Raw genomic sequence first — 72089 nt, forward strand, 5'->3', positions numbered from 1 at the left:
TCCTTACTCTAGTCCTTGTCATAGGTCCTCCAAGTCCTTTAAGTGGATAATTTCCCTTGCTCTTGGTTACGTCCTCATCAGTCTCTTCATCTGTTGACGTCGAAATTTGAAGTATCAGACATCTTAAGATAGTAAAATTCACCTATTTTCACTAAACGTTTTAATGAATTCATGAACATATAAGTCTAAAAGGTGAAACTCCAACGTCAATCAATTCACGTCACAATTTCACTTTTCAAATATGTAATTGCTTTATTTGAAAGCCAAAAATCACTTATGTGCATATTGAAATAATTCATGAAATTATATAACATCTAGAAAATGAGATTCAACGTGTAAAGTTGTCAGATTCCAACATCAAATAATAATATAACAACGAAATTCGAGCATTTCTTATGTCTAATTTAAATATTTATTAATCATTTTTAATTTAGTTTTTTTCAATACTGACCTTGAACAATGTAAAAAACTTATTTCATAATGTATTCAATTGTATATTTGCAACGTTAATTTCCATACTGAAACTTCACAAGTTAGTCAAATATACATGGAGAAATAAATTAGTATAAAAACTCTTTCAGTAAATACTTTTTATTTTTAATCTGTTTTATTTTGCATGTTATCAAACCTAAACTAAGTAAAAGGAAGAGTTTCTCAAGCTAAGTTTTTTAAAACATATTTTGACAGGTCGTCTATTAGACAAAGTATTGCAACAATTTGCTGAGATTTTTCACTACACAATTCAACCACATCTTCTTATATATATATATATATATATATATATATATATATATATATATATATATATATATATATATATATATATATATATATATATCACTTGTTTTCTTACTTATAAAGACCAAAGTTACTTTCTCTTGATAGTGTAATTGCCTTGATAAACACAATTATATCAAAATATTATTTCATCAAAACTTAATGATGTTGTTATGATATAAATGATAAGGTTTTTTGTCAAGACTATTCTATTCTATGAATATTAAAATATCATCTGTGAAACTATTAAAATAACTTAATTAGATTGTTTATGAATAAATTATTTTTGTCTAACAAATTAATATTGTCCTTTGAAACAACGTGAGAAGTATATATCTATAACCGAATTGCATTAATTGGCTTAACATTTTGGCTAAATGTGGCTTGAAATCACATTATCCTCCACAATAACCCAACTTATTAAATTAACCTTTTACGTTAACATGTTTAGTCACTGGTTAGAATTAACATAACCATTGTACCTTATTGTTAACACATAATAACTAGGAGGATTAGTGATAAACATGACAAATCCTTCTAAATATAGTTTATTGATTTTTTTTTTCAAATACTTCTTTATATAGAACACATCCAATTAACTTTTCCGTAGTTGTATAATATTGTTGGAACAGAAGAAGAACGAGGGTTTGGATTGAGCGCTAACCGAATGGTTGGTAATGCTTCAGCACCGAACGCTATGGACACACTAACAGAACACTGTAGCATAAACGACCGAGAACGACCCAGCAAGAACACGAACAACACCGAACGACCAAGGAGGTGAGCAGAGAAAGAAAGAGTAAAACTCAAACGCGAAATTTTCCTATATTCACACTGATTTCAAAATCAACTATTTACAAGTACAGAGGTCCAACATTTATAAAGTGAAAAGCAACTGCCAAGGACAGTTAATCAACAGTTGTCCTGACCAACTAACTAACTAACACTCGGCTTAATTCTAACACTCCCCTCTAAGCCGAGCACTTAGAGGCAGCACCCATCCTTGCCAGCCTATCTCGCGCACCACGTTGAGACCGAATTGTGTGTGATCAAACAGTGTGTTTAGGACTCATAGAACTCACACTTGCCAGTCCATTGAGCAATTGTTCCTGCCAATCACGTGACGAAGGCGAATGCCAACTTGCGCGAGCTGTGCGACCAAGACCGAACGGTTCAGCGACTGAGTGACATGACCGAACGGTTTGAGTGTGGTTGCCAGTTTGACGCTCTTGAGTGACGCCTCGCTAGGTTGAATGAATGTTGTGGTCGGGTGTGGCTGAATGACGTGACCGAACGGTGTTCGCCATGTCTCGGTTCACCAGTACTCCCCATGCTTCTTTGGCAGCATTCCCTTCAACGCTTTTCTTCTTCTTCCCAGCTGGAATGTTAACTAGCTTCCAGATTCCATTCTTCCTAACTGAATCAACTTCTTCTCTCATTGGATCCTTCCACACGAATTTCTTCAAGGTCTCGGTTTGACCGATCGGTTATGCGCCTGCTATATTCAAGGCTTCTGCTTGACTGAACGATTTTGCAGCTGCAAACATAGCTACGTGTACCAGACATTCCTCATTACCAGTCCGTGTATCAGTATTCATCTTGCCAGATTCTTCACACATTGCAGACTTCACTAGGTTGATCTGAAATGTTTTATCCTTCGAGATCTTGCTCCTCAAGATCAGGTTTTTCTTTTTATCAAACACTTCAACCTTATTGAAGCCTCCCATTACTACCGTAAAACCCTTTTGAATTAACTGTCCAATACTCAGGAGATTGTACCTTATTGCAGGCACAAACAACACACTAGTTAGAATGGCACGCAAGCCATTCTTCCTTCTGATAACAACATCACCAACTCCCTCTACCTTTGAAGTGTTGTCATAAGCAAATTTCACCTTACTCTTCTTGGTTTTATCAAAATTTACCAACCATTCTCTGTGGCAAGTCATATGATTCGAACATACCGAATCCAAATACCACAGTTTATCTTGAGAATGTGAACTTACTTTAGATGTAGTTGTCATCAATATGATGGGTTCTTCTGAATCAGATTCCACTTGAGCTGCGTAGGCCTCCTTTCCTTGACTCTTCTTCTGTTCTTCCTTTTCAACATAACACTCACTAGTGAAATGCCCATACCTATGACAATTAAAACACTCAATATTCCTCTTGTCCTGCTTGTGGAAATTCTTCTCAGATTTGCCTTCCTCCTTTGTTGAAGACTCATTCTCGTCATCTTTGTTCCTATCTTTTCTCCACTTCCCTTTACCATGTTTCCCTTTCCATTTTCGGTTGTCTTCTTCTCTTCATTTTTGACGTGTTGAACTTTCAACGCCTGCTCATCGGTTTTTATAGGATTTCTTTCCCGCATCCTCATTTCATACACCTCCAGAGAGCTTTGCAGTTCCTCTATCTTGAGTTTTTCAAGATCTCTAGACTCCTCTATTGCCACCACAATATGATCAAATGTTGGAGGCAGTGACAACATTATTTTCTCAATTACCATGAGAGCTAACAGTGTCACCACAACTTTTCATTTGGTTAGCAATTGAGAGTATTTTATTGAAAAGCTCACTCACTTTATCACCATCCTCCATCAGTAGGTGCTCGTACTGTCTCCTCAACGCTTGAAGCTTTACCTTTTTTTCACTTTTTCTCCTCCGGCATGGTAGCCCACCAAGATGTTCCATGCTTCTCTTGCTGAAGCCGCATTTTGTATCTTCTCAAAATGCATATCATCCACACACTGATGGATAATCAGCAAGGCTCTATCATCTTTCTCTTAAACTCCTCTTTCTTTGTGCCGCGCAAATTAGACGTAGACACCACTCCCTCCATCACGCTGCTGACATCTTGAATACGAAACAAGACACGCATCTGTGTGCTCCACCTGCTCCAGTTCTTGTTTGTGAGAACAGGTAGATTAACAAACATATCTCTGCTGGCCATTCTTTACACCCTCGATCTTTCACCAAGAAACACAATCTTGATCTTCTTCACGCTTCAATCACCTTTTCGCCAAGCCTTCGCCAAGCCCTTGATGATTTCTGAAGCTCCCAAGTCACGAACCTGAAGCTATGGATACCACTGTTGGAACAAAAGAAGAACGAGGGTTTGGACCGAGCGCCTACCAAATGGTTTGTGATGCCAAGTGTATCTGACCGAACGCTATGGACACACCAGCAGAACACTACATCATAGACGACCGAGAACGACCCAGCAAGAACATGTACAACACCGAATGACCAAGGAGGTGAGCAGAGAAAGAAAGAATAAACTCAAATGCACAGAAATTTTCATATATTCACACTGATCTCAAATTCAACTATTTACAAGTATAGAGGTCCAATATTTATAAAATGAAAAACAACTGTCAAGGACAATTAATCAACCGCTGTCCTGGTCAACTAACTAACTAACTAACACTCGGCTTAACTCTAACAAATATAAATAATCATAATCAGCTTTCTAAAACTTGAAATGCTAAATTAAACTTCCTAAAAGTTAGAAGTAAAGTCCAAACGTAAAATAAAATAACAAAAAGTAGAGTATACTCTTTATAATTAAATGATATTGTAAGGCCATGCGGATTCATTAAGCTTATATTTATTTATTTTATTTAACTTGCTTTTAATTTTTATGTGCTGTATACTTATGATATTTATTTTAAATAAATAAGCTAATTTTTCCTACTAATAACAGGAGTGAAAATTTTGATCAATAACAAAATCACTCATTAATTCATAAGTTCAATACTTTTAAAAATTTAATTATATTGTCTATTATAAAATTTATTTTTTATTGGAATATACAAAAATCATACAAAGTTCAAATTATGGAGACCAATCACCAATACAAAGCAAGATATACGACTGGTACTTTTACTAGTCATAAATAGGACCGTTTCAACTTTTTTTTAATCCTTATTCAAGATATAATTTTTTGTGAGGAAATCAAAATCCATCAATTGTATAAATATGAAAATTGTTACAAATTATTTTCATTTTTAAATGATAAAAAATATAATAGAAATATATCTTTTTTAAGCATTTTGTTAATGATTAAAACCACGTTTATTTAATATATTGAAATAATAAATGGATGGCCAGTCAACACTTTATTTGTTTATTTACTTATCTCTTCTACGTTTTCTTTTTCATTTTTAAATCAAATATCTTTAATTTATTTTAACCCTTTTTTATTTATAATAATTATTTATTTATTTATTTATTTTATTATACTTTTTAAACAAACCGAACATTTAACTTATGTATTTTTTTTAGTTTCTAAAATCGATTTTTGTCAGACCCAGCAAAATCAAAAGTAAGAAACCAGTAAAATCCAAGCACGTGTTATTAGTGGAATTCATGTGTCAAGAGGGAGACTCGACACTCAGATGATGAACGCCAGGTGTCAAGCCAAGGAGACCCGGAAATCAGTTAGTGGAAAACAGGTGTCGACTGAAGAGGGGGGCGTTCGTTCTCGACTGTGGAGCAAAACTTGAATCTTCAGAAAAATCTACTCCACTCTCTGCATGCACCCTCTTTTCAGATTTCTGAAGAATCCCAATCTCTCCTCCTTCTCTCTACATCCTCTTCATCTTCTCTCTTAGAAAACACTCACTTTCTCTCCTCCGATCAATATTCCGGCACCAGTTCTACACTTTCGGCGTAGAGGACGATCGTTTGAACCGATCAGTTTAAGATTCTGAACTGGTAAGTTCATCTTTCCTCCATTCGTGCCTTTTTCCGTAACATGCAAACCCAAATTCTTGGTTGCATGAGTTGAATCTATCATTCTGAGTATTTGTCTGGTCTATGTTGGTTATAGTTTGTAGAACGTGTTGTAGAACGTTGAGACCTCTGTTAGAAGGAGAGCCCTAGCCCATATCTGAGAACGTTCGTTCACGCTCAGAGATAAGGGAAGCTTATTTGATTTAATTCGTATGTTGTGTTTTGTATGAACGTTTGTTACTTGACTGCATGAGTATAATGCATGATGTTTAACGTGATTGAATTGCATGAATGTTCGTGATTTATGAGTGGGAATGAAATACATGACTTTACATGATATGGATTGTATGAAATATGGAAATTGATGTTGATATGAACGCATGAAACTATGAGATTGCATAATGAGAAAAGAACTGGAATGTAAATGGACTTGAAAATGAATTCCCCATGACAATATACATTCGTTACTGAATGGTCATTGACCGTTCGGTTTTCCCTTGTAACATAGTTGAAATGTCAATTCTTTCATTTGGATAGAACCCTAGTTGAGGACGAGCGTCCTCGTGTTATAATACTATGCTTGAGCGTTCGGCCAAGCACTGTTGTATCTGGTATTCTTTGATAAACTCCATTCTTTTATATATATATATATATATATATATATATATATATATATATATATATATATATATATATATATATATATAGGGTTAAATATGTTTTTAGTCCCTAAACTATTGGTCGTTTCTGATTTTCGTGCCTCTTTCAAAGTAAGGTACAATTTGGTCCTCATTCTTTTCGAAAAGTTCGTTTTAGTCCTCGGAATTTTGGTTTTAGTCCTCATTTGTTGCTAAAGGAGGACCAAATTTTTAAACAGTGTTTAGTTTTTGAGGACTAAAACGAACCATTCGAAAAGAATGAGAACCAAATTGTACCTTACTTTGAAACAGGGACGAAAACCAGAAACGACCAATAGTTTAGGGACTAAAAACATATTTAACCCATATATATATATGTAATAGTATATTCTTCCGTTCGTAAACACTACTTTGAAAGTCCCTTAGTATAATTATCAAGTCTACTGTTATAAGTTAAATGGTGCTCGGTCTTATACCAAGCGCTCGTACTGAGAAGTGCTCGGTCTTACACCTAGCGCTCGCTCTAAGTGGTGCTCGGTCTTATACTGAGCGCTCGTACTCATTCTTGTAAAATTAGTCTAAATGAAATAGCGTACGTCCAATTTCAGAAGGACTTTCCTTTACCACGTTCGGTTATTGACTGGTAGTGGATTTCAGTATGAGAACTATCCTAAATATGGTTCGTTAACGTCTTGATGAGTCTACCCTTGAAGTATTTGGCCCAGAGTCTCCACACTCGGTTTATTTCTTGAAGTATTGGTTTGAACTCATGAGAGTCAGTTCATTCAACTGATTTACATGATAAATAACGTTCGTCACTTGGAACCTGATATTACTCAAATCTGATCGTAACTCTGTCGTTCGTATTCTGATTTGGAACGGGCGTCTTCCTGGTCCCGTCCACAGTGTTCGTCCTCGTTCTTAGTGTGGACAGAACGTTCGGTATTTGATGGTCTTCCTATTGATGATAAAAATGAATGTGGAATAGTGAATAATAAATGATGATGAGTACATGAGATGAAAAGAACGTTGTGGCTTTTGAACGAGCGTTTCGGGGAGGAATGACTCTTGGATGACTATTGAGATTTGTAAAGTATGACTGTGGTTATGCTAGTGCTGGCAGTTCATCCTGATGTTTCGTGAGTACTCGTCCTCACGTAGAGGAGGGTAGGTCATGTGTGGAAACGGCAGGAGGTCCCGTCCTAAGGGGTACTTTGGATGAATAGGACTAACCTCGAGTGGCAGCTGATGAGAGTATTCCAGTTACTACATCACCCGGGTGCAAGAATGCCTGTAGCTACACAGATTCATACAGTCCGGACGGTCCGTCTAGTGATAGTTTCCGTATCATTATATATATGTTGAACTATACTTGTGTTGTTGGAATGTTTAAATTATATGTTGATGTGTGAATTAAATTACATAAGCTTACCATGTGTTTTCCTTGTGTTGTCTCGTTCTTGTACGTCCGTCTTGTCGTTGCGATGATCATCCGTGTGGATGTGAGCAGAGGGAGACGCACTTCTTGTAGAGGCGCTAGAAGAAGAAGTTTTGGAAGACGCGAACCTCGTAGATGTGGAAGTAAAGGTCGAACAGTAGGACGTTCGGTTGTAGTTAGTAGTTTAGCATGAAGTGACCGTTCGGTCTCTTTCTTTCCTTTTGTTATTTTTGACCGATCGGTAATTTGACTTTTGTAAGTCGTTCGGTCATGTTTCCCTTGAATCTTGTGCAGTTTACTTTTGGCAAGCTATGTAAGGCCGTTCGGCCAGAATCTTTTGTTGGTTTAGTATAAAACTGAATTGGTTTATCATTAGATGTAATCAACTCTATTATATGGTGATTACTGTATTTTTGGGATGTTACAATTTTTAACAATTTAATTCTTTAATTTTTAATTATCTATATTTTTTATTTTGAATTATTCATAATTTTGTTAACTTTAGATATAACACGATATTAGAAAAGCAAATATAATACCCATATGGCTATTTCAAATGATTGAAAGGGTGGGGGAACTACGTAAATCTTTACAAAATGTATAAATATAAAAATGTAAATAAAATTATATTAGAATAAAAACATTTTTTTTTCATTACTTCTTAACAAACGATTTTCCTTTCCACTATACTATTCTATTTTTTTTTCTTTGGATTCGGTTTCTTTGCTGTAAAATGTACTGAGCTTCTGCTGGGATAATAAATACGGCACCGTTTCTACTTTTAACTTATTGAAACGACATAATTTTATATTGGATTTATTACTTTTTATGTTATATGTATAATTTGAGGCATTTAGAAGAAGAAGTGAAATAAAAAGTAAAGGGTAGTTTTGTTAACTATGAAGTTGGAGGACATTCCTAATTATGTGCTGCCTCAATCTTTATAAATGCAACATTTAAAGTATCACTAAATTCTAATAATTGATTTGATGCAATATTGCAACTATATTGAACATTCTCAAACAATAAAATAATATACATGTTAGTAACTTCAATAAACGTGTTAGTTATTCTAGTAAGTTATTGTTAATTCTAAAATAAATGATATATTATAAGCATGTTAGTAAAGTTTATTCGATATAGTTGAGACAAAGAATGCAGTGGATATAACTTTAATGGAACTGAAGTTGATGACCCTAATAAATATACATATCATAAGTATATTAGTGAAGCTCATTTGATATTATTGAAAGAGAGCATGTACTGGATATTATTCAATTAATGCTTTCACTTAGTTGTGTGCTTCTCATTCAAGGTAAAAACATTTTTCATATAATATGTTATTCATTTCTCTTTTTTCAGATATATTGAATTTAACCATGTATTTTCTTCAACATTATATTTCACTAATAAATCTCTCCATGAATTTTCAAAATATATTTCTTTTTTATAATCATACACATACTTGAAATCTCGTCTGAGTTATCCTTCATTTATATTTCTAAGACATTTTACTCCATTTCGTATTATACTATATAAAATATACTGATCGGAGTTAATGGTCATTCATGGACAATTATCATGTATTAATAGGTCATATTAACTTACGCTTTACAAATATACGGTATTAATTATTGGATGTAAAAATATACTGATAAGTAATCAATGGAGACTGCCACAAACTATATAAATAATACAACTGATGTCAGGTACAATGATTTCAATTTATCCTAATAAAATATAAACCTTTTTAATAAACATATCTGACTTGATCGTCATAGTGATTAATCTCCCGTTAAAGTGGATTAAGTTTTCGAAAAACATTGGACAATAAAAAAAAGTAAAGAAAAAAAGAAAGACCGACCTCGAACAAATTTAACCGAAACACTAGTTATATGTCATGTGCATAAACATAATTTTCTCTAATAACCATATGAAAAACTCAATGGTCTCGTCATACAATAAGGCTGTCCGAAATATCATTTTATATAATGATTAAATCCTAAGAAAATTTCAAGAAACATATAATCTTTATTTGTATAATATGTTGTATCCAAATGACATCTTCGAAATAATTATAGTCAAATAGATTGATCATAAAAGATAGAGACATGAATAAAATCACAACAGGAACGCAATAATATATGTTTATACATTTAAATGTACTGAAGAAAAAAAAATTCAAAAGAACTATGTTAACTATAAAAGAAAAGAGCAAAAAAGTTACGTGATAAACTTGTTCGGTCCTATACACAACAACCAGCTGCACTATTTCATTCAAATGAGGGTTTCTACAAACAGTAAAAAAACACTAGTAAAACTTTGCATTTCAATTATCTATTAAAAGCTAATATATTTTAATTATCTATTAATGTTATGTTTCAATTATCTATTAATGTTCAATTATCTATTAAAAGTTAAAAATGAAACGGTGCCGTATTATTACCCAGCAGAAAAGGCTCAAAACGCGTTATACTGGAGAGAAACCGAAGTCCCTTATTTTTCTGTGATGTGTATAAAAAGTGGTGGCAAACGTGACAAAGCATGAAAATTAAAATTTCACCGAAAGTCCAAAACAGACAAAGTGCGTAAAACTGTTGACAGCAGTCTTCACAGGTGACGCTGTTTTCCATTTCAACTTTCAATTCTTTTCGTGTTAGCAAAAGAAAAAATCCAAATCAAAATTCAGAAGCAGAAGAAGAAGAACAATTCAGGAGAAGAAGAAGAATAATTCAGAAGAAGAAGAAAGGATGGTAATGGCTGTGGCTAGTGGTGACTTGCTGGGTGAGAAAGCTTCGGCGATGAGAGCGTCTCTGGAGAGAAGCCAGACCATCACGGACGACGTCGTTTCGATTCTGGGCTCCTTCGACCACCGCCTTTCCGCCCTGGAAACCGCCATGCGACCTACCCAGGTCACTCATTCTACTCAAAATCCTTTTTTTTTTCTCAATTGGGTCTTTCAGTTTTTGCAAGGTTTTTTAAAAAGTTTGCTGTTTTTATTTCTGCTGTAACGTCAAGGATTTGGAGGTCTTCATGCCTTTAATTAAGGCTGCACGGTCGCGTTTGTCTCTAATTTCTCACAATATCAGAGATCGCGACGAAATTGAGACCACAGCTGGAAACAGAGACTTTGTTTGGAATCTTGTAATGGAAACTGTGTTCACTTTTGTCTGGAGTTCTTACAACATTAGAGATCGCTAACCACAGTAGCGAACAGAGACTTTATTTGGGGTCTGATATTAATCTGTTACGGTCTGATAATTTCAAAAATCTTTTACAATGGATGGAAGACTCATTTGACTAAAGCTAGACCCAAAATAGTTAATTTTTTTTGTTCAGATTAATATCAGGGTCTCTGTGACTGCAAGTGTGGTCGCATTTGTCTGAAATTTTCCACGTTACCAAAGATCTCGAGGAAATCAGATTACAGTAGCGAACAGAGACCTTATTTAGGGTCATACAACTGCAACTGTGGTTGCAGTTGTGTACAATTTCCTACAATATCAAAGATTTGTGACTGCCGTAGGAAACAGAGTCCTAATTTGGGGTTTATGCGACTGCAACTGTGGTTAAATTTGTCTGCAATTTACTACATTATCAAAGATAGCAACAAAAGGGTAACTTAAGTCAAACAGAGGACCTTATCTGGGTCCTCTGGGACTGTAAGTGCTGTCATATTTGTCTGCAGTGTACCCCAATACAAAGGATGGCGATGAAACTGTATCTGTGACTACAAGCAAAGTCCCTACTTGTGGTTATGCAATCCCAATTTTGGCGGCATTTGTTTGCAATTTCTGACAATGTCAAAGATCACAGCAAAGTCTGACTGTGTTCACAAAGGAATACCTTACCTGGGGTGTTTGTGACTGTAATTGTCACTGCAATTGTCTGTAATTTCTTGCAACACAATGAAACTGTGACTATAAACAAAGACCTTATGTTCTTTGTGATTGCAACTGTGCCTTCATCTGTCAGCAATTTCCCACTGTATCAAGGACTGAATATTATTTCTTGCTTAGCTTTTAAGGAACTTCTGGGTTTTGCCTTTTCTTCTTTTTCAAGATACTCCCATGTGCTGATGAATGTGTGGTTGCTTTCCTTTTCTTCTTTTGTGTTTGGTTTTGCAGATCAGAACACATTCTATTCGGAAAGCTCACGAGAACATTGATAGGACTTTGAAGACTGCAGAGGCCATATTGGTCCACTTTGATCAATATTATCAGGTTCATGGTGGTTACAATTGTTAATCATTAACTGTTTGAAATTTTGAATCACATCATGATCTGCTTCATTCTATACAGTATTCTATTTCTTTTGAAAATTGTTCCATCCTTTGATCTGGTTAAGATGCTGATCTGGGTATAAAAGGCTTTAGAATTTAATTTTATTTGCCTATGCTTTGTCATGGCTCCCTTCACAGTGCTAATATGTTGTCAAATGAAATGCAAGTGTTTGTGAATGAATCTGATACTAGCTTCTGTGTCATACAAGTTTCTAAAAAATCAAAGCAGAAAATTCTGAGAGAAGTTGGATGAAGAGGAAGATTAAAAATGACAAACAAATGGCCTGACAGCCCTCCTCTTTCATTTGAAGTTGGAATTGGCTGTGTAAAGATTTGCTAAAAAGCACGACAAAGGCAATTACTGCAAATATATAATGATTATATTATATGTAATGCAATGATACAATTCTTGACTCTTAATTTCGTTGCAACATCATGATGCAATAACCTAAATAATAATTCCAATTGTAGGTTAATACACATTTTCAGATTTAGTGGGAAGAAAAAGTTTCACTGTTTTTCAGTTTATCATGTAAGTTTTATGAGGAAATGTCCTGCCCCGGATAGAACCTCTTTTAGTGCCTGATAACAATCTTTAATTAGGTGCGAGTGTTATCGAGTGAAAACTTAATCATATCGAAGGGATGTTCAGAAATATTAGTGTTTGTTTTATTTATATTTTTTATTTTGCATCTTGCTAATCATATTCTTGTGTGCTTCTTCATATCATTATTTCATCATTCTTTTAGTCTTATATGATGTGTTAAAGTACTACCCTAGTCATGGGTATTTTGAAATCAGTTTTCATTTATCCTTCTTCTGCTTCTGCTTTACAAGCTTAAGGAATTTCCTTCGACTGTCATATATATGGTGTTCCTATTTGTTTAATATGCAGGCAGAAGCAAAAATAATTAAAGGACCACATGAAGATGTGAAGAGCTATCTTGAAGCAATTGATCAGCTGAGACGAAACATTAGATTTTTTAACAATAAAAAGGGTTTTAAGAATGATGATGGTATTGCCATCCGTGCCAATAATTTGATAGCCGAAGCTATTTCTAAGCTAGAAGAAGAGTTCGAGCGGCTATTATCATCTTACAGGTTTGTGTTTATTTTCTTAATGTTGTTGATTTTTTACATTTCAACCAAAAGTTCATTTTCTTGCATAAATTAAATCACCATTGTGGTTCCTTCTCTCAGATAAATGATGTTTCATTAGATAAATCAACCTTAAATAAAAAAAGTAATCTGGTAACGGTCAGGTCCTTTAACTTCTAGCTGCTAACATATGAGCCACTTTTCTGTCATTATTTAGTTATTTATGTATAATATGAATTTGGTTTTTTAGTGAGCCCAATGTCAACTGATGATCCATGTAGCTAAACTCCTTCTTGTGGGATATTGTTGTTGTATAATATGAATGGGGGTAGGTCTTATGAATAATACTTAATATGGGGCAGGTCTTATGAATAGTACTTTATAATATTTGAAATACAACTTTTATGAAATGAATTTAATCCATTTTGAAGTGTATGCTGATGTTGCTCTCTTGTATCATCCACCTGATTGTTATATTTATATAAAGGTTTGGTATTTTTGTTGTAGTAGGTCTTGTGCTTATAACTTTCAACAGTCTATTGTGTGACCAAGATTATAGGGTTGGTAACGACTTGATGATGTCCTTGATAATATTAATCGTAGAAATATGTTTAAATTATGTAGGAAAATGATTACCTGGTGTAGAATCACAGTTTTATTCTTGAGGAACCTTTGACATTTTGCTTGACAAAATAGTTCAGTTTGTTTTTCAATGAAAAATATATTATGTTATTTAGCACCATGCCTTGTTCTCTGTTTACAGCAAACCTGTGGAGCCTGAACGCCTCTTTAGTTCTCTTCCAAACACAATGCGACCTTCATCAGCATCACCAGGTCATGATGATGATTCCAGCAGCAAGAATCATTCTTCTTATATCCATTCTGAGCCACATAAAAATAATGCTGATACTGTTGTATACACACCTCCTGTTCTTATACCACCAAGAATATTGCCGTTGCTCAATAATTTAACAGAGCAAATGGTTCAAGCTGGTCACCAACAACAGTTGCTCAAAATATACAGGTAGAGCTTCTTCTATTGACATTTTCACAGTGAAAGGAAAAAGAAATTGCCTTGTTTTGTTCTAGTTATGCATATTGCAAAACAACCCGGAACTGCAAAGTGAGCTTTTTTAATGCTTTTTATTAAGGAGCTTTTTTTGAATGAAGCTTTGAGCTTAGGTGATTAACTTGTGATTGATTCCAGGTGATTGATTGATTGACAATTCAATTGTATATTGATATTAGATGTGGGCGAGATGCCATACATGTTTCAATCTAATCTTCTAGGAAATTTCTGGTTGGGGAGCTTTGTATTCTTTTTAAGTATGATTGGTGCATCTATGCTAGCTTTGTTTCTTTCTTTGTGTGGTTTGGTGAAGTTGCTGTATAGTTCTTTTGTGTGATCCACAGCCGGTTGGGTTGCATTAGGGACATGAAGGGACAAAGTTGTAATTTGTTATGTTAGGAATAGTGACAGGACTGTAAAGAGGTGGGAACGACCTTTAGAGGTCTATCATAGAAGGAAAAAAGGTGTTAAATTATAATTAGTTGTAATTTGGTAGTTAGTTATGCCTTTTGGGATTAAGGACCTCATAGATAAGTCCTCAATTGTATTTGGTGGTTTTTAGCTTTCTTTTTTTAACATTGGTGTATATGGTTTTTCAGAGTAAAAGTGAGAGTGCTCTTTTTAAGTCTAATTTTGTTTATCCTGTTGTTTTGGTTGCTATAAGTTTTAGTTTCTATAATTCCTTTGAGTTATGTTGTTCTGTAACAGAGAAAGTGATACTGGCAGATCTTAAGAAAATATTTAATATTTGAAGAAATTATTTTGAGACAAAATAGCCAGAAATTAGTCAGTGGAAGGAGTCAATTCACTGAATCTTGGTTGTCAAGAATCAGAAGGAGAGGCAGTAGAAGATGATGAAAGGTATGAAAAAGGAGTTTACAAGAAGATGTTGAACCAAGAAAGTAGAATTACACTTTTGAGGGTCAAGATCCTTTAGGATGGTTGGCATAAGAAAATTTGTTTTTGAAGTTCAACCAATTAGACCTATAGAACGGTTATATTTGGCCTTGATAAGTTATGGAGGGTACTGCTGCTGCTGTACACTGATTTTAATATTGAAAAAAACCAAGAATCTTTCTTTAAAGGGTTTTCTGGAGGTTTTGATAAGGAGATTTGGAGACAACGGTTTGGGTTTGGTTTATGAAAGATTAGCCTTGTTGAGACAAATTGATGGTATAAAAGAGTACACACTAGCTAATCCAAACGAGAACAAGAAATTGTTGGGGTTTTTCTTTGATTGGGTTGTGCCATGATATTAGGAGTTTGTTGTCCACATAACCCTCAGGAATTGACATAACCCTCTAAAAATTCAAGGATCTCCAATCAAAGCAACAAGGCCAGACCTAGAGAGAGGAGGCCACATCAAGTCAAGTGATGGTGATCGGGAATAGGAGAGTGTCCCCACACGCTGTTGGAAAAAATGACATCTGTAAACTTTGACCAACGCATGGGAGCGTGTCTGGATTTCGATGGCAGCGATCTCGACGACGTTGGGGTTGCCTGACTGAGATGAGGAGAACCGTGTGGTTGTTGGTTGAAACTAAAGCCTCAGTGACGGTGACATTGGCGGATGGCGACAATAGTTGCAATGGACAGAGGCGACAACATTTTTTCAAAAGAACCTTAGGCTCTTGATTCCATATTGAATGTAGTGAAAAATTATTTATGAGATTAATCTTCCTTGTGTAGAAAATACACACAGTGTACTGTATTTATAAGAAAGGAACTATGGGTTAAGGTTAAAATACAAATAAAGGATAATAGTAAAGTAACTGAAGATAAAAGATAAAGATAAGATATCTATCTAAGATATCTAATAATCTAATATATTTAACAATGGTTAATACAGGCAGTTGAGAAACAACCCCTTTAAGGGCCTCAAATGCTTGTTGAGCCTTTACGTAACACAAAAAACCCTCCTCAGTCAACAACTGTGTAAGAGGTTTGGCAATCTTACCATATCCTTACACAAATCTTCTATAGTTTTCGGTTAATTCCAGAGCCCTCTCAAAGCCTTAGTATCCTTGGGGCACTTCCCTTAAATCTGGAATGAACCCTTGACACTCCCTTGGCATTATACCTTGTGGTCATCCCCCACCTGAACCACGTAAGGACAAATTGCTTCCTGTTTCAGCCCAAATTTAGTTATCAAATCCTGCTAAATGAAATAATGTGAAGCACCACAATATATCAAAACCACCACTTCCTCCTTCCCAATTGTGCCCTAAAGTTTCCAAGACTTCTTGGTAGTAAGGCTACCCATGGAACACGTAGATAATTGTAAGACCTGTCATTCCTCCATTTCTTATTCCTGATTAAGATCGTTGTTATGTAAATCTTCAAATCCCGAGAAGTTCTTTAAGACATAAGCAACATATGTAATTGTTTAATTCTGCACATATGATTGGGTCCAAATTTCTCATCACAACAAAAACATAAGCCTTTATTCTGATTTTATCTTGCAATTATTCTTGGGTCAATTTTTGAAAAGGAGCTCCCCTTGTTTGTTGCATTCAGTGCTTCCGGTGGTCGAAACTTCACCCGTTCTCTCCTTTTCCTTACTAGGGCCATCCACACCCATAGAATTTTCAACTTCTTTCAGATGACTTCTAGTTAACGAAAAAGGTTTGAAGGTGTTACTAGTTTAGTTAACACCTTGAGGTGTTGCTTTTGTTTTTACTCTAACCTTTCCTTCTACCATTTGAGCCTTCATCATTAACTCAACAAGATTGGTAGGTTCATACAACTTTAGCTCTGCCATCGTTTTTCAACCCGTTCAAGAAGATACCTACCAAGTAATCTTGATCAATTCCCTTTAAGAACCCAACATATTTTTCAAATTGCTCAATATAATCATGCACACATCCTGTTTGTCTTAACCCAATCAGAATTTCAAAAGGGTTTTTTAACAAGGTTGGTTGAAATCTGTGCACAATAGCCACCTTGAATGCATCCCATGTCGAATTGGGATTGCATGTTTCCCATCATTGAAACTAATTTAATGCTTTCCCTTGTAAAGCAATCATGTCAGCCCACATTCTTTCCTCATCACTGACTTCTTTCAATCTGAAATACAGTTGAAAATAAGACTGATTTATTATTCTCAATCATAAAAAATACATTCTGATACTCTTTATTTGTAATAATCTAATTCTCCTAAAAAGGAAAATAGGGAAACTAGGAAATTAAAATAAAATATTATATATCTATTTCCTCTAATTAGGAAGATTCTAAAGATATTATCTCAAATTACAACACTCCCCCTCAAGCTGGATCATATAAGATTGTATGAACCAAGCTTGGAATAACAAACCCAATCAGAGATAATGTCAATAAACCAAATTGCACACACAAACAAATGTAGCCCAAGAGACTCCTCAACATCATATGGAGAATAATGGACAACAATGGACAACTGTTAGGTTCCTAATTCAAGAACCTAAGGTAAACGCACACTAAATTCTCGTTGAATTATTCACAAACACGAATACAAGGTCTGGATACAGCTAGAGAGCTTAACCTCCCCCTACAGGAATCACGCTTCCTGTACAACTCACACAACCCCCCTCTCTCTCTATTCAATTATTCACTCTTTTATACTACCCATCCCGCCTTTCCTAACTGTTATTGCAGTTAGGCTAACTAACTTCTAATTATTTCTCTTTCTCCTCTCATATACACGTAACTTCCTAACATTACCCTCCCCTTCTTCAGCAACCTTGTCCTCAAGGTTGAAATTAAAATCAGGATACTGATCTTGGATAGTCAACACGTCTTCCCACGTAGCTCCTTCGTTGCCACCCTCCTGCCACTGTACCAGGATCTGTTGTATTTTCTCATTCCCTTGCTGTCGTTGCCTCGTCCCCAACACTCTCACTGGCCAATATGTAGGCCCTTATGCTTGTAGCTCAGTTGGTAGACCCTTCTCAACCTTCTTTGATCCCACCGCTTTCTTGAGTTGTGACACATGAAAGACTGCATGTATACGTGCATTTTCTGGCAGCTGTAGTCGGAATGCCACTGGGCCCACCTGCTGTAGCACCTGGAAAGGGCCAAAGTATCGAGCTGCTAGTTTAGGATGTAAACGAACTGGTATGGATGCTTGCTTATGGGGTCTAATTTTAAGATAGACCCAATCCCCCACTTTAATGTCTACTTCTCTTCTCTTCTTATTCGCTTGATTCACCATTAAATCCTGAGCACGACTTAGGTGAAATTTCAGTTGCCTCAAAGCCTCGTCCCTTGTCATGAGGTCTTGTGCGACTGCCTCTACCACTGACTCACCCGGTATAAATCTGTTCAAGGATGGAGGAGCTCTTCCATAGACCGTTTCAAACGGCGTGCATCTCGCAGCTCCTTGGTAGCTGGTGTTGTACCAGTACTCAGCCCACGGTAACACTGCATGCCAGTTCTTGGGCTGCTCTGAGCAAAAACATCTCAGATATCCCTCCAAAATCCGATTAATTACCTCGGTCTGTCCATCCGTGGCCGGGTGGTAAGCAGTACTCATATTGAGCTGTGTCCCCTGCATTCTAAAAAGCTCCCTCCAAAACGTACTCAAGAACAAAGGATCTTGATCACTCACAATTGAAACAGGGACCCCATGTAGCTTGACAACCTCTCGGATAAACACCTCCGCCACCGTTTTAGCCGAATAAGGATGTCTAAGTGCCATAAAGTGTGCGTATTTGCTCAGCCTATCCACCACAACCAATATAGCATCATAACCTTGTGATTTAGGTAGCTTTACAATAAAATCCATGGTGATCTCCTCCCATACTGCTTGCGGTATCGGTAGAGGTTGCAACAACCCTTGGGGGGAAGCTGCCATATACTTGTGCTGCTGACAAATCACGCATTCAGCCACAAAAGCGGTGACAGCTTTCTTCATACCCTTCCAATAAAGAGACTGGGCTATCCTCCTATATGTTCTAAATACCCCAGAATGTCCCCCGGTATTCGTTACGTGAAACTCAGCCAATAGTTTGGGAATCCAGGTAGATGTTTCAGATATTACAAGTCTCCCCTTGTAGTGCAGGCGGTCATTCTCTAGAGTATACGTCGCATGGCATTCGGGATCCCTCTGAATGTCAGCTATTATCTTTTTCAGCGTCTCATCTCGTTCCACCTCCTTTAATACCTCCTGAAAATCCTGCCAGTAGGACCTGGACATCCCTCGTAACTCTGCCTCCTCCATTTCTCCTGCTTCCTTCCTTGATAAAGCATCAGCCACCGTATTGGAACTCCCCTTCTTATACATGATTTCGAAGTCATAGCCCATCAACTTGGCTATCCAGTTTTGTTGGCTATATGTAGTAATCCTTTGCTCCAATAGATATTTTAAACTGCGTTGATCAGTATGCACCACAAACTTCCTCCCTAGTAGATAAGGTTTCCAGTGTTGGATGGCCAACACTAACGCCATTAACTCTTTTTCGTATACCGATTTGTTCATGGAAGTTTCGGACAGTGCTTTGCTAAAAAACGCAAGGGGTTTCTTGCTTTGGGTGAGTACAGCTCCTATTCCCCCTCCTGAGGCATCGCATTCAACGTGGAACTCCTGATTAAAATCAGGCAAAGTTAAAACTGGTGCTGTAGTGACCGCCTTCTTCAGTTCTGCCATGGCGTGACTGGCTTGCTCTGACCATAAAAATTTGCCTTTCTTCAACAACTCAGTCAAAGGCTTAGCTATTTTTCCATATCCCCTAACAAATCTCCTGTAATACCCCGTTAAACCTAGGAATCCCCTTAATGCTTTCAGAGTCTTCGGTTCTTTCCATTCTACCACGGCCTTGACTTTGTCCCCATCCATTTCAACTCCTGCTTCTGAAATTTGATGCCCCAAGTACGCTATTTTCTTTTTCCCAAACTCACATTTCCTTTTGTTAGCTATCCAGTCACTTCCTTCTAATACTTCCAACACCATATTTACATGTCCCAGGTGCTCCTCCCAGCTGGCACTGTAAACTAAAATATCATCGAAGAAGACCAATACAAATTTTCGTAAGTACCTTTGCAACAGTTCATTCATCGCATTCTGGAACGTTGACGGTGCATTCGTGAGACCGAAGGGCATCACGAGGAACTCGTAGTGGCCCTGGTGAGTCCTAAATGCCGTTTTGTGTATGTCCTCTTCCCCCATTCTGACCTGGTGATAGCCGCTTTTAAGGTCGATCTTCGAAAAATAAGCAGCCCCTCTCAACTCGTCCAGGAGCTCTTCGATGACAGGGATGGGAAATTTGTTTGGAATCGTCGCTCGGTTTAACGCTCGATAGTCCACGCAAAAACGCCAGCTTTTATCTTTCTTCTGTACCAGTATCACCGGACTGGAATATGGACTCGAACTGGGTCGTATTATTCCCGCTCGCAACATGTCAGCCACTTGCCTCTCGATTTCGCCTTTTAACAGATGTGGGTAACGATAGGGGCGGACGTTCACTGGGTTTTCTCCTTCTTTTAATGGTATCCGGTGCACCAAGTCTCGAGTCGGTGGTAACCCCTACACTTCTCGAAAAATAGAGTTTATGCATGTCTTATCAATTTCCACCCTTTAGTTGAGATAATTAAAGTAGTGATAATTACTTAAGTAGTAATTGTAATTGGTAGAAACGTAGACCTTCTACATCTCATCGTATGTTTCTAGAGCTACTCCTTAAAGGCATATTCTGTTTACACACAAGGAATATCCTTTTGGAATATTCTTAAAACAAATTTCTCTATTCTTTAAGCTTTATGTTTTTTGTATCCTTTTATGTTCTTTTGAGGTCCTCATCAGATATGTATATAACATATACACAATCACAATTGTTCTCCTGCATAACAATTATGTGTAATTAGTTGCTTATGTCCTTGTGCTAACAGACAACTTAAGTCCTCTATGAATTGTATGCCTCCCATCACCTGTTTCAACTGTGTATTAAATGTTATCATTTGAATAAATAGTACTATAGTTGTAATTATGATTATCACCATCTTCATCATCATCATTGTTCAGAGATACCCGTTCTAAAGTATTAGAAGAAAGCCTACAAAAGCTTGGAGTTGAGAAGCTCAACAAAGATGATGTTCAAAAGCTACAATGGGAGGTTTTGGAAGCCAAAATTGGAAACTGGATTCATTTCATGCGTATTGCTGTAAGATCACTGCAAAATTTGTTCATATGCTTTTATATATTTTTGGTTAAATATGCAATTGTACATGAACAGGTCAAATTGTTGTTTGCTGCTGAACGGAAAGTCTGTGATCAGATATTTGAAGGATTTGATTCGCTTAGTGATCAGTGTTTTGCTGAAGTAACTACAAACAGTATTTCCATGCTGCTTAGTTTTGGAGAAGCTATTGCCAAAAGCAAGAGATCACCTGAGAAGTTATTTGTGCTTTTGGACATGTATGAAATATTGCAAGAAATCCATTCAGAGGTATTTTCTTTTAAAATCCATTCAGAAAAAGCTTATAAACATTGCCAGACTCGATATTTTTTTGACCTTTGTTTCCATACGACTTCACTGTTTATTTTCACGACTAAGAGATATGTTTATTAAAATTCTATTGTTAGAGTCTAACTCATGGGGTAAATTGTAAAACTTTGCAAATTTGTTATGACAGTGTGAATTACATAAATCTTAATTCTCAATTAAAATTTTCATTTTAACTATATATATTATTGGTGTCTTTGGGTCCCATATTTTTGACATTAGACGTGTTATGTTATCTGTCAAATTTGGTGCTTCGTAATTTATGATTTTCTTTAACTTTATTCCCCATAGAGCAATATATATTTTCACGAAGGAATTTTCAAGAAATCCCGTAAGATTAGTGTGTCACACCCAATTCATCTATTTTCCTTCTAACACATAACAGATAGCTTTTTCCCCAACAAAATTGCCTAAATTGTACTCTAGTTCATTCATAACAAATTGGTTTATTGTTCTTCAATCAATAATTATGATTAATGTTTTGCTTCATCTCAAGTTTAGAAGAAAATAATTTCTCTCTTATTTAGTCTCTTACATACATGTGATTTATATATATATATATATATATATATAATACACATTAATTGGATAAATTTAGAAATAAGCACGGTCTATTCTAGGAAACACATCCCTAAGATTGTGTGATTGATATGCTAGTAATAAAATCAAGATGCAACCAATATACAAAATAAAAAACAATAGGAATCAAATCTAAAACTTCCTAAAATATCTCAACACACTCCCTCAAGTTGGTGAATAAGTGTTTTCTATTCGTAGTTTAGATATAATTCTCTCAAAAGTTAGTGCTATTCATCCCCTTGGTGAGTATGTGTTCAAACTGTCCTTGAGTAGACACATGGGGTGCAAATCAAGCTTTTCTTTGATAAATTTTCTGTCCACTTCAATGTGTTCAGTTCCATCGTGCTCTAGAGGGTTGTGAGCTATGCTGATTGCAGATTTATTGTCACAATATAACCCCATAAGTTCACTGCACTTTATCCTTGAAGTCTTCCAGTATAATCATTAGTCATAACAATTCACATATTCCTTAAGCCATTGCTTGAAATTCTGATTGCAGATTTATTGTCACAATATAACCCCATAAGTTCGTTGCACTTTATCTTTAAGTCTTCCAGTCATAACAATTCATATATTCCTTGAGCTATTGCTTGAAATTCTACTTCACTTCGGCATTAGATAAGGGGAGTAACAGTTCTATTGTTGTATGTGGATGATATAATTGTTACTGGAAATGATGAAAAAGAGAAATAAAGGTTGAACCAGTGCCTTGCCAAAGAGTTTGAAATCAAGACTTGACTCTTATACCATCTCAAATTTAGAAGAAAATAATTTCTCTCTTATTTAGTCCTGATACATACATCTGATATACATATATATATATATATATATATATATACACACACACACACACACATACGTTAGTTGGATATATTTGGAAATAAGCATTGCCTATTCTGGGAAACAAATTCCTAAGATTGTGGGATAGATATGCTAGTAGTAAGTAATCAAATCAAGATACAACCAATATACAAAATTAAAAAAAATAGAATCAAATTTAAAACTTCCTAAATATCTCAACACTTCAATATAAACATAATAATTCCATGTTTCTCAGGACAATAAATTGGCACTTGGCTTGTCATCTGTTTTGTAGTTTTTCTTATAAAGTGCACCTTGAACCTAATTTAACTTCACAAATTTCTCTTGCTGGAGAATAGTAAGAAGAGCTAAACTTAATTAGGTTATTTTAAATAAGTAGCCCTTAACTGAAGTATCAAAACTGGAAGCCAGCAACTTGCAAATGGACCAACCACAACCTTCTGTTAAATATAGTGAAGAAGATTAGGAGAAATCTCCCTTATGTGTTTAGCATACACATAGGGTAGTTTATTTATAATGTAAGATAAGGGTTAAACCCTAAATACAGAATGGGCTAAGCCCAATTAACAGAAACACACAACTTAACATCTAACACTCCCCCTCAAGCTGGAGCATATAAATCATATGTTCCAAGCTTGTTACAAAGATAGTCAATTCTAGGTCCTCGTAAGGACTTGGTGAATATGTCTGCCAACTGGTTGCTTGAGTTAACGAACTCAGTCTTGATATCTCCGGATATGATTTTTTCTCTAATAAAATGACAATCAACTTCAATGTGCTTGGTTCTCTCATGGAAGACAGGGTTAGAGCTAATATGAAGAGCAGCTTGATTATCACATATAAGTGTCATGTGAGTGGCATCTCCAAATTTCAATTCATTAAGTAATTGTTTAAGCCACACAAGCTCGCAAGTAGCAGATGCCATAGCTCTATATTCTGCTTCTGCGCTGGACCTTGCCACAACACTTTGCTTCTTACTTTTCCAAGATATCAGGTTGCCACCAATAGAGACACAATATCCAGAAGTAGACCTCCTATCAGAAGGGGAACCAGCCCAATCAGCATCTGAATAACAAACAATTTTTGTATCGTTGTTAGGGCCATATAGCAAACCTTTTCCAGGTGATCTTTTAATATACTTCAGTATGCGAACAACTGCATCCCAATGGTCTTCACATGGGGAGTTTAGAAATTGACTCACCATACTAACTGCGAAAGAAATGTCAGGACGCGTAACAGTAAGATAGTTTAATTTACCAACTAGTCTTCTGTACCGTTCAGGATCTGAGAAAGGCTCCCCCTGATTTGGTAGGAGTTTGATGTTAGGGTCCATAGGTGTCTCAACAGATTTACAGTTCATTAACCCTGTTTCCTCCAAGATGTCTAACGCATACTTCCTCTGAGATATGACAATACCATCATTGGATTGTGCTACTTCAATACCCAAAAAGTACCGGAGTTTGCCAAGATCTTTGGTTTGAAAATGATGACAAAGGTGTTGTTTCATCTGAGAGATGCCAAGATAGTCGCTTCCTGTGAGAACAATATCATCGACATACACTATTAAGTAGATACATCCAGCACTCGAGTGGCGATAGAACACTGAATGATCCGCTTCACTGCGAGACATACCAAATTGTTGAACAACACAACTGAATTTACCAAACCAGGCCCGAGGAGACTGTTTTAGGCCATATAAGGATTTGCGAAGCCGACATACCAATCCAGATGACTCCCCCTGAGCAACAAAGCCAGGCGGTTGCTCCATATAAATTTCTTCATGCAAATCACCATTTAGGAAAGCATTTTTGACATCAAGTTGGTAAAGAGGCCATTGTCGAAGAGCGGCCATGGCAATGAAGAGGCGAACAGAGGTCATTTTTGCCACTGGAGAAAAAGTATCACCATAATCCAAACCAAAAATCTGTGTGTAGCCTTTGGCAACCAGTCGAGCTTTCAGACGATCAATCGTGCCATCAGGACCAACCTTGATAGCATACACCCACCTGCAACCAACAACAGACTTTCCAGATGGTAATTGGACCAGCTCCCAAGTTCCACTGTCCTGTAAAGCACTTAATTCATCCATCATAGCTTGACGCCAACCAGGATGAGTTAAGGCATCACTCACAGATTTGGGAATTGACACAGAAGAAATGGATGAGAGACAAGTATAAAAAGATGGAGATAATCTGTTGTATTATTAAAACTGCAACCCAGGGATTAAGGAGGTGTGCCTTGAGCCATTGACTGCCTTCATATTGTATTATTAAAACTGAAACCTGCATGTCCAAACCGTAAGGCCAGCAACCCTCTTCTCTGTTACTTTATTTTTGTCATTGTCAGTTAATTAGGTTTTGTTATTTGTTATTATTGAAAGGTTAACAGATCTGTGTACTTTTTGAACATATATGAACTGAAAATTGAGATGTCTATAACTTATATCGTTCAGAATGCATGGGCTATCTTATGTTATCTCTATGGTATGCTGTATTGTAAAGCTGGAACTTTATTATGGCTATGTATTCAAAATATTATCATGGTGTAAGGCAAACCCTTACTAGTTATGAGTCATATTTACTGCTCTTACTTGAGTTTACAGAAGCTTGAGTTTGTCACAACTAAATAATAATGTCCTTTTGAGTATATATGAAAAGCGGCTCACATGTGCTTTAAGGGATGGAATTTAGTTTATTATCTGTCAAAGTTAGTCTCTTTCTAGGTTTTACTCCCAGCAATTTTCTTCAACCTGTTATACTATTTAGCCTCAACCATGGTAGTTATGGTGTCTATTCCAAGATCTCTGATATATATTTTGTGTTCAGCTCATGCAATGTAGGTTTTTACGGCTGTTATGTGGTTAGGAGGCATAGTTCAATGGTTATAACATATTATCAACCTTTTCTATGGACAAATTTACAGATTGAAATACTCTTTAAAGGAAGAGCTTGCTCCAAAATAAGAGAAGCTGTACTGGGTTTGACAAAACAGCTTGCACGAACAGCCCAGGAGACCTTTGGAGATTTTGAAGAAGCAGTTGAAAAAGATGCTACAAAGACTGCAGTAACTGATGGAACTGTCCATCCTTTGACAAGCTATGTGATTAACTATGTGAAGTTTTTATTTGAGTAAGTTCACATATGCTGCATTCTGCTTCAAATTCTCTAGCATATTCTTGAAATTGTGTCATTTTATATTGTTTTCATGGGGAGAAAGCTACATCTACATTTCCTAAGGATTTGTAGAATTTATTTTAGGTTTTCTTAATCTTTTTGTGGATACAGCACAGCTTTCTTCAATTTCTTTTGCTACTTTTTTTCATTTGTTTTATTTATTTTTTTGTACGGTACACTAAAAATTAGTTATTCACTTAAGGGTGTTGGTTCATGAGTCCGAAAACACCTTTTTCTGGAGTTAATAACATTTTGCTAGTTGGAAGTATAAAAAAAATGTGTTTTGGTAATTGGTACAGGTTTGGGGAAAGATTTAGCTTGCATGTGCTAGAAAGATGGTTCCTTGAATGTATATCATTAATAATTTTATGTATGGTCTCCTGCAAGAATAAGCAGGGAGATACTGAATTTGCATCAAATTTCACTATGCTGACAAGACCATTTGTGACTGTGAAGGGTACTATGCTGCAGTATACCTGTACTTTCACTAATTTGTTGTGTTCAACTATGTCTGATCTTTACCAAATCATCCTGTTGATTTTTCTTTTGTACTAGTTTTAGTTTTGTTTTCCAAACCTATTGATGCTCAAGTGCAGGAATTGGGATGGGAAATCTCATGCTTTTAATTCTAAGTTAAGTGAAATTACATATCAACCATTCAATTTCTCACACTTTATGTGAGGATAATGCTTAAAATACTTTCCTCCTTTTTAGTGTGATTGTAAATAATGCCTCTATCTATACTTGAGATCTTGGAATATTTAACCATACTCAAATTCACTAAATATTTGCAGCTATCGATCTACCTTAAACCAACTTTTCCAAGGGATTGAAGGTGAAAGTGATTCTTCACAGCTAGCTTCTGTGACCATGAGAATATTGCAAGCTCTTCAAACCAATTTAGATGGGAAATCTAAGCAATATAGAGACCCTGCTTTGACACACCTATTTCTCATGAACAATATTCATTATATTGTCAGATCAGTTCGAAGGTATATCATCCAAATGTCCTTTATAATTTCACTTAAACATGAGAATTTTACTGCATCTTCTGTCATTTCAAAATTGTTGTTCTCTTAATTCTTTTCTAATTTAGGTCTGAAGCGAAGGATTTGATGGGGGATGATTGGATACAACGACATAGGAAAATTGTGCAACAGCATGCTAATCAATACAAAAGAAATGCTTGGGCAAAGGTGATTTTATTATTGATTGAGATGACCACTTTATGCCTTGCAGTTGCAACTATCATGGATGCTACCTCAGTTTTTTGTTATATCCAAGGATTATTATTATGAAAGGAAGAAAGTAGTGAGGGGTTCATTCTTTAGTAGATTTAAATATATTAAATTATAGGAAAGAGGGAGAAAATGAGCTGAAACTATATGTTTCTTAGGTAACATGAATTCTTTATTTATAATGTGAAAATGGATTCAATATAATAGAGAGAAGATTCAATATCCTCTAATAATAAAAATATGATAGGAAAATAAATGAAAACGTTCCTAATAATAAACTAAAGAAATATGTACTGAGTTTATTGGGTCAAACGATCAACTCGTAGATGTATTGACCAAGTCATTAAGGGGTCATCGGATTGAGTTTATTTGTTCCAAGCTTGGTACATACAATTTGTATGTTCTAGCTTGAGGGGGAGTGTTAGAATATTTATCCTATTTTATCATCATTATATTGTGTCAAGGGTTATCCTATTTATCATGATTATATTGTGTCTAGGGTAATCCTATTTATCATGATTATATTGTGTCTAGGGTTACCCTATTTATGATGTACTTTTGTATCAATTTATTCTTATAAATAGAAGAGTATGAGAGGGATCAATTAAGCCCTCTAGAATTGTTTTACAGTTTAATTCTCAAGTTGGTATCAGAGCGGGTCGATCCCGCTCTAGTTTATGTCTCGTAATATCTGTCCGGCGCCACAGTCCGTCGTCACCGGCCATCGTCGTCCGTCGCCAGCCACCGTCGTCCATCGCTGTCACAATCTCGTTCGTCTAAACCCTTAGGGTTTTCTTGTTCCTCGCTGGTACTATTCGTCTTCTTCAGAAATGGCGTCTGGCAGTACTCTTTCCTTCTCCGGAAGTCCATCAATTACCTTCGACAAGCTAAATGGAAAAAATGATCTATCATGGTCTGCTGCCGATGAAATGTGGTTCCTTGGCCAAGGGCATTATGACCACCTTGAGCGAGATGGAAGCCATGTGCCTACTGAAAAAGCTGATCAGTGGAAACAAGCAGATTTCCAGTTTTGTGCTTGTTATGGCAATCTGTGGAACCCAAATCTTGTATCTTTGAGGGCTTTCAAAACTTGTCACTCCTTTTGGAAGAAAGCCCAAAGCATTTATGCCAACGATATTCAACGTCTCCATGACACTACGAACAAGCTTGCATCTCTTAAAATGGCAGACCATGATATGGTGTCCTTCATGGCTGAAGCCCAATCTGCTGTCGAAGAACTCAGGATGTTTTTGGAAGCGGACCCATTAAAGGATATAAAAAAGAAACTAGACAAATTTTACATGGTGTTGATCCTTCGTGCCCTACATCCCGATTTTGATCATCTCAAAGATCAACTTCTAACTAGTCATGAGGTCCCCTCCATGGAAACATTGACCACTCGCTTTCTGCGTGTCTCGGTACCTCAAACTCAAGAAGCGCATGAACTAGTGGAACCATCTGTCATGGTTGCCACAGGAGGAAGAGGAGGACGTGGCACTAGAGGAGGAGGACGGGGAGGTCGGGGACGTCCTCAATGCACATACTGTAAAAGGATGGGTCATACTCAAGAGAATTGCTACTCCTTATATGGTTTTCCTTCCAAAACTGTCAATATTTTGAAGACTGAAACTTCCACTTCTATGTTTTCTGAGGATGAATATCAAGAGTATTTAAGGTTAAAGTCTAACAGCTTGACACAACCATCTCAATCTCCCAGTACATCAACAACCTGCGTTTCTCAATCTATGGAAGGTCAAAATTCATGGGTAATTGACTCAGGTGCTTCTGATCACATTTCTGGTAATACCTCTTTGTTCTCATCTATTTCCTTTCGAGAAAAACCTCATTTCATAACCCTTGCAAATGGATCTAAAACTTCCTCCAAAGGAGTCGGTCATGTTTCTTTGTCTCCCTCCCTCAATCTCAACTCAGTCCTTTTTGTCCCTAATTATCCTTTTAATTTAATTTCCCTAAGCCAGTTGACCAAAATGTTAAATTGTTCAATAACCTTTGATCATAAATCTTTTGTTATACAGGAGCGTGGTTCGGGAAAACAAATTGGAGAAGGATATGAAGCTGGCGGATTATACCATTTTGGATCTCGTCCAAGGGTGTCCAGTGTTGCTGCTCCTAATCCTAAAGTGCTACATGATCGACTTGGCCATCCTCATTTGTCCAAATTAAAAAAGATGTGTCCTTAACTTAGTGGTCTCCAAACCTTAGAATGTGAGTCATGTCAATTAGGAAAACATGTTAGATCTTCCTTTTCTAAAAGGTTTCAATCAATATGTAATTCTAGTTTTTCCATCATCCATTCTGATATATGGGGACCTAGTCGTATCTCCTCCTTTGGTTTTAGATATTTTGTTCTCTTTATTGATGAATATTCAAGATGTACTTGGGTTTATATTATGAAAAATCGTTCTAAATTGTTAGCTACCTTTACATCCTTTTTGAATGAAATCAAGAATCAATTTGGTCAAGTAATCAAAATATTAAGAAGTGATAATGCAAAAGAGTATTTCTCATCCTCCTTTTCTGCCATCTGGAGTTCCCATGGTATCTTACATCAGTCTACTTGTCCTCATTCACCGCAACAAAATGGTATAGCAGAACGAAAAAATAGACACTTGGTTGAAACTGCTCGTACCCTTTTGCTTGGTGCCCATATTCCTGTTCATCACTGGGGGATGCCATCTTAACTGCATGTTATCTTATTAATAGGATGCCCTCCTCCTCTCTTGATAATAAAGTCCCTTTCTCCATTTTGTTTCCTAATGATCATCTCTTTCATACATCTCCCCGAGTGTTTGACTGTGTATGTTTTGTTCATGACATGTCTCCAGGTTTAGACAAACTCTCCGCTCGTGCTCTCAAATGTGTCTTCTTAGGCTATTATCGACTTCAAAAAGGATATCGGTGTTACTCTCCTGAAACTAAGAAGTATTACATGTCTGCCAATGTCACATTCTTTGAACAAACTCCTTACTTCTCTCCATCTGTTCAGGATGTTTCTATCCTCCAGCAGGTCCTTCCTATTCCAATGGCTGAGTCAAATAGCTCCACTGTCTCTGTCATTCCAAGTCTTGATCACAATCCTTCTACACCCGTTTCTCCACATACTGAGATCATCCCACACAGGGTCCCAATGGATAGTCCACCTCCCCAAGACAATGGTGAATCTCCTATTTCAGATTCTTCTCCCTCGTCACCGTCTCTCCCACGCCTCCTGGTGAAAATGATTCAGCATGGCCTATTGTCCTGAGAAAAGGTACTCGTTCCATTCGAAACCCTCATCCCATTTATAATTTTCTAAGCTATCATCGATTGTCACCCTCCTATTTTTCTCTTTTATCCTCAGTGCCCTCTGTTGTTATACCCAAGAATGTGAAATAAGCACTTGATCATCCTGGATGGCGACAAGCTATGATTGCAGAAATGCAGGCTCTTGACCACAATAATACTTGGGAGTTGGTGCCCCTTCCCCCAGGCAAAAAGGCGGTTGGTTGTCGATGGATGTATGCAGTTAAAGTCGGCCTTGATGGTGAAATTGATTGGCTCAAAGCTCGGCTTGTTGGAAAAGATTACACTCAGATTTATGGTCTTGATTATTGTGACACTTTTTCTCCTGTAGCCAAGATGACTACTATTCACCTCTTCTTTGCCATTGTAGTCATTCGTCACTGGCCACTTCATCAATTGGATATCAAGAATGTCTTCCTACATGGTAATCTTGAGGAAGAAGTTTATATGGAGCAACCTCCTAGGTTTGTTGCTCAGGGGGAGTCTAGTATGGTATGCAAATTGCCTCAAGCAATCCCCACGTGCTTGGTTTGGAAAGTTTAGCTCCATTGTTCAAAAATTTGGGATAAAACGTAGTGAAGCAGACCATTCAGTTTTTTACTGTCATTCTTCTCTTGGGAAATGTGTTTACTTAATAGTATACGTCGATGACATTGTCATTACAGGAAATGATGCTGTTGGAATATCTCAACTAAAAGAGTACTTGTGTAGACATTTTCAAACCAAGGATCTTGGAAGTCTCAAATACTTCTTAGGCACTGAAGTAGCGCAATCAAAAGATGGAGTTGTAATCTCCCAAAGGAAGTATGCTAGATATATTACAAGAAACATGCATGATTGATTGTAGACTGGTAGACAGTCCCATGGACTCAAACCAGAAATGAAGGACAGAAGAAGGTGAATTATTCTTCGATCCAGAGAGGTATAGGAGGCTGGTTGGAAAACTGATTTATCTCACTATTACAAGGCCAGATCTATCCTTTGTAGTTGGAGTGGTTAGTCAGTTCTTGCAGGCTCCATGTGTTGACCATTGGAATGCTCTCATTTGCATTCTAAAGTATGTAAAGAAGGCTCTCGGGCAAGGATTGTTATATGAAGATAAAGGAAGCATTTAGGTCTCTGGGTATTGTGATGCAGATTGGGTAGGATCACCTATTGATAGACGGTCTACTACAGGATATTGTGTTTTTCTGGGAGGAAACATTATTTTATGGAAAAGTAAGAAACATAATGTAGTAGCTTGATCAACCGCTGAAGCTGAGTATAGGGCAATGACATCACTAACATGTGAACTTATATGGGTGAAACAATTCCTTCAAGAGGTTAAATTCTGTGACATCCATACTATGAAGATGTATTGCGACAATCAAGCTGCTCTCCACATTGCATCAAATCCAGTGTTTCACGAGAGGACTAAACATATAGAAATTGATTGTCATTTTGTTCGTGAAAAGTTGTTAGACTAAAGAAATATGTACTGAGTTTATTGGGTCAAACGATCAACTCGCAGATGTATTGACCAAGTCATTAAGGAGTCCTCGGATTGAGTTTATTCGTTCCAAGCTTGGTACATACAATTTGTATGCTCAGCTTGAGGGAAAGTGTTAGGATATTTATCCTATTTTATCATCATTATATTGTGTCAAGGGTTACCCTATTTATCATAATTATATTGTGTCTAGGGTTATCCTATTTATCATGATTATATTGTGTCTAGGGTTACTCTATTTATCATGTACTTTTGCATCAATTTATTCTTATAAATAGAAAATTATGTGAGGGATCAATTAAGCCCTCTAGAATTATTTTATAGTTTAATTCTCAAGTAATAATAATACATATATAATTTAGACCGTCTTGATTATATAGGATCTACTCCTGAGTAGTTGCAGCAATATAGGTTTGTAAGGGTGTCACCTGAGTAGTTGCAAGCAGTGGAGGGGAAGGAGGTGGAACATGTTATGAAGCCATTGATCACTACCATATTGAATGAAAAACTGATATTAAAACTGAATGCGTATATTCAAAAATATGTTTTAGTTCTCTATTACCAAAACATATAGATAGATAAGAGAATTTCAACTGTTATGAAGGAAAAACAGCATAGTTAGTTATAACTTACTGTAAACAAGAAAGACACATAAATACCCTTCAAATTTGGACACTATGAGAAGTTGTTTAGCCATGAGTTTAGAAGTTACCAAAGCCATGACACGGTATTTTGCTTCAACACTTGATCCCGCCATAACAATTTGGTTTTGACTTTTTTGAGATATGATTTTTCCTCCAACACACAATACCCAAAAGTGAATTTCATATCATTGGATGAGTCGGCCTAGTTGGCATGTAAAGAAAAAAAATTTAATATCAAGTTGGAAGAGAGGCTAATAGAAAATGCTAACCATGCAAAATAGTAGTGTGACAGAAGAACTTGGGTGTAACCGTTTGTTACATTGTAGGCCTCATTGATCATTCTCCCAAAAGGGCCAACTTAAAGGGTGTAAAACCAATGACACTCTTCCAAGTAAAATGGAACCAAATCTCAAGTACCTGTACCACTACTTTCAGAGTGCACATATCTTAATTACTGTTTGCCTCCATTTTGCATGAGATTACACTGAAGACAAAAGAGAGGCAAGTTTAATCTGAAGAAGAATTATATGATGAGTAAGGTTAACATGATGAGGAGATGGGTTGTCCGTGGTTCAAAACCTTCTCATAAAGTAACAGACTAATCAATTTAGGGCTGGGTGCAAATTCAATAAAGAAAATGGCATTTGGTAAGAGACTAGCATGACCTTTTCCATATCACCACGAGCTCTGCCACAATCTTAATTTATAGGAAACAGGAGATATTGAACTGAAACTATGCGTCTGAGACATCACAAATGTTTTATTTATACTGAGAAAATGGAATCAATACAATAAATTGAGGAAGTTTGATATCCTCTAATAAATAAGAAATGTTCTTAATAGTACATGTATAATCTAGATATTCTTGACTATATAGGATGTGATCCTTATCTTTATAATTATAACATACAAATTTGTTCATTTAGCATCCTACCTTTTCTACAAGAAATAAATTGTGTATTTAGCATGAGTACACAATCAGAGCCATTATGTTTGTCTTTTTATCAAATTTCTTCCTGAGAAGTAATATCTTTCTGTTTTGTTGAACTCTATGCCCATGATTTAGAGCACAATGTCACCCAATTCTCCATTGATTGCAATTACTTTAGAAGAAGCTATTGTACCATTTCTGACCTCTTTCTTTATATTGGCAGATTCTTCAATCCCTCTCAATTCAGGGCCTCATCTCATCAAGTGGTGGGGGTAGTACTGCTGGTGGTGATGGGGGCAGTAGTGGTGCTTCAAGAGCAGTTGTTAAAGAAAGGTAGCTTTTTTGTTGCTTCCTTTTGGTTGTTATTTAACAAGTAAAGCCTCTGTCATTTGTTTTCTCACATGTCAGTGTGTCTGTGTTCTCAGGTTTAAGGCATTCAATACTATGTTTGAGGAACTCCATCAGAAACAATCTCAGTGGACAGTACCAGACACAGAGTTGCGAGAATCTCTCATTCTTGCAGTTGCTGAAGTCTTGTTGCCTGCCTATAGATCATTTGTGAAACGTTTCGGGTGCGTATTCTCCTTTTAACGAAGTCTAGCAATACATTCTTTAGTATATACTCTTTTTAAAGTGGAAGCTACAATATCATGATAGACTCATTATGCTAGTTAGACCCACTTAATTTTGTGATTCTCAACAGTTCCATTCCATCCAATAGTTAAGAATGTGTTCAGAGAGTATTGTTAACATTTTTGTAACTATTTTTTATGATCGCTTAGTTTACTAAATTGAATTGGACTTCCCTTCCTTCATCGATTAATGTGAACTTTCTTCTTTGAAACACATTTTCCCCTCCTGATTCTCAGCATCATTGGCAGCAGTTTTAATATCAACCCTTTTTATTACAAACGAAGATTTTTGGGGATGTAAAAAAGTTAGACAAAGACAAAAACAATTGGCAATGATAGTGTATCCATGCATGTGAAAATCAATAGACTTTTCCTCTCACGAGAATAGAGCACATAAATTTTCGGACAGTTTTGTATAGTTACCAATTCACTTTTTGAATAGCTCAAGGGTTGTATTCTATGTCTTGTGGTTTTGGTATTGTGGCATTGTTTAGCTATAAATCATAACTGAGATTGTTCTTTACAGGCCTCTGGTGGAGAATGTGAAGAGCAGTCAGAGGTACATCAAATACAGTGCTGAAGATCTAGAGCGAATCCTAGGTGAATTTTTTGAAGGAAAAAACATGAATGATTCCAAGCGGTAATAGTGTGAAGATTTCAATGTCTTAATTTTATCCCTTTTGAGATGCATATATGTAATAATGCATACCTTTTCAAAATTCAAGAGGGAGTTTCTTCCATTTTTCATTTTTTCATGACACTAACTTAATGTCATTAGGTTCCAAGTAGAGAACAAAAATAATCTGTACAATAGATACAAGCTATATATGCACACAAGTAATCGGATCTATAAGTAACATAATCAGAAATGATAGCAATAAATAACAAACTAAACCTGTGCTCAATCCTTGCTACGCAATTCTCATTTTCAAGAAACAAAGTCTTCTCGTTTTCGTAAGTTCAGTTTTTGGAATCATGCTTTCTAGAAATGATAAAACATCTTTGGTTGATCATAAATATATCTGAAGGTATATATATATTTCCTAATAAACACACTAGAGTGATGGTATTTTGGATTTCTTTCCAGAACGGTGTAATTTTCTGAGATTTATTGCATACATAAGTCGTATTTTCTGAGAACGATTTTAAGTGAAAGAAATAGTCCTTTTCAGAATCGATTTTAAACGAATAAACATAAGCCTTTAATTTTTAAAAATCGTCTTGCAGACACATGATTTCCATTTACTATTTTTTTTTTATAGAAATCGTGTATTTTACCAACGACTTCTTCTAAATTTTTAGCTTATTTCAGATTTTAGAAGTCGTTATGTTACCACACAATCTCTCCACATTTATTTTTTAAAATTTGATAATTTTTAGTTTTTTTCAAATTTTTATGTGAATATATTTTTATTTTTAGATTATTTTTATTAATTTGATTAATTAATTTTTTATTTTTTTATCTCTTAATTTTTTATATGATCGTATATTTTTTTAATAATTTAATTAATGAATTAAAAATAATATTTTTAATTTCATTTACTCTTTAAAGTCTTTTCTTCTTTTATCTTTAATTTTATGCAAAGATAATTTATATTTTGGAATTTTTGGATAATTTAATTACTAAAGTTATATATGTAAAATGTATTTATTGAAAATATATATGTCAATATTATTTTAAAAATATGGCAATATATTTTTTTATTTTGAAATATTTTGATTAATAAAATAAATTAATTTTTTTTTATAATATTTTAAAAATATATGATAATATTTTATAATTTATATTTTAATTTAGTAATTAAAAATTAAAATACTGTTTGTCCGAAAAGAAAAAACAAAATTTTAATATAAAACAATTAAAAATGTATTTCATACAACTTTACTAAAAAAAATAAAAACATAAAAGTCGTTAATTTATAACACGACTTGTATGTAAACGTGCAGGATTTCACCTTTTAAAATCATGACTCCGTCTTAAAGTCTTGGTTCTAAAACACAATTTATCCCATTTTTGTAATTTTTTAAAAATTTGTTCATATCTATATTTAAATAAAAATTACACCACTTTTCCTCTTAGAAACTTATTTGTTTATAATATTAAATTATTTAAGAGTAACATCATTTTAACAATGTAAAAGAACTCATCTCATGTAAATAGTTTTGTGAGAAGTACATACAAAAATGATCCTGGAAAACATTATTTATTGCTATGTTTCTTTTTCTTTTACATAAATATGTTCAACTTTAGGGTACATTGGTAGTCTTAATTAAGTATTTCGAAAAGTATTTTATATTTTCATTTATCCTCGATAACATCATTTTATATTTTCTTAATTAAGTGTTTAGAAAAGTATTTCATCCATACTATCCATTATCATGCAATGTGTCTGAGAATGAGGTTAAAATGGTCATTTGATCTAGTCTATGGAGGTGCAGGAAGAAAAAAGGGATGTAGGAAGAAAGACCCTTAATTACAACTAATATCATTCCAACCAATCTTAGCTTTTACTTTCTGTATCACCCATCAAACTTTCAGAATGACATTTTTTCTTTCCGGAAAAGTGATTTTCGGATTACATATTTCGGAAGCTTTTCGAAATAATTTTAATATTTTCAAACAATATATAATTCCTAAGTAAAATCAAATATTATTGTTAGATCACTTGTGCATCCAAATAAGTATTATCAAAATTTAACTGATTTTCCTTATTTACTACTACTTTTTTAAAATTTAAAGTCAAATTTTTGACTTCTCCTATCATCCAGAAAAGCTAAACTTGTATACAAAATATTCTCATAAATTATTTAAACATATGCTACGTTGAAATTTACTCCAAAAGAAATTCTAATTAATTAACATACTCACTCTGTTAGGTTTACTTCAGTAGGCTCTGATCTATGGAAAAAAAAAAGAATAAAATTATATAATTGGGATTTATTCGATTTAATTCACATGGTGGCACAATGCAATGTGCTTATTATGATTATCTTTTCATGGAAAATTCTCTTTTTGACTGGTCATATATCCTTTGTCTCTGCCCTTAGATCAGAGGGCACCCCCCCTACAAATTATTTTAAAGGTCACATTGAGGAACTTTATAGATACTTCATATTACCTCCACTTTTCGTTATCACTTTTTAATAATTGTTTCATTTTTATCATCTATTATTTTCAAACACTTTAATATCACATTTTTTTTCCAATTATACACTTGTCAAAGAAAAAAATAATAATGTCGAAATGCCAAAAAATAAATGGGATAACATACATTTATAAAATTATTAATATTTTATTAAAAATAAAAGAAATTAATTACTTTTATTAATTCTTTATTATAATATTAAATAAAAAACGGAAAGAGAAACTATTCAATGTTTTCTCTCTTTTGACATACTTGTCTCGTCCTATGTTTTAAATATAAATATCCTATCTTAAAAAGAGAATTTTTTTTAAATAATTCTAAATAAAGTCATGTTAGTTATAATTAATTTCATCAATAATTTATCATTACATAAAATTTTATTAAAAAGAAAAATAATTAAAGAATACAAAATATAAAAGACCACGTCAAACTCACAATAAAATTTATATTTTATGAAACATAGACAAATTATTCTTTATTATGAAAAAAATGTAAATAAATATATTGAGTAAAACATTAAATCATTTATGATATTCAAGAAAATTAAATTATCTAACTTATCAATACAATTATTTTCGTCACAAAAAAATACAGGTAGAAAAATGGATTTTATCATGACTTATTGTGACGTGTGAAATCAACTTGTTATAATAAGTTGATCGGTGACATTTTCGTAAGAAAAATAAAAGTTATTATGAAGTGACCTATTATAATAGATGGACACAATGACAAAATTGAAATTATGCTCAAAATGTATTATGATATAGGTGTGGAAATATCTATCATAGGCTTTTATTATGACGGTTAATTCACCATATGTTATAAGAAGCTTTGAATCCCTAATTCTTCATATAATTTTCTTGTTAAGTTTCATGTCTTCACGAATTATCTCTTCCTTAGTTAATCTTTGTTTCTCTCTTTCACGATAATATGTCTCTTCTTCTCTTCACTTGTTGGCCTCCTCACATTGCATCGACGTGGCCTCCCGCCATCATCTCCACGCTGTCGTATTTGAGACGCCTTCTCTGACCTGTGTACAATCAAGTTTTCTCTCCTTCCTTCGTTAGGGTCGTACATTTTGCTTATTGCCATTCAATATTTACTCCAATGTATTTGTTGTTGTTACCCATTTCCCTCTGTATACTAGTTAGATTCTTTTGGAAAATAATGCTTTAGGCTACTATGTATTGGGATTGCATTAGTGTCAATGGAAAAAAAACATGAAATCGATGTTGTTGTGGAGGAACAATTGTTGCATCGAACCTGAAGACACATAAGTTGAGTTTTTTGTTTCCTTCTTAGGGTTTTTTTATCGATAAAAAAGTTTTGGGGGATTCTTCTATTTGGAGGACGTTTTTGTTTTGTTTTCTTCTTTTTCTCCTCTGCCTCTCGATTTTCTCTTCTTCTTCTTGTCTTAGTTTTCTTTTTGGTAGAGTAAGCATAGATGTCAAGAGAGTGAACATTTGGGCATAGGGTGTGAGGAACCACCATTGAGTGCAAAGCCACCGAGAGGATTTCAGTGTAAACAATACTTTGTACCTTTTCAATTTCAAAAATTCAATACAATTGAGAGATTCATTTTGCTCTAACTTTACATTCTTTCAATTTGTCTCGATTCATTTTTTTATTATTTAAGATTTTCGTCCAAAGTTTTATTGTTATCATAAAAACTCTCTCTGTAACAAACATTTTAAAGATAGATAAAAATTATTATGAAGGATAGGTCTCTTTCTTTCAATTAGAGTGTAGTGATTTCATTAGCAACATAACAAAGGACAATAAGATATCAAAATAAATAGTAGTTATACTATATACGAATAAACAAGTTGGAAAATATTTTTAATTTAAAATAAATTCAGTTCATTTTTTTTTTACTTTTAAGAGTTTATTAAAATATAATTCTATTTTTAAATATTATATTTAAAACATTTCAGTTCGATCTTCTTTTAATAGTTATTTCAAATTTCAGTTATTTTATTTTTGTTTCATGTGTTACACGTGAATCTCATTTTTCAACTAATAATTTAAAGGCTTAATTACCTACTTAGTCCCCATGTTAGGAGGTAATTTTCTGTTTAGTACCCGGTTTTAAAAATGTAGGCATTTGGTACCTATGTTTTGAAATTTGTATCAATTCAATCCTATCCAGTTAACCGCGTTATAATTGATGCGAAAAATTAAGGACGTTAATGAAGATGCATTCAAACATTTGATAGCTATTCCACCCAGGCTATCATTAACGTCCTTAATTTCTCGCATCAATTATAACGCCGTTAACTGGATAGGATTGAATTGATACAAATTTCAAAACATAGGTACCAAATGCCTACATTTTTAAAACTGGGTACTAAACAGAAAATTACCTCATAACATGGGGACTAAGTAGGTAATTAAGCCTAATTTAAATAAAGACATTATTTTCATTCATGTTATTTTTCTCTTATATTTTAAGAAACAATTTGTTGATTTAAAAAACCATAACAAACTAAAGAAGAAAGACTTCAAAATATCATTTTTTTCAAATATGTTCCAAAGCATAAATGACCTCCATAAACTTAGCATAAATAAAAGACTGTACTCCTAAAAAATATAAAAAAACTACTTACATATTAACTCCAACTTCCTCTAATAATACAAGTACTTCAAATCATGACAAACCCTAACTATATTCATTTTAAGCCAATTAGCAAATGAAACTTTCTATATTACATCCATAAATTTAACCATCCTACCCTTCATATTTTGAATATTAAAAAATTTAGCACCAAAAAATCAGAAGCAGTATTACTCAAATGCTTCTTAGATTTATTCTTAGTCAAATGCACTAACTCCTTAATTTGAAAAATAACATAAAGTAATTGGATCATGAAATCTACATAATCAAGATACTTATATATATATATATATATATATATATATATATATATATATATATATATATTAATGACAACCATTTTAATCACTTTAAGTCTACAATGATACTTCATAATCCGAACAACCAAATCCAAAGAATACAAATCCTAAAAAACTTTCCTCAACCATTCTCACAACCTTATAGCAATAGAACAATGAAGAACAAATTAGAGAAAGACTCAACATTATTACCACACAAAGAACACATAGGCTTAACATTATTACCACACAAAGAACACATAGAGCATAAAATCACTCCTTTTTTTGAAACCTCCAAATCAATATGTAAACAACCATACAACAATTTTTAAAGAACTAAAGTTTTAGCTGGTGACATATCATCTAACCAAATGAAGTTCCCTCAATCCACATGTACATACTAGATGAGAATTTGTTTTTTGCAACACTTTGAAAAATCACACCAATATCATCTAATCTAAGGTCCAATTAAGCACATCCTCGTATTCATTAACCATTAAAGAAGAAAAATCACATAAACTAACAACAAAAGAAGGAAAGTTCCAATGAGTCTTTGGCCAAGCCAAACTAACAACAAAGTATAACCTTATTATGTCAGAATAAGGAATTCTAGTCAATTTAGGTATGCAAATGTCATAATACTAACGATCATTCCAAAGATTAATACAATCATCCTTACCTAGTGTCCAAAAAGTATTTCTAGAATAACATCATATGCATCCTTAATATCGTGCCAAATTGTCGATGATTTAAAGAACATACATTTTTTAGACTTAGACTTAAAAAATCAAATACGCATAAGTTTAGTCCAAGTCATTTTACCATAAGGAAAGTCTCAAGCTAAACATAATATATAAAGTTTATTCTCTAACTGAATATTAGTAACTTGTAAATTACCATTCGACTTAAAACCACACAAGATAGATCATTGAATAGTGAACAGTCCTATTTTTTATATATTCAGTTAAAATAAAATTTTGAACCCATTATTCCATTTCAAAAAAAAAGTTTAATGAGCCATTTATAAATCTGAAAACTATAAGACTTGCATATCAACAATTATTGAATTTACAAACTGAATTTTTTTTTCATCATTCTAAACAACTTCCTTTTTTCTTTTTAAGGAAAACCATATCTTATTTTGAAGAATAATTCTTATAAATGAGATTTTTTTTAAGTTAAACTCACTTATTTAGTCCCAGCTTTTACGCTATCATGTATTAATTATTTCTCTCTTCTTTCAATAGGCTATTTATCAATTTTTATTCTTTCACGCATTTTAAGAAAAAATATCTTTAGTATTTTTAAAAAATATCATGGTTTAAAATTATTTTTGTATCACAATAAATTATTTAAATTCATAATATAGTTTATATATTCAATTATTCATTATTATGATATTGTAGTTTATAATATGATTTACATTTTAAAAATATTTATTCATAACATTTTTAATCATGTAAAGAATAAAATTGAGTATATATTACACAAACTAAAATAATAATCATAATGTTACCAGCTTGTATAATATAAATTTCAGGATATTCAAACGTAATTTGTGAATCAGGTTACAACAAATAAATACTTCATTTAATTTTTAAAATTGTATCATTTCGTCGTATTATTTTCTGAAAAAATAAAATTTAATACTATGAAACATTCTAGATTCAATTTAAATTTCAAAAATTAACTTTTCGATTTTAATTTCTAAATATGCATTGTCATTATTATCACTTAATTATACAAGGAATGGGACTAAAAGAATTAAATGATGTTAGAAATTGAATGAAACGATATAAGAAAAAAAAGTTTCAAAGTAGATTAATAACTTTTTAATTAAGTATGAAATATCTAACAGCTTTACTAATAATTAACTTTTCCATGTAACCCTAACACCTTTAAACGATATCTTTATAAGAAAAGTTATTATATAATGTATTCATTTTTTTTAAGTTTTGCTGTATCATTCTGAAAACCTTGTTTCAGTTTCTTTTACTCTAGTGGAAAAATAATGTAAAATTCATACTTTAATTATTACTTTTTATTTAATTATTGATATTTAGAAAAAAATATTTTTTTATTTCTATTATTCAAATTTTTAAATTTTATGTAATATCAATCTATCCTAATAAAAACAACTGTATATTAGAATTAATTAATAAATTTGAATAATTTCAATGGAGTTTCTACTATTTTTTTATTGAATATTTAATTTTTATTTTTTATATTTAAGTTCTTATATGAAGAATTTTTATTTTATCCTATTATCTTTAAAAAATATTTAAAAATATTGTTATATAATTAATATAAAATGATATTATAATTAATATAAAATAATAATTAAATTTTATTATTTTCATTACATTTAACTAAAATGATTCTATCAATAATAGTCATGGGGACAATCTCTAGATTATGATAGGTAATGAAGTAAAAATGATATAAAAATTCAACGATCTTCATATCTAACATGTTTTTCATTCGTCATTTTATGTTAATAATACCACTTTTATATTAACTATAATCTTACATTTTTTTGACAGATGAATAAAAGCAAGCAAGATTATGGAATAAAATAATATCTACACCACCTAATTAACAGAAAAGAAAAACAATAAAAACTCAGTTTAAAAAATACAATCTTTTTTTATAAATTTAATTAAAAATACTCAAATTTATAATAAATTTAAGTGAATTAAATATAAATATTATAAAAAAAAAGGATTTTTAAGATATGATTATATGTAAAAGAATTAATATAATTAATGATTTTGTTGTTTACGTAGTTGATATGGTTGGCATAGTTAGTTAAGAATCCAAGGTGATATTGCAGAAAAGATAGTATGACTGTGTAAGACAGTGATGGCACAATTATATAGTATTTATTATTGAGAGTTGGAGATCCAAGAAATCCCTTACTTTCATGCAATAGAAAGAAGAAAAAAAAAGTATATAAAACAGCCATTTTGGTATTTATTTTTTCTAAAGACTGCAAAAGCTGAATGTGTGGAAACCTTGTCTCCATGCCAAACCTTCACTCAAAAGAGGAAAAGTTGCATTGCCTTTTGATGAGTAGTGTGAACATTTTGAATGTTAATTTCTTTTGTTTTCAAATATATAAAAAAGCTTTGGTGAGCTCTAAAAAGAAGAAAACTAGTGGGCTCATCTTCTTTTCAAATTCTCTTTTCCTACTATTCTTATGATCTTTGATCGTCTTCTTTCACTATCTTCATATATTTATCCAACCTTTTTTCTCCTCTCGGGATGAACACTTCAATCATAACTTCCACACTAACAACCACATTTTCATTTCAAAACATTTTTCAGACACCATATGGACTTTATGAACCCAACATCGTTTTTTTTTTATGGTTAAATCATATAATTTGTTTTTATTCTTTTAAGAAAATCCTAAATTTGTTTTTTTTATGTCTCAATTTAGTTTTTAGTTTGAGAAATTTCATACAATTCATTAACATTGTACTTTAAAGATGTCATGTGTCAATTCCTAAATTTTTAAAATTTTTATTTATATTTTAAAATTGACATGTGTCAAGCTGAGGTTAGCATGTTGTGATAATGACAATATCACGTGTCACTATCACACTAGATGTCATTGTTTTAGTTTTAATTTAATCCTTATATTTTTATTTTGTTTCAATATAATCATTTTTTTAAATAAATAATTTTTTCTCTGTCCATATTAAAACCAAATTTAATTTTGGCTTAATACCTATTTTGGTCCATGTTTTCGTAACTTTTGTTCAAAGTGGTCCTCAACTTTTTTCGGCGTTCGGAGTGATCCTTTTTTTTGTAATTTTTGTTCAATTTAGTCTTTTTCACTAACAAAATCTAAATCATTAACGATACAATGTCTACGTGAACCTTAGTGAATGACGTGACTGCCATCTTGTCTAAAGTTGTTGCCCATGGTAGTGAAGCAATTAGGGTTTTCTGGTTTCCTATGGCAGTGAAGTAGTTAGAGTTTGCACGTTGTTGTTGTTTCGCGATGGTTCTGTGTTGCAGATGTGTGGAAGAGACGCGATTTTTTGGTGGTCTTCTCTGGTGACGCTACGAAGTGTTGAACTCGCAATTTGAGATTTTCTGGTTTGGAGAAGATGACAAATGACGTTGTGCATGGTGAATGCAATTAGGTTTCGTCACAATTTTGAAAGGGAGATTTGCGCTGATGTAAACTAGCATGACGATTTGGGCTTGCAGGTTCGAAATGTGATTCACGATTTTGGGTGCTAACGATTTTGGGGTTTTGGTTTCTTTTCAGATTTGGGGCTTAGTGTTTGATAAGTGTGATAATTACCTAGTATTTGCACTTATTATAATCTCTTTTGCATGTGTTTATGTGTCAATTCTCACGAAAATATGTAAAAATTGTATATAATTGTTTCTAGATGAGTATGATTGTTTTTGTGTGTTTATTTTGTAGGAAAATATGGATTGGAGAAGAATAAATGTCTCTTCCTGCATCATTCGCTCAAGCCAATAGTCAAATTCGCTCAAGCTACTTAAATTAACCCATTCGCCCAAGCCAACACAAAATCTGGCCAAGCTAAGCAAAAGGTCCATTCGCTTAAGCGAATGATGCTACTCGCCAGTTGTATTATTTTTGTATTATTTTAACTCACTCAGCGAGTTGACTTATTTTGGGCACTCATTAAATGAGTCAAGAGAGAATAGCAGAGTTAGTTTTTGACAGTGGGAACACTACATAAGCTCTCTAGCTCGAGTTTAGGTGCTTCCAAGGTGCGAGGACACCATCTTTCACGATCCACTCCACCATTTCCACTCCATCTTGCTTCCTAGATGTATATGAGTAGCTAAAACTCCATTTCATTGGGGTTGAAAGTAATGTATCAAAACTCTATGTAAACTTCTCTCATTAATTCATAATCTTTGATGAATCTTGTGTTCTATTTTGGTTATTCACACATATGATGGGAATCTGAGCTATTTGAGTGGTTTTAATCATAATCATGGACATAGGTAGAATAACCAAGGGAATTTAATTCTAGACATAGATTAAAGCTTTTGGTCATCATAAACATCGTGCTTAATGCAAATCTTATGTTTGAAACAACTAAGGGATTAGTGTTTTTGCATGAAGGTTTAGAACTTGTCATCTAAGGGATCAGAAACTTGTATGCTCATGATGTTCATGTATGATTCTAGAAGAACTGTATTTTGTAGAGAAGAACATTGAGTTTTGAACATGAAATCCAACTCTAATGAATCTAAACTTGACTATTTTTATTAATATGTAAATCTGAAATTTTTATTTAAATTGTTTATAAAAGCATTTGATGTTCATAATTGTAGCCAAATTAGTAAATAATCATAATTAGCCAATTTGATACAAATCTCTTGGAAAAACGATACTTTAACTTACCATTTATATTACTTGTGCAATTCGGTGCACTTGCTGAAGATAATGCCTAACAGTTTGTAGGTTGAGATTTCGAACAATGGTGGCTTGCAGTGGCTTTCTGTTGCTATGTGGTGGTTGACGAAGACGGAAGGTGCAAGGATGGCGAATCATCGGTGACGGTGGAAGGAAACCATTGTGATTTGATGGTAAGAGGTTGAAGATGACGAGGTGGAAAAAGACCATAGGCAGCTACGTTAGAAAAAATGGGTCATGTCATTCACTTAGGCTCACATGGACATTGTGTCGTTAACGATTTATATGCCATGAGGGAAAAAGACTAAAAATACAAAAATTATGACCACTTTGAACGCCAAAAAAAGTCGATGACCACTTTGAATAGAAGTTACGAAAGTAGGGACCAAAATAGGTATTAAGTTTTTAATTTTTGTATAAATGTTATACAAATATGTTTATTAAAATTAATATTTTTATTAAATATTTTTAACAAAATTAAGTTTAGTTATACTTATATTTTACATTCAACTTTATTTGAAATTGTTTCCAAGTTTTAAATTTATTTAGTTTAAATTATTGTAAAATTGTTTAAAATTATTTAAAAGTTTTACATTTGAATTTATAAAATTGTTATTTTTAAACGAACTCACATATTTGAATAAAGATTGTTGAATTTTATACATTTTAAAAATATACAATTATTTAGAAGAATTGAAAAAGTTGATAAATTTAATTTATATTATGGGATACAATTGATAAACAAGTTTAACATATTTGTTAATTAAAATTAACTTTAAATTGTTTTCTATTAATGTGAAACCCCAAAAATTGATGTTTTAGAAGTGGTGGTAGTATAAAAATAGTGAGACTCAATTATTTTAAATATTAAACCAGTTTTATTATAAATAGTTTTGTTATAAACAAGTTTCATTATTTTAAGGGATGCTAGAGTTTTCTTCAATTGATGCTAATTGTGTATGTTAGAGGATGCATGAATATGGAACTGCGTGAGTAAAATTATGTTCTATGATTGAATGTAGAGAAATCAATTAGGTGTTTGACGTTTTGTGTATTGATGAATGATGTATAATATGTTGAATCTATTTATATATGAGATTGATGTTGAATTTAGTGTTGATAAAGTGAATTGTGATGATTAGGTCGTTATGCGAGAAACCTCGGGTTTCGCTATGCGAGAGGGTGCGCTGAGCAAATGGTTCATGTTTTAATTTACTCTTTAATTCTTTGTTCTTGTTTGATTTAAATGAAGTTTTCAGATCCATTAGGAAGCATGTATGAATGTGTATTAAGTTATATGATTGATCATGATCTGACTTATGTTACAAATGAAAGTATATGGTTTCAAAGTATGGTTAATGGACGTAATTCCATGATGCTCACAGAGAGGTTACATGGTGGTGCCCTGTGTAAGTTTAGAATGATTGTAGGAAGCTCAGTCTTGGGGGTTATCCTGAAACTCTAATGGTCTTTCACTCTCACGTATGCTTTGTTCTTTTGTAGTGATTTGAGAGAGATGATTTAGGGGAGATGATTTGAATGGATTTGAGTGGATTTGAGGGTAATTTTTTTGTTATTTTTTTGAGTGGATTTGTGGGTAATTGAGAATTGATTTGGAAGTAAAGTTTGTGAGAATTAATGTAGGATTTGATTGATGTGACAGATTTAAAAAATTTATTTAATTGTAGAAATTAAAGATTATCAAAATGCCCCTAGTTATTAAAATAATATAAAATGATAATTTTTAATGTTATATTTAATTGTAAAAATGTTTATAAAGAGTAAAAAATTAAAAATAATTATTAAAATTATTTTTTAAAATGTAAAAAAATTGTAATTTAATAAATTAAATAATTATTTTTAATCATGAGAGGAATTGTAAAAAAAATTAAAATAATTATTTTTGTAAGACAACATATTAAAGTAAAATTTTAATTCTTGTATTTTTTATATCATATTTTAATTCTTATAATAATTAAAATACTAATAATGTAATAATATTACTACTGTATTCACAGTAACAACAATATTCACAGTAACAACAATGTAATAGTAATTTGCTGTTAACATAATAAAAAACGAGGTCCATGTGTTGACGAGGGAAGAGCTACACATAGCAACTCAATCTCCCTCTATGCAATTGAAAATGTTAATTCCCTAGGGACTCTTGTTGCACTAACCAACAAGGATTTGAATCTAAAAATTTTATCTTCAATTTCGCGGCTTTCATCAATGCAGCAACGAAAGTCGAAGTGGGGGTGGTGAAATTTCTATTGGGTTCCAAATTTGGGTTCAAAGTTGATAAATTTCAGTGGTTTTTGTTGGTGGGGTGGGGAAACTATGGTGTTGTCGGCTTCGCCATGTTCCTTGACGAGAAGCTCACTGGAGCAGATGCTGGATTCACTTCGGTGGAGGGACGAGGAGGAGAAGAAGAAGGATGCGCCACCAACCTTGCCTTCGACGCCGACCTCACGCAAGGCTTCCTCCGACACGGCAGTCGCTGTCGAACGATTTTAATAAGGAGAAGCAGTGAGCGTTGTGTCGTGCTGGAGAACGGAGTTGCTTCTAATGAGGAGAGTGAAGTGAAGGAGATGGATTTGGGGCAGAAGAGGAGAAAGTGTGGTTTTGGGAGCAAGAGGTTGAAGAAGGATGTGGAGTCTCCTTATATGGCAATTTCTTCCAGTTCATCTAGGAAGGTTTGGGAATTAGATGGTGATGATCTCTCTTCTTCGTCTTTTTCACCCTCTTCACGCTGAACTCATTCTCTGCTTCGTCTTCTTCATCTTCAACGTCTCTCATCTTCATCCTCAACCTCCATTCTTCTTCACAGTGAACCAATTATATTAAGTATAAAAAATCATCTGGGAATTATTTTGAGTTATAGGGGCATTTAAGAGAATTTGCATTCCATCCCTCCAAATCTCACCACAACTGCGGGTGAGTGAACAGTACAAGCATCCCGCATTTCAAAGCAAATCCGTCCACGCATTTCACTTCAACCGAACGCGTAATGAGCTTAATTCCTTGCTCGCAAAACTGTGTGAACAGTTAAATTGCTTCAAACGAACACAGCGGTAGAGAAGATTGATCCATGTTGTGAGGAGTAGCAGGAAGTTCTAGTCTTGGGTGCTTCCAATATGATCCAAGGTGAGTGATAACGGACTAACCACGTGGTAGGGTGAAACCCATTGGCAATTACTTTGCAAAGCAGTAGAGGCCACCACGAGTGCACGACCCGCCTTAGCTCGACAATCATTCTAAGTCTGGACAGTCGGTTTAGGTCTTTGCATGTTAAGATGTTTGGATTGGATTAAATTATACATGATTCTTATATGAAAGGCTTTAAACTTATGATGTATTGTTTTCTATCTAGCTTACCCTTGTTTTTTTTGTGTTTGTCTTTGTATGTTGTTTCTCTATTGTGATGATCACCTAATGTTGTGAGCTTAGGGATCCACCTTTTCAGTTGTTCCAGCTAGAGTTGGGAGAAGATACATATGAGTTTTTAGATAGATCTACAGAAGTAGATCTCTTCTTTGAACGATGTTTGTTTTATCTAGTTTTTCTTTTAGCATCTATGTAACGTTTCATTTGTGGTAGTTTTATACTATTAAAATGGGATGTTACCATTAACATTACTTTTTATTTTATGAAATGCAATCTTTGTTTAAAATATTTTTTATATTTACAATTTACCAAAACCTAAAAACCAGAAAATGCTCCAAAACCGTTCAGAAAACTTTTAGCACATATTATATTTCAAAATTAAAATTATTAAAATACAAAATATAACTACTGTCAACACTCAATTTTGTCCGGGTTGTAAAAAATGTGTTTTTATTGGTTTTTTTTTATTATTTTCCTTTTATTTTATTTTACCTTTTGTTTTATTCTATGTTAATGTATTTAGATCTTTGCTTTTAATTCAATTTTTATTTTATTTCTTATATTCATTTTGTTTTAATAGAGTTAATTAATCAAAATAATTGAAAAATTGAAAAGTAAAATTAAAATTAAAAATAAAGTAAAAAATAATAAAAAAATAAAATTGAAATAAAAATATATAAAAAAAAAGGAAAATAGAAAAAAACGTGGAGGTGACGGATGGGGGGACGTGTCTGAAGGAGGGAGACCAGGTGGTTAAGGGAATATTTTCTAAGATTTTTTGGTGGGTGAAAGAAGGGGGGACGAGGTTGTTAGAAGGGGATTTTTTCCAAGATTTTGGCAGGGAGGATTGGTGGGATCAGAGGGAGAAAAAGGGAGAAGGAAGACACACGGGGACCATCATTTTGGGAATCATCATCCAGATTCACCATTTTTTCTCACCGTCAGAGAACGACAAACGCCAGCCGGAGAGAGAGAAACCCATTGGAGACGTAAGGTTGACAAAGACAAGCAGAGCTCCAAGAGGTAAGCAAGCCTTGCTCACCTGTGTGTTTACTGCATTACTGCCTTTTATGTTTATTTCACCTTTGCTTTTGCTGTGGTGAGTCTACCACATTCCCCATTGTTCTTCCTTTTCCTCTGAAGATCACGAGTTCTCCTATCTTCAACATCCCTTAATACATCTATTCATCCCCACCCCGTAACCAACAAGGAAGTCATCACTATGCAGAAAGTCACACATAACCACTACCACACTGGTCTCACACAGTCAAAATGTTAACTCATTCACCCCCTCAGATCTACTAAGGTTTCCCTATCTCACCAGTTCATATACCATTATCACAGAATCAATTATCCCCTTCACGCTCATATGCACGCAACACACTCATCTCTTCCAATACCAAATTAACAAGAATCAATCAACATTAAACCAATCAATAAACAGTAAGAAATTAGGGGAGGCAGAGAAGGAAAAGTGGTGTTGCGGGGGGCATTCGACATTCAAGAAAATCCTCGAATGGGGAAGAATAAGAGTGGCGTTGATGGCACCGGTGAGGTTAGTGGCGTGATTGCGTTGAGTCCCGGCAGCCTGGGCTGTTGAGAAGGAATCTGGTGGCCGTGGAGGTGGCCGAGGAGGAGGACGAGGATAGGCATGGGGAGCCTTATTGTGGCAGTGTTTGTGTTCATCATGGATGGTAAAAGTTGATGTTAATGGGTGATGATGACACGAACGGATCGGAGATGAAGGTGGAGGAAAACCCTCCCTGAGAATTGCTGGTTTTCGAAGAGAGAAGAGTGGAGACGGTGGTGTCTTGGCTGACGGTGGTTCTGGTGGCGCGAGGTGTCGCCGGCGAGGCCAAGGCGCGTTCTGTTTGAAGCGACGGTGGCCGGCTATGGCAGAGGCGGCAGTGAGTTTGTGGTGCGAAGCAGGAGACCTTGGGTCTCTAGAGAAGGCGTGGGCTGGGGAGTGGAGAATGAGGATGAACCTCCTGAACCCCTAGGAAATTCTAGGTTAGAAACCATTCAACTGGGCCAGGCCCAGAATTAAGCGTACGTCCAGGAACCTTGGGCCTTTTTTGGTGCGTTCGTTATTTAGCCTCTTATCCAAACGTCCGTTCGGACATTTCTTGGACGGACTGTTTGACAGCCATATCCCCAACGAACGTCCGTTCGTCATTTTCGATAACGAGCGTTCGTCATTGAGCTTCATTGTCCAAACTTCCGCTTGTCATTTCAACAACGAGCATTCGTTATTAGGCTTCCCTGTCTAAACGTCCGTTCGTCATTCCAATAATGAACGTTCGTCATTAGGTTTCCCTGTCTAAACGTTCGTTCGTCATTTCAATAATGAGCGTTCATCCTTGAGTTTTCCTGTCTACACGTTCGTTCGTTTTCAATAACGAACGTTTGTCATTTAAGCTTACCTGTCTAAACGTCCGTTCGTCATTCTAATAACGAACGTTCGTCATTAGGTTTCCCTGTCTAAACGTCCGTTCGTCATTTCAATAACGAACGTTCGTCCTTTAGCTTACATTTTTGAATGTCCGTTCGTCGTGTCAATAACGAACGTTCGTCCTTAAGCTTACATTTTTGAGCGTCCGTTCGTCGTGTCAATAACGAACGTTCGTCCTTTAGCTTACATTTTTGAACGTCCGTTCGTCGTGTCAATAACGAACGTTCGTCCTTAAGCTTACATTTTTGAACGTCCGTTCGTCGTGTCAATAACGAATATTCATCCTTTAGCTTACATTTTTGAACGTCCGTTCGTCGTGTCAATAACGAACGTTCGTCCTTAAGCTTACACTTTTGAACGTCCGTTCGTCATTTCAATGAACGTTCGTCCTTAAGCTTCCATTTTTGAATGTCCGTTCGTTATTTCAATAACGAACGTTCGTCATTAAGTCACTGTTTAAACGTCCATTCAATAACGAGTGTTCGTTATTAGGCTTCCATTTATGAATGTCCATTCGTCATCTCCCCAATGAACGCTCGTCTCTCAGCCTCAATTTCTCAACGTCCGTTCGTCATGTCTTCAACGAACGTTCGTTATTTAGCTTCCTGACTAAACGTCTGTTAATCATCTCCCCAACGAACGCTCGTCTCTCAGCCTCAATTTCTCAACGTCATGTCTTCAATGAGCGTTCGTCATTCAACCTTCGTTCCCAACGTCCGTTCGTTATCTCTCGACGAACGCTCGTCATTCATCTCACATTTTTAAACGTTCGTCCGTTATATCCCCCTATGAACGTTCGTTATTCTTAACGTCCGTTCAGCCATTTTCATTTCTTTTGTTTATTTATTTTATTTTTATTTTTATTTATTTATTTATCTTTTTCTCTTATCTTATTTTGTTCTATTTATTTTAAACATCTATTTATCCTTAAATATATATGTAATAATACAATATTTTAAATAAAAGAATTATTACAAAAATATTTAAAGGTTTAAGCGCACGTGTGACCGCTCGCGTCGTCCTTGTGCTAAAAACCTCTTCTTCTTTCTTATAAAAAATTATTACAAAAATATTTAAAGGTTTAAGCGCACGTGTGACCGCTCGCGTCGTCCTTGTGCTAAAAACCTCTTCTTCTTTCTTATAAAAAATTATTACAAAAATATTTAAAGGTTTAAGCGCACGTGTGACCGCTCGCGTTGTCCTTGTGCTAAAAACCTTTTTCTTCTTTTCTTAAATAAAATTTCAAAAATACGTTTAAAGGTTGAACACTCGTGTGATCGTTCGCATCGTCCTAGTGTTCAATACTTTTCTCTCTTATTTACGTAATATTAAACGAGGGTATGAGTGCTCGTGCGATCGTCCGCATCAGCCTAGCACTCAATACTCTCAAGTTTTCCTAAATAAGTAAATAACGGTATGAGTGCTCGTGTGATCGTCCGCATCGTCCTAGTGCTTAATATCGTTATTTCTCTTTTTTAAAAAAATAATTAAACATATTAAAATATCGTTTTAAAGGTATGAGTACTCGTGCGACCGTTCGCGTTGGCCTAGTACTCATTACCTTCTTTTTCTCGAAAATATTAAAAACATAAAATCTCCAAAAATTAAAAACATCTGCTTTTCCAAACAACAAACAATCTCTTCACTAGAACTACGTAACCCTGATTTCTCATTTTGAATGAGAATACGCAGTAGCAAGGTCAATCCTTGTCGGGCCCAAAAAAACTAAAAAAATATGTTTTGTTTATTTAGAATTTTATTTTAGGGGATAATTAAACATTTTGAAAACCACATCATATTCGTGCGTTTAGTTAAAGGTACTGCCTTAGGGCAGGCGTTGTGGGGTGCTAACACCTTCCCCACGCGTAACCGACTCCCGAACCCAATCTTTGGTTTTCGTGGACCGTGCTTTATCGTTTTGAGGTTTTTCCGTAGTTTTCCATAATAAACTATGGTGGCGACTCCAAATCTCTTTTCAAAACCCGTTTCTTTTTGGATCGTCGTCCCGTCGCGATTCCGGTTGCGACAACTACTAACATTAAAGCTATCAAAACTAAAACTATTAAAACAAAACTAAAACTAAAATAGATGATGTGACATATTTAATTAAGACAACAAAGAGAAGAACAAAAATATGTCTCCTTCACAAACATTGAATGTTACTCAGTATATTGTAAGAACTTATAAATCCCCTTTTCATAATGCGACATTCATTCATGTAACTTTCATCCATACTATGTTCGTAACAAACTCCAGCAATCTCAGTCTTTTAACTCTCACAAGGTAAGACACTACCCATTTAGAAAAAAATATTATTAATAATTTGTTAACATGTATACGAAGAAGTCTAACATCATAACTTTGATAAAATTTTGACAACATTTTGCATTAGTCTCTGAAGTACACGAAATGAAAGTTATCACTCATAACCACAATCGTCTCAACTGAAATGGTCTCAACTTAAATTTTATCAAATTTATGCATAAACTTCAATGTATACGTTATAACGAATTCTGAAAAATAATTTATCCAAACTGTCCAATTAGACAATTCAAGATTTAATACAAACTATTAAAAGTTTAATCATTTGCACATAATTTCAAACGAGAACTAAGGTTCGCCCAATGTTTAACTAAAATTATAATAAATCTAAAAAAAACTAAAATTATTTAAATATACAACATCTAATAAATCTAAAATTAATCAACTTACTAATACAAACTAAAAATATAATTTAATCAATCACTTAATAATTAATCAAACATCATCATTAAAACTAAATTGGAGTGTGAAAATATTCTACAAAGTTAAATGAAACAAACATGTTAACAAAACTAAGAAATAAAGCGGTGAGAAAAACTTCTCGTAACAAAGTTTCTCAAATCCCTACAAAATTTGGTCAAGATAAATAAAATAATAGGAAACATAATGGAAAAAATCACATGCAAATTAAGTCATATCAAAAATTGCTAACATGTATACAAAATATTCATTCAATATTTAGTGTACATAACAAACCTTGAACAAAGTTGGAAGATGGTAAAGGAGTCGTCGCCGCCATTGTGGATGAGTCCTCGCTGGTGAGGGAGAAATGAGAACTCTTCTTGTTGCTTGAAGGTGTTCAAAACACAGTTCCTACACGAAAACAATCAAGGAAAACGAAAGAAAATCATACCCAAGGAAATCAAGCAATATTCATTTGTATTAAATGAAAGAAAAATTGTCTTTGATGTGGTCGCACTTGTCACCACAATTGTTGGGAGGCCTGAGAAAAGAAAGCACGAAGAAACAATGAAAGAGAAATGTTCTATTGCGGGCAGTCGTCTAATGAGTATAGGAAAATGACTTTTGTGCTAGATTTTTCAATGTTTTAAACATCATATGACGTTGGCCACTCTTACAAGCTAATGTCTAATGAGATATGATGTTGGCCCGCATAGAATTTGACTTCTAAAAGATACAGGAAAGTCCATTTCTAGTTGGGTTTTTTAATATCTTAAATATCATTAAACGTCAACTCCTTCACTATTCGATATCTAAAGAGATATGACGTCGGACCCCTAACTATCTCACGTCAAACTCTTCTAGAACATTGCCTTTCAGTTGAGTTTTTAAAATTTTAAAAACCATATGACATCAGTCTCCTTCCAAACATACATCTAAAGGTAATATGACATTGACCTCCAAATTATCCAACAATAAAATCTTCGATAACATGAGTTCCAACTAACCTTTTTAAATGTTTAAAACCATATGATGTCAGTCTCCCCTCCATATAGTCGTCTAAATGTGATATGACATCATTCTCACTTAATCTCTAACATTAAACTCTTCATTTTATTTACAAAAAATTCACCAATTATTTTTAACATTAGTTTTTTTTATAAGCTGATGTTGAATGAAAGAAGTTATAAACATATTTTGTACTAGTGATTTTTTTTAAAAAATAGATAATTTTTTTTAAAACAATTAAAAATTAAAAAAAAATAAAAAACCATAGACACATGACATTTCCTTAATATTGTTATTACAATACTAACATAAAAAACTTGATTTTATCATTTTTTTTAAAATAAGGATAAAATTGAGATGTATAGAAAAAAAAAGACTCATTTGATATTTTTTTATAAAAAATAAAGACGAAAAACATGATTTATTTAGTTTTATTGATGTTAATGAGAAGTCTATTTCGAGTTAAGTAGACCATTGAATCAAATATATAAATTCAAATTTGATCAATTAACTAATTCAATCAGTTAATTAATTCAATCGAACTAATTAACTTAATTAATATTTGTTCGTATGAAAAAAATTAAATATTGTAAATCAGTAAAATAATGTCGAGAAGGTCATTAAAAATAGTTATTTATACTTTTTAATAAAAATTGTTTTCTTAATAATGTTAGTAATATTGTATAGTAATAAAATACAAAATTATGTTTTAATATATGAAATTTCAACATAATTTTTATTCATTGAGGTATATGGTTTTTCCAAAATTTACAAAATGAATTACATTGAATCAAACAGTTAAAACTTCTTCTGAACCAAAAAAATAATTTGTTAAAATTTAACTAAACTGAAAATTAGTTTAGAGTTTCTATTTTATCAAACTCTATAACATTAAAATGTACTCAAAATGGTCAAATTATGTTTTAACACCCAATGCCAAATTCAGCCACTAGATTAAACTTTTGTTGAGGTCAATTGGGTCAAATTTAGATGAAATTTGATTGGGTAAACTAGATCAAATTCGACCAAATTTTACTCATTCAGCCAAATTAAATTAAATTTCAGTCGGAGCCAACTCAATTGAATTCGACCAAATTTTGGTTATAGCTAACTTGGTTAAATTTGACCAAATTTCCACAAGGGGCGACTCAATCCAATTCAACCAAATTTTGGTTGTGACCGATTTAGTCGAATTCAACCAAATTTCGATTAGAGCCGACTCGGTCAAATTTCATTTGGTAATGAATATCAAATCTTCTAGAAGATAAACTACTAATTCTAAAATAGGTCCTTATTTTTGGCGTGAATCTCAAATAGGTCCTTTTTCTTTTCGGCGTCTCAATTGGGTCCTTTTTTGTGTAAAATTGCAGCAATTAGGGGTCTGCCGTCAAATTCAACAAACGGCCGTTTAAATTTGGCCTACGTGGTATGGTGAATGTATTCATTATCTGACGTGGCATTTAACATATATATATTTCTGTAGTGGTCCTAAAAATGGGTAGAAAATTTACATTCAGAGGGATGAAAGAGAGTTAAAAAGAGGTAAAAGAAAAAAAAAAGGTGGATGCCTGTCATCTATATCCTGCTCGTCGTGGTCATTTATGGAGGATGCGGAAGAGCTCTCTTCCATCTGCTGTTCGGCTAACTTATCCGTCAGATACATCTCAGCCATATCATCGTCGTCGTCCAGCAAGTGCTCCAATTCATCCCTCACCTGAACAAATGATCAAACAATGAAATAATCAAACCCCCGGAAGCCCATGCCATGCATCAATCACACCCACCAACCTTCTGAACACGGCCAGTGATGGCGACCAATCGGCTCTTAATTTGACGAACGCGTTCCAAATTGAGAGTACTGATCTTGGATGTGAGCTTGTCCAAGGCGGGATGAGCCTCCTGCTCCAACGTCTTTGCCTGTGAGTCATCAGAGAGAGATTTAGGGTAAAGACAAAGGGAAATTGTCGGCAAGAAATGAAAAGAAGAGAAGAGGGAAGCACTGACCTCGTTCTCCAATACGCTACAGGCGGCTTCAAGGCAGGCCTCTAGGGCCACGAATTCGAAAGGGAGAATCTTGATGGCATCAGGGACGTGGTCGTGGTCGGGGTCGGAGTCGGTGTGGTGGTCGTGATGTTTGGAAGAGAAGGCCTGGTGGTGGCGGAGGATCCTAGCCTGGAGCTCTTGGACGAAGGGGGTGACGGAGGGGTCACGTGAGTTGAGGAGGAGGACCTCGTGGGCGGTGATGATGGCCTTGATGTGCTCCAAGTTGATGACGATGGCCCTCTCACGGCCAAGAAGGGTGGAAGGGTAGGAGAGGAGAGGGTCCAATATGCGGAGGTCACGGGCGGGAAGGCCGGTGCGCCTCATAATGAATACACTCACCATCTCACCATACCACGTAGGCCAAATTTAAACGGCCGTTTGTTGAATTTGACGGCAGATCCCTAATTGCTGCAATTTTACACAAAAAAGGACCCAATTGAGACGCCGAAAAGAAAAAGGACCTGTTTGAGATTCACGCCAAAAATAGGGACCTACCGAGACATTAAACCAATTTAAAAGCAAAATTTAATAACAATCAAAAAGGAAAACATATAACACAACCCTCCAATCAAAAATCAACATCAATATCATCAATTATTTTATTAAAGTGGAAAACAAATGAACGAAGACTAAGAACAAATTGCGGTGTCGCGAGTTGTTGTGTGTGGATATGAGAAAGGATGGAGATGAGAGAAAATTATTCAAATATAATTAACCTTAAGACTTAAAATCCATAATATATAAGGATTTTTTTTCTACCCTGATAAATCAGCACTTGCATATTTAATTTTTAATGAAACCAATATTTTAAAACTATTTTTGTTGACAAAAACCATAGTGAATCATTACAAATAATAATTATTACTAGAAGAGATAATCAATTAAAATAATCATTATTTTTCTTTAAAAATAATTTTGAAAGCATTTAAAGATTCTGTCACAGTTATGATGGTTCATATTATTTTGTCTTGAATAAAACTTTCCTCTATATAAATTATTCACGTATCCAATTAGAAAGAAGTATAATACACAATACAATTTAGTTTCTTCGTCAAACATATTGAAATGAGAACTCTTCAAATATGATCACGTTGCTGAGGAACTTAATCAATAGGTTATATAATTTAAACGTATCTAAATATAAGAGTTGGAAAAATATTGTATAATTAATGTATGTTTAAAAGTAAATATGTATGTTAGGAAATTAGTTTATATAAATGAGCGAATATTAATTTTATTATTTTTCACAAGTTGAAATAGTTAACAAGGAAAATAATTTTGTTTTTTTTATTTCGCTTAGGCATATATTTCTTTATTTTTATTTTTTCAAATTCTAAAATTATTATTTTAGTTTCTATAATTATTTTAAGAGAATAAGTAACAATTATTTTATAATTTTAAAATAATAAATCTATTAGATATTGACATGGTGCCACACAATTAATAAGGGTTACCTGAAATGATCACTTTATCTTTTATTAAAAAAACAAGTAAATAAGGAATATCCCATAATAATAAAAATACAATTAAACATTTTAACTTTCTTAATAATGAATAAATGTTTTGAAATGAATAAAATCAAATTTATTTTTAAAATTAAAAATATATTTAATATTTTAAAAAATTAGAAATAAAAGTGTCTCAATTGATGGTAATGAAGACTCATAAGTCAGAAGCTGCGTCCTTTTCTATTTTTATTTTGACCTATTTTGCAGTTGTTAATTTTAAACAAATGAGACAAGGTTTTATCCAAAAATGAATCTTTTTTATTTTTGATGATCTTTTGTGTGTATAATGATAATTTCCCTTTTAGTGTTTTTATTAACTAAATTTTACATAATATGATTACTAACAACGATAATAAATATTTATATATAAATTTATTAAATTGTTAATTGTTATATGCTCATGTATACATAAGTGTGTCTCTTTTTTTACATGGTTTTATACGGTTTTGGTCATTTAATTTTGCTGAACACTAATTATACCTTAAATTACCAAATTTATCACTTTTGATTTTTCAATTCTCAACTTTTCAGTTTTAATGATTTTTTCAATTCTCAACTTTTAAGTTTTAATGAATTTTCAATTTGTACTCATTTTTTCAATTAAATACAACAAATAAAGCCTAAATAAATTTCCCAATGGAAAATTTACTTTATATTTGAGTCATAGATATAAATAAATATATTCATATTGTTGTCGAAAATTTTAATAAACCTTAGAATATTGAATTGAGAAGTTCCACAATCTTCGGGAAAAAGGAAGGTATAGGTTTCTTGTAAGGTGGGTAAGGAACTTACCTTTGGATTAAATTATGGAAAATTTAAAAGCTTAAAGATCATTTTTTTTTTTTATTTTATGTCATTTCTTTTCCCCTTTTTGTCTCTTAACCACGAAGGATTAAATAATTAAATTTTTTGGTTAATGCATGCTAGTAATTACGATAATTCGTGTTTTTTATTCTTTTACTTGTTAAAGTAACTTAAAGGGTGATTTTAAAAAGAGGAAAGAGGAATTATACTTTGTATGTGGTAGATTTTTCCAAATTAGTTAAAGAAAGTTCTTATGCATAGTAAAAAAAGTGTCTAAGAAGCATGTTATGATAATGTTCTGGTTCAAATCCTGTAACAATTATTGTCCACAATCATACTATAGTGTTTCTTTAACATAGTCTTCTTTTACAGATGCAAAGATAAATAAATATTTTCATATTTAGTTAGAGTCTATAAAAATATATCTTCAAATATGTATTCAAAGATAACTTAATAATATTTTCATGTTTTAAAAAGTTTATATTCTTAAGTGAAAGAGGAAAATATCTCATATGTAATATAGTAAGGACCATTAATGTTTAATATAGATACTTTTTTCATACAAACGTTTTTTTATTATTAATTTTATTTTATTACTTTTGTTTAATTTTTCAAAAAATTATAATATATCAGTCACTCTTATATAAGTACATGGCGTCTATTAGTCTAACCATTAGGTTAATCCATCTTTATACCATAAATTTAATTACAAATAGGTTTTTATTAGGAATTTAATACACAATTAAAAGATTATATGCTATGAATCACTAATAATTTATTATTTTATTCGGTAAGACATTCAATTATACAAGTTATACAAGTTTGTTTTGAAGAAAGTATGAGATGATTGTACATTAATTAAGTGTACACAAGGTTTACACTAATGAATGTAAAGTAAACCTTTTAATAAGTTTTCTTGGAATATTGATTATATAATATCAAATATTGTACTGATATGTTGTTCATTCAAATAAAATTCAATTCAATTATGAAATGATAAAATAAATAAATAAATTATATAAAGTGAGCTGTTGTAATTAAGTGTAAGAATTTGTAATTTGTTTTGAGATGTTTCGAGTAATAATAAAAAGAGTCCTTACTATTTTTCTTAATGTAAGTAACTTGTGTGGTAGGAGAGTTTCTTGCTTGTTTAGAGAAATTTAAACAATGACTCAATAATGTGAAAGTTATTCTTTATTTATTTTTTATATACAAGTAATGGTTTTCATTAGTATTAGTGTAGATAAATGAAATGATTATGCAAATAGATTACAATTATAATAAAAAGATAAAAGATAGTATATGTTCAAACAGTAACATTTTTAAAATTATTGGTAAAGAATAGATTAAGTTTAGTTAAAATTGTAGTCTATCTCATTATACACTACAATTCCCTGAAAGAATTGTAGTTTATATAGGGAAATAAATTATAATTTTATGTAAATCATATTTAATTTAGTTTGATACCTTAAGCCCGAAATCCTTATTCGTGTTTAGTTTTTTTTGTCATAGTGACCATACACATTATTGTTATCCTTGTGTATGATTGTGTTACTATCTATATTAGTGTTATTTACGTTCTCGTTTAAACATGCTCTTAAGTTTATATTCCTTTCTTCAATTATTTTGTTGCGTTTAAAAAGATTGTATATGATAATATTATTTTATTATCTGAATTATTATACATTATTTAGATTATTTTTTGTTTGAATATATTGTTTGTATAATTATTCTATAATCAGTTTATTATACGCACAAATTTAGTTTTTTTGACGTTGAGATTAAATTGTTGTGATTTTGATTATGTAACATTCTATGATCTCACACTTCATAATTCACAGTTGATATATTGTAGCATTACATTTAAGGTAACATCCAGTTTATATGTTTTAAACTCAGATTTCAACTACAAACTCATAAATATAACTCGAATTCTTCTAATTTATTCTTCTATCTCTTTCTTCATTGGCACTGAATCAGACGACATTCCTTCATTTGCTCCCGTATAACGAATTATACGATCATCGCACATACACAAACACAAACAAGTAGGGTGAGCTAACATGCAACAAATCATTTACAAAACATGCATAATTACTTTGATACACTCAACAAACATCATATAATAATTATGTTAGACACCCTCATACCATCATACAACAATCGCACCATAGATACTCATCCCATCATACCACAATTCCTAATAGACATTCATCCCATAATATCCAATAAACACTCATCCCACAATACTCAATAGCACTCATTCCACAATACCCAATAGACACTCATTCCACAATACCCAATAGACACTCATTCCACAATACCCAATAGACACTCATCCCACAATACCCAATAGAAACTCATCTCACAATACTCAATAGACACTCATTCCATAATACCCAATAGACACTCATTCGGATGATACGTTGATGAGCGGTCACGGGAGGTTATGGACTTGTGATGACTTCTACTTCTTCTTACAAATACACTTCCAAAATACTCCATATCATCCACAAGGTTAGTCCTCAACACTATGTCCAAAACCGACACATAGACCAGGACCTCCTGCCCCTCTCACCATATAATTCATCCTTCTCTACTTGAGACTGGATGATTATTAGAGTATCAGGATAACCTCCAACAACATGACCCTCAACATCAACATATACACTAATACCGTATCATTACAGAATCTCTCCACGAGACTCATGTCACGTTCATATTCATCAACTCATACCATGCTCAAATTTATAATTCCATATCCACCACAATAACATGAATTCATCAGAAATTTTCATTCCAGCAAAATATATTGCACAATAATTTAACAGTACATAATCTGTTCAATAAGATTTAAGTTAAAAACTTGTCGAGTAGACTTCTAGAAAAGAGAGGTGCGTCACAATGGACAACTTAAGTACCAAGTCTTTCCTTAGCCAAAGTGTTCCTCAACTAGTTTTAACAAATTTCTTATTTACAGATTCAAAACAACAACATATAATATTAACACAGAAATTCAATATAGATAGATATATAACAAGAACATATGTTTTTCATTAACATATTCACACAAAATTTCAAGACATGAATAGTAATAAAACAATACTAAATCATAATATAAAAGCTTAGAAAGGTTAGCTCCCCTACCTCTATTCCAGACTTAATCTCTTGCTCAAATTTTGTTTCCCCGAAAACCATCAAGAACCTCTAGTTTTCTTGCAACTAAAATTTTCTTCATAACTCTTTCTTTTCTATTTCTCAAGATTTCTCACTTGATTCTTCCTCTCTTTCTGCAGAATAACCTCCCCTCTCATGGCTATTTATAGTCCAAAATTTTTATTATTTAACAATTTTTTAATATTATTTATTATTTTAATAATATTTTATTATATTAATATTTTAATCACCACTTGACATATCTGATCCCTCAATAATGACTTCAAACGGGGAGTGCTTATCCATTATCACTATTTAAATTTTTTTTTCAAACAAAAAGGTAGAAAAGAGTTTGAACACATGTTCTTGAAATCACCACAATTTTCTACCATTTAAGCTACCAAAATTTCTTATTTAGCTTTCCACATTTCATTTTTACATAAACTTATTAATTATATTTTCCATTCACAAAGAAATTTATTACTACTAGTAATAAAATTGTTACTATTAAGGTATGTACCAGAGGTGCCGGATGCCGTACGGAAGGACGCCCACATAGACGGCGCCATATGTACCGATAAAGGACGTCTACCCAAAGTAGAACGTCCGCCCAAGAGCTGGACGTCCGCCCAAGAAGTGGACGTCCGCCTTAGTTGGCGTGTCCGCCCAATAATCCGGACGTCCGCCAAACAGTCTGGACCGAGCGTCCTTAGGAACCGGACGTCCGTCCAAGGACGTCCGTCATCCGCCAGTCCGCCCAATAATCTGGTACGCATTCACGAGCCGGACGCCCGCCCAAAGAGTGGACGACCGCCCAAGAACGGGACGTCCGCCCAAGGAGTGGACGACCGCCCAAAGAGCGGGACGTCCGCCCAAGGAGTGGACGACCGCCCAAGGAGTGGACGACCGCCCAAGGAGTGGACGACCGCCCAAGAGCTGGACGTCCGCCCAAGGATTGGACGTCCGCCCAAGGATTGGACGTCCGCCCGAGAGCTGGACGCCCACCTAGGGTAACATCCCTGACCGACCATCATTCCCAACCGACGCACGTTGCTGATTACACGGTTAAATGCTAATGACACATTAAAGTCCTTAACGAAGATTAAAGGTATTATTGGGCCGTCCCCAGGCCCCCAAAAGGTAAAAGCCCATTACAACTCACTATAAATAAAGGTCTCAGGTATGAACTCTGACCAACTTGAATAACGATGCATACACGCATTACAATCGCTCTGTCATAATACTGACTTGAGCGTCGGAGTGCCTTTAGCAGGTACCCGACCCCTCCCCAACTGGGAGTGCGGAGCAGCGCTAGGAGAGGGAGGAGGACGCCCATCCAGGAACAGCGTTCGTCCAAAGAGAGAGCGCCCGGATTGGAGGACGTCCGCCCGGTTTGGAGCGCCATGGAACATCGATCGTCCATCTTGGTGCCGCCCGTCAATGCAGCTAGCTCCGGTTCGTAGGATTCAGCAGTGTCCGCTCGGTCCATGTATCTTCGCCGCCCGCCCGTCCGTCTTCGACAGTAAGTTTGTGTGTTTTTATAGGGTCCGCCCGGACTCAGCAGAAACAAGGTAAATATTTTTCATGGGTCTTAGATTATCCCCAACAACAAAAATTTTCGACCTCGAAAATTCTATACTTCAAGAAAAATATATGATAGTAGTACGATATATATATATATATATATATATATATATATATATATATATATATATATATATATGTGTGTGTGTATTAATTTATTTATTTATTCTAATAGTTAAGTGTTAGTACATAATGATTATGGTAATATATTTTGATTTCTCAAATAATTATTCACAACTAATTTAAATAAGATTTTAATTAATATGTAATTACCTCTTTTACATTGTGCATTTCAACATCATAATTAAAATTTAGAAATACAACACTTTTATGCAGATGAGAGTGGTTCCCGTTGGGTAACACATCACTATTTATTAGATTCTACTAAATTAAAGACGAAACATTTGTATTGGTACATGGTACAATTGTATAATCTGATCCGAATAACATTATACTTTTCCTAAACAGTTATATTACATATTCCGCATTATTCAAACCACAACCCTTTCAAAGCCCATACCTACTATGTATGAATGATTTTTACATGAATTTAGTACCAACCATTTCACGTCAGCAAATTAAGTAAGGCATATAGACTTCACAGGACAACATTCAATCCACACATAAATGTTTACGATATTATACTAGGCATAAACAATTTAGTAGCAGTTCATTTTTTACATTTCAACCAATTAAAGATTAAATTCTGAATTGAAAATCAATATGCACTAATAGTACTTTCATACACATGATTTTAGCGTATAACATTTCCCATACCAATTCACAAGATTATCATCAATCATGACCTAGTCATATTCATTATTAATTTCCTCCTTACGGACAACCAAAATCATACCAACAAAGTATATATATAATTAACTTTGCGCCTTAAAAGAGCGTAACACTATTAAACAGAGTATGCATTTCAGACAACATCTATTATTGAGATAAATGTATTCACATAAGTCATACTATGAGTTATATATATCAGATGTACTGTATATCACTGTTAACTTCCTTTATGAGTTACCTAGTCAATTCAATTTATACTAATTACTCTACATATGATAATTCACAAATACTAGAGCATTCTTTTTTTTGTTTACTTTTTATTAAAAAATGCATAACAAACATCTAGCCCTTTCACAAATCAAAATACCATACACAAGAAATTTATCCAATAATTTTCCATACTTCTCACGTATACCAATATTATTATTATTATTATTATTTAAATAACCGACACTGTGAAACAACCAGTAGCAACAACCGAAACTGTTGCTACAGTGAAAATGTTTGGCTATAACTAGAGTATTCCTCCGCGTTGAGCGACACTTGAGTCTCATAATGGAGCGTGAGTTTGCTCTCCTTGAGTGTCCTTCGAGAGTGTCCTAATTTTGTAAGGAGTCTCTCTCTAAGTGTGCCTTTTGTTTTCGCATTCTTGTAAGTGTTTCATCCTCTCAATCTTTCGTTTTATTCCTTCTTTCCTTTAATCTTTCTTTTAATCCATGTTCTTTAACATTTACGTTCGTTCCTTGTTCTTGTTATACTTGTTTATTTGTTTTGTTATTTCACCACTCTTCACTTTTTTTTATACTAATAAACTAATAATGGGTATATAAGTTGGAAAACCGTTGTTAACCTCCCTTCGTTTGAAGGTATGATAGAGGAATTCGGGTAGAAAAATGCTACGTACCCTAAAAATTATTTTAACTTAAACAAATCATGGATATAAACTTGTTGGACTTAGATCTAGTAAGATCCTTTGCGAGGACTGGAGGATACATCTAGACTAGACTTCAAACTAGACTATGGACAAAATTGAGTTAAAAGAAAACTAATTGTATCAACCCTCTTTGACACAAACATAATATTCCTTCACTTTTGTCTCTTAGAAAAATGAACAAAAATTTTAAAAATTTAAAAGTTCAAGACAAGCTGGGATATAAACGATGTAGTCCTACTAAAGAACAAGTTGCTCTACTAGAGGCCCTTTTTGCATATGGGATACGAAATCCAAATAGAGAGCAAGTGCATGAAATTGCAACGAAACTTAAAATTTATGGGGAAATTGGAGAATATAGCATTTATTGTTGGTTTCAAAATTATGGGTATCGTGAAAAGCAACGATGCTTGAAGCAAAGCACCACCACCACATCTTACTCTCCACTACCCATCTTGCCACCTTTTATGAATGGTAAGATATGTTGTATTTTTTTTACTTTTATTTATTTATTATTTTTATTATTATTATTTTAACATTTCTAATTTTATTTATTTGGAGATCTTGCATGGATAGCGTTGCCGGTTCCAGATCAGGTGACGTTGGATCTTTTTCCAATCCCTCCCATTCTTGATAAAAGAGAGATTTCTCCTCCCCTACTGTTCCAGGTGAAAGCTCCTTCCATTGAGTTTTCCTTACGATTGCCTTCCGCCGAAGAATAGTCTCCTCGAGGAGACTACAATTATCTTTATTTATTTCTATGGACTGTAATCTTTAACGACCACTTGTGATAGACTTTTGAACATCTTTATTATTATTATTATTATTATTATTATTATTATTATTATTAGTATTATTATATATTTATTTATAGACTTAAATCCAACGTAAACTAGCTAACCATCATTTTTTTTAAACATGGTTTAAAGTTGATTCCTTGATTCACGGTAAAGTAACTTTGCGTCCTTACTGTCAGATCTATCGGTTTGTTTTTATCTAAGAGCATTAATTTTTTTATTTATTTTGTTTAAGTAGTGTAAGATAGATTTTATTTATCACAAGGGTAAGATCATCTTCGGTGTAATGGTTAAGACATTTGGTTTTTCAATAACTCTACTCATATTGGTGTTTCTTTCTCAATAATTCTATAGATGTTCAATCTTCCTTCCTCGGTCTATACTAAGGTAAAATTGAACACTTGAAGAGTTGTATTGATTTTGGGTATTTACCAGACTCAAGCCAAAAGTGAAATTTTCAAAGGCTTAGGGAGGAAAATTTCTATTATTGTAAATTTTTACTCTGATGATGAAATTAATTAAATCTTATGTTTTTCCTTGATTCATTCATTTGAAAGAGTTTAAACATATCCTACTTGTCAACACCCAATTTCGTCCGGGTAAGTAAATAAATAAAAATAAAAAAAATAAGATAATAGTAATTAATGGTGGGTAAAAAGAATAAAATAATAACTTTAATACCAAACACAATATTTTTGAAATGTTAGTTTAATATGGTAATAATTTGAATCAATATTATGTTAATAATTATAAACAATAATTAAAATAGTATATTGATATAATTTCCTGCGTCAGTTGCTTTTAAAGAGGAAAATTAGATTTTAAAAAAATGGACAAATTTTCTGACAATAATGATAATCAATGTTTTGAATATTATTTAATTTGTTTTCTGGCAACCAAGACCATTTCTTTCCCTATTTTGTTCATTGTCAATTAATTCACGATTAAGGGCAAGATTATCATAATATTACAATGTGTGTATATAAATACGCACTCTGCCGTAGAAAAGAAGAAAGGAGAAAAGAGAAGGAGAAACATGCAGAAATAATAAAAAGAGAAAAGAGAGTATAGAGAAAAATAGATTCTCACCCATAAGGTTATGTCAATGACAATCATCAAAGAAGAAATACGAGAGTACCGAAAGCTAAAAAGGTATGTCACCTCTGCACCATTCTCTTTCTTGTACTCTGAAGCTTTTCCTAAAGGTACTATTTTTCCTACACACAAATAATGTTTTTTTAAATCATAATTTTTTTTATAAGTATGTGTCGCCTTATGGCCAGTTTCTTTCTTTTTTCCCACCATTCTTAAATAATAAAAAAATACGAGATCTTTAAAACCAAAAAAAATGTCAATCTTGTTAAATCAAATCTTTGTTGGGTTCAAATTCAAAAATTTAAATCAATCTATAATAATTTTTAAAACAAACTCACAAACATTTTTCTACATAAAGAACTACGTGATCCTTGATTGTCCATTATAAATGGATGTACGTAGGACCAAGGTCAATTCTTGTCGGGTTCATAAAACAAAAAATATTCTTTTGTTTCTTAATAGCTTTTTTTATTTTTTTTAGGGAAAATTAAACATTTTGAAAAACCACGTCAACATTATACATTGAATTAAAGGTACTGCCTTTGGGCAGACGCGAGAGGGTGCTAATACCTTCTTTACGTGTAACCGATTCCCGAACCTGAAAATCTCTTTTCGTAGACCATGTCTTATCTTATGGTTTTCCATAGTTTTTCCATAATAAATTATGGTGGCGACTTCCAAAACCTTTTTCTCAAACCCGTTTGTTTTGCGGCTCGTCGTCCCATCGCGATCCCGGTTGCGACACTACTTACCTATATATATATGTGTGTGTGTGTCTAGCCAGTTTAACGTGCAATGCTAGTTATTAATTAATTCACTTAATTAGTATTTACACTTATAATAGTAAGACCTATTCTAATATAATTTAGTACACTATCCAGCAGTACCTTACGTTTATAACTCCTAATCCTATCATGTATCCACACCATAAAAATTATAAATTCAACAAATCAATGACAAGTAATAGTTGAGACTGTATCAAACATGTTTATAGAATTGAAGTTCACTCAAAACAACCATGAATCGCTACACTGATACCATAAAACAATGACAAGTAGTATTTGTTCATCATGTGAATTATGAAATCATGATCAGCCCTATACTAGACATAATGTATGTAAATTCCACATAGACTAATAGCCAAAGATAATATCATGTGGAAATCAATAGCAAAAGATTGACTTCATTTACCAAATTAATTTATAATTCATTTCAATAAACAGTCAAACATATACGCATCGTAATGCAAAAGTAATTAATTTCCACCTGCTCATTCGATACACGTACTAGAAACTAGATGAGCTCACTCCCCAAAGCCCCAAAATCATTGCGTACCATTAATGTAACATCTCATAATCTCACACTTGATAATTCATAATTGATATATTGTAGCATTACATTTAAGATAACATCCCATGACCTTACACTTGATAATTCATAGTTGATATATATATATATATATATATATATATATATATATATATGTATGTTTTAAACTCATATTTAAACTACAAACTCATAAATATAACTCAAATTCTTCTAATTTATTCTTCTATCTCTTTATTCATTGGCACTGAATCAGATGACATTCCTTCATTTGCTCCCGTATAACGAATTATACGATCATCGCACATACACAAACACAAACAAGTAGGGTGAGCTAACATGCAACAAATCATTTATAAAAAATGCATAATTACTTTGATACACCCAACAAACATCATATAATAATTATGTCAAACACCCTCATACCCTCATACCATCATACAACAATCGCACCATAGATACTCATCCCATCATACCACAATTCCTAATAGACACTCATCCCATAATACCCAATAAATACTCATCCCAATATACTCAATAGACACTCATTCCACAATACCCAATAGACACTCATTCCACAATACCCAATAGACACTCATCCCACAATACCCAATAGACACTCATCCCACAATACTCAATAGACACTCATTCCATAATACCCAATAGACACTCATTCAGATGATACGTTGATGAGCGGTCACGGGAGGTTATGCACTTGTGATGACTTCTACTTCTTCTTACAAATACACTTCCAAAATACTCCATACCATCCACAAGGTTAGTCTTCAACACTATGTCCAAAACCGGTACATAGACCATGACCTCCTGCCCCTCTCACTACATAATTCATCCTTCTCTACTTGAGATTGGATGATTATTAGAGTATCAGGATAACCTCCAACAACAGGACCCTCAACATCAACATATACACTAATACCGTATCATTACAGAATCTCTCCACGAGACTCATGTCATGTTCATATTCATCAACTCATACCATGCTCAAATTTATAATTCCATATCCACCACAATAACATGAATTCATCAAAATTTTCATTCCAGCAAAATATATTGCACAATAATTTAACAGTACATAATCTGTTCAATAAGATTTAAGTTAAAAACTTGTCGAGTAGACTTCTAGGAAAGAGAGGTGCGTCACAATGGACAACTTAAGTACCAAGTCTTTCCTTAGCCAAAGTGTTCCTCAACTAGTTTTAACAAATTTCTTATTTACAGATTCAAAACAAGAACATATAATATTAACACAGAAATTCGATATAGATAGATATATAACAAGCTCATATGTTTTCATTAACAGTATTCACACAGAATTTCAAGACATGAATAGTAATAAAACAAGATTAAATCATAATATAAAAGCTTAGAAAGGTTAGCTGAAATCACCACAATTTTCTACCATTTAAGCTACCGAAATTTCTTATTTAGCTTTCAACATTTTATTTTTACATAAACTTATTAATTATATTTTTCATTCACAAAAAAATTTATTACTACTGGTAATAAAATTGTTACTATTAAGGTAAATATTTTTTTATGGGTCTTACATATTCTATTTATGTTTTTATCCAAGTTGCTTAATTAAGCGTAAAAAAAATATAAAACAAAATAGAAATTAAAAAATCAAAAGAATAATAGATTGTAATTAAAAGAACCGTAATCTAGAAGTGATTTTTAGAATACAGTTCCCAATATCTATTTTTAATTGTCACATCATCCCTGTTTTAAATTATTAAAACAAATTTAATTTATTTAGTATCCTATAATAATCTTATACTAATTTTCTTTTTTTTTGTTTGTAACTTATTTTTAAGATATAAATTTGATCACTTTCATTTTTTCTATAATTATTTAATATTTATTTTATTATTACTTGATGCATGAATGTAATTATAATTTTTTTCTTTGACATTTGAAAAAAAATATGTATCATTTTAATATTGACATCGAATACTTAATAATATCAAATTTTTTATTATGATTTTTCTTTAAATGATATAATTAATATTTAAAATAGTAAATAGATATAAACATAGATACATATATGTCTATTCCACATATAAAAAATATAATGAATTTTCTTTTATACTTATTAAATGTAGAAATGAAAATAAATTTATATTTTAAAACTAAGGATGTGATAATAAACATTTACCATCTTATTTCCTTGTCATACGTAGTTGTTACTCTTAGATGATCACAATCAATGGAAATTTGATGCATACCCTTCAACATAAGATTTGAAACTTTATAGTATTTATTTTCTTTTTATATGTAATTTTTTTATTTAGTAACGAAGAGAGGGTACTTTTGGCAATTTCCATAAAGTAGAGCACTCAGCAGCAAAGGAAAATTGAGTTAATTTAGGTACATCAAGAATAATAAAGGACGAGGTGTCATTAAGCACTCATGGTTGAATGGCTAACCTTTCTCAACATGCTCTCTGCTTTGACTCAAGGAACATTGGTACGGAATGATTCTCTCACTAAGTTAAATAGACAAAAATGCATCATAAAATGCATCATAATATCTTCTCCTACTTTTTGTTCTTTTCTGTTTTGCTGCCAATCCTTCTTTTTTTCTTTCATTTTCTTTCCTTAATCGCTTCTATTAATGAGTTTTTTTTTTCTTTTTTCACTTTACAAATTGTTTTTATCCCATCTTCATCTTTTAATAATTTTTT

At 33.4% G+C, this 72089-nt stretch overlaps 1 protein-coding gene and 1 pseudogene across 2 annotated transcripts; one reads left to right on the forward strand and one right to left on the reverse strand.

Annotated features, from left to right (window-relative positions):
* The first annotated feature begins 10128 nt into the window (after positions 1-10128).
* On the forward strand, positions 10129-35226 carry LOC124825248 (exocyst complex component EXO70A1-like). Its single transcript, XM_088095952.1, has 12 exons — positions 10129-10498; positions 11714-11809; positions 12764-12969; positions 13730-13990; positions 21030-21168; positions 21241-21453; positions 25834-26039; positions 26879-27076; positions 27181-27280; positions 33913-34022; positions 34115-34261; positions 34848-35226. Exons 1-12 carry the CDS (start codon positions 10337-10339, stop codon positions 34963-34965), a joined length of 1956 nt encoding a protein of 651 aa, XP_087952078.1. The 5' UTR covers positions 10129-10336; the 3' UTR covers positions 34966-35226.
* A 21567-nt stretch (positions 35227-56793) lies between these two features.
* LOC124821466 (magnesium transporter MRS2-3 pseudogene) lies at positions 56794-57731 on the reverse strand (annotated as a pseudogene). The gene is made up of 3 exons (XR_015781682.1): positions 57351-57731; positions 57135-57263; positions 56794-57060 (listed from the first exon to the last, which is right to left on the reverse strand). The product of XR_015781682.1 is annotated as a magnesium transporter MRS2-3 pseudogene (transcript).
* Positions 57732-72089: the final 14358 nt, after the last annotated feature.

The sequence above is a fragment of the Vigna umbellata genome, chromosome 8 (genome assembly GCF_029865625.1).
Source record: "Vigna umbellata cultivar VRB3 chromosome 8, Vumbellata_1.0, whole genome shotgun sequence".
Lineage (NCBI taxonomy): Eukaryota > Viridiplantae > Streptophyta > Magnoliopsida > Fabales > Fabaceae > Vigna > Vigna umbellata.

Bases quoted from the DNA above. Each gene is read 5' to 3' on its own strand.
- LOC124825248 (XM_088095952.1), top strand. From the start codon at position 10,337: ATGGTAATGGCTGTGGCTAGTGGTGACTTGCTGGGTGAGAAAGCTTCG. The intron at 12,970-13,729 runs GTTTGTGTTTAT...CTCTGTTTACAG, and splicing joins CGGCTATTATCATCTTACAG to CAAACCTGTGGAGCCTGAAC. The intron at 26,040-26,878 runs GTAAGTTCACAT...AAATATTTGCAG, and splicing joins TATGTGAAGTTTTTATTTGA to CTATCGATCTACCTTAAACC.